Genomic DNA, 72,089 nt, shown 5'->3' on the forward strand with positions numbered 1-72,089 from the left:
GTCTAAATCTATCGTATACATTCACATTCATAACACTTAATTATTTAATCATTATAAAAGTGAGGCTCTTTTCATGAACATAAAAAATTGAATCATCAACAATTATCAAGTATTCTGTATATATCAAGCACTGCTCTCAGTTTTGGGGAAACAATACAGTTAAGGTTCTTGCTCTCCTGGAATTTACACTCTAGTAGAGGAGACAGACTGTTCCAGTTTGCTAATACTGCTGGAATGCAAAACACCAGAAATGGATTGGCTTTTGTAGAGGGGGGTTTATTTGTTTATACAGTTACAGTCTTAAGGCCATAAAGTATCCAAGGTAACGCATCAACAATCGAGTATCTTCACTGGAGGATGGCCAATGGTGTCCGGAAAACCTCTGTTAGCTTGGAAGGCATGTGGCCGGCGTCTGCTTGCTCCCAGGTTGTGTTTCAAAATGGTTTTCTCCGAAATGTCAGCGGTCAGCTTCCAACGGTCATCTTCAGAATGTATCTCTAAGCTGCAGCTAGCTTGCTCCTTCTGTCTGAGCTTACATAGTGCTCTCGTGAACTAATCAAGGCCCACACTGAATGGGCGGGGCCACACCTCCATAGAAATGATATAATTAGAGTTATCACCTACAGTTGGATGCGTTGTATCTCCATGGAAACAATCTAATCCAAAGGCTCCAACCTAATAACACTAACATGTCTGCCCTATGAGATTGCATCAAAGAACATGGCATTTTGAGAGACATAATACATCCAAACCGGCACACAGACTATCAGACAACTAAACAAATAAATAAGAGTTTTAGACAGCAGTAAGTACTACGAAGAAAATGAAATAATGTAGTGTGGTAGAGAGTGGGTAGCTGGGTGTAGACATGTTGAAATGAGGGTCAGGGAAGGCCTCTCTCAGGAACGAACCATTGAGCTGAAACCTGAATGACATTTAGGATCCTAAGCAAGAACATTCCAGGCAGTGGGAATGGGAAGACCAAGGTGGAAACATGAACTCAACATGTTTAGTATCAGAGTGATTGCAGTACTCAGCGGTTGCAGACCAAGAGGGAGGAGACAGAGGTAGGCAAGGGAGAGATCACAGAGGATCTTATAAACCACTTCTTCTCAAACTATGGTGTAGAGGGCGATTAAGGTAGCATGCATGAAGTCCACCTTCAGCTATGCCGGAGATGTGCAACATGGCCTCCAGGGCTGATACAAAAATAGCTTAAGTTACCCTCAGCCTTCTTTACGGAAGTAGTTCGCGCCAAAAGTGCTAGTTCGCGCCAAAAATGCTAACCCTACATCTGCCATCCCCCCTAGCAACAGCAGCCACCAATCCTAGACCGCCACGAGCCCTTGCTAGCCACTTCCCCTTCTCCTAGAGTATATATGCTATGCCTCTTCAATAAAGTTTTGCAGCTTGATCAGAAACCTGTCTTGCTGTCATTCCTCGTGTCTCTTGTCCCATACCATTCCTCCCTCACAGGACTCGGAGCCTCCGTTGAACGGGCCGGGACACTATGGGAGAGAAACATAAAAGATATTTTTTCCAGTCATAGTGCAACACGAGATCCAACTGCACATGACTAGTTCTCAGCTGGTGCCACATGATAACCATCATGTGTGTTAGACTACACACCAACTGGATTATATTCTCTTCAATGAGATGAGCCCACAGATCACATGCTTGAATGTTGTGGCAATGTCGAATTGCTGTTGAAGTCTCTAAGTGCTTACTGTCAACTTCCATACTTACTGTACTTATCTTGATGCAGACTGGAAACACACAGTTCATGGATCTGCAGACCACACTTTGAGTAGCACTATGGTAGGCCATGGAAAAGACCCTGGATTTTGCTTTAATTGCAGTGGGAAGCATATTGGGGAATGCGAGAAAGAGAGGAATCGAGGATGACTCAATGGATTGTGGTGGTGCTCTTTGCTAAGATGGAGAAGACCAACAGAGGAGCAGATTTGGTGGAGAGAAGAGAGAGCAGTTTTCTGTTCTCAACATGTTAAACGAGAGTTGTCTAGACCTCTGTGCTGGTTTGAATGTATTGTGTCCCCCAGATGCCATTATCTTTGTGGTCTTGTGGGACAGACATTTTGGTGCTGGTTAGATTTGCTTGGAATGTGCCCCACCCAGCTGTGGGTGGTGACTTTGGTGGGATACTCCCATGGAAGCGTGACCCCACCCATTCAGGGTGGGCCTTGATCAGTGGAGCCATATAAAACATGCTGACTCAAAGAGACTGGACTGAGTGCAGCTGTGAGTGATGTTTTGAAGAGGAGCAAGCTTGCTAGAGAGGAACGTCCTGGGAGAAAGCCATTTTGAGGCCAGAGCTTTGGAGCGGACGCCGGCTGCCTTCCTAGCTAGCAGAGGTTTTCTGGACGCCACTGGCCATCCTCTGGTGAAGGTACCCGATTGCTGATGTGTTACCTTGGACGCTTTGTGGCCTTAAGACTGTAACTGTGTAGCGAAATAAACCCCCGTTTTATAAAAGCCTATCCATCTCTGGTGTTTTGCATTCTGCAGCATTAGCAAACTAGAACAACCTCCAAGTGAAGAAATCAAGTAGGAAGGTAGATATGTGAATCTGGGGCTCACAGTTGAAGTCAAGCCTAGAGCCGTGATTTTGACAAGTCATGATAGCCTGCATTTAAAATCACAGGACTAGATGAATTACCTAGCAAGCATCATCAAGGAAGAAAAGAGATCCCAGGACCTAGATCTGGGACAATTTTAATCCGAGAGCTGTTGTCTCCAGCTGTTTTGGTATCTAAGAGGTTTGACTCTAGCAATTATGGAATCCCAGGGCTTCACAGAACAGAGAATAAAACCCAAAAGCAATGCATACATGTGGAATGAATGAATGTGCTCCCAAAACCCTTCCAAGTCAGACATACTATGATTCTAATATTACTCAAGTTTTTTCCCACCTATGGTGGGTTGAAAGGTGACTCAAAAAAAAAAAAAAAAAGTATGTCCACAACCTGGCACCTGTGACTGGGACCTTATTTGGAAAAGGGGTCTTTGCAGATGCAATTAAGTTCAGGATCTCAGTAGGAGATCATCCTGGATTATCTGGGTGGGCCCTAAATCCAATGACAAGTGTCCTTATGAGAGACACACAGAAGAGAGACCCGGACAAAAGAGGAGGAGCCAAGAAGATCAGAGGCAGGGTGTGGAACAATGTGGCCTCTAAGCCCGGATCCCCGGGACCCACCAGAAGCTGGCAGAGGTGAGGAAGGGCACTCTCCAGAGCTTCCAGGGGGAGTGCGGCCCTGCTGGCACCTTGATTTTGGATTTCTGGCCTCCAGAGCTGTGAGAAAATAAATTTCTGTGGTTTGAAGCCTCTTAGTTGGTGATAATTTGTTACAACAGCTTCAAGAAACTAGTACACATAGTATTTTATTTAGCTGACCCTATTGCAACATTTCCTTTGGAGCTGTGCTTTATTTAGACTCAGTGGTTCTCAACTCTGGTTGCACATTAGAATTACCTGGTGAATTTTAAACTATGCTTGCAGAGATTCTCAGTCGGTCCAGGGTACAGGCCGGCATTGGTCTACAGCCAGAATTGAGAAGTGCCATTTAATTAGTCACAGCAGTATCAGGGGGTGACAGAGGCACCTGGGGTGGGGGTGGGGGAGCAGCTCTATAATTTTTTTTTTTTTAACCTTAGGAATCTGCTTTGGAACATGACATTCTGCATCTTTATATCCAAGTATAAAGTATTCTTGGAAACTGGCTGAAGTGGTTTCACATCGGCTCTCTGTACAGACACTTGTGGCACTCAGATTGTCCTGTTTGCACCTTGAAGGAGTAAATGAATGCTTTGCCAGGTGGCCCAGAGAAGCAGTGGGGAGGCATTGCCATCTAGACTGAAGCATGATGATACTCAACTTCTCAAATAAATCAAAAGGTGTAGCTTGTAAACCTTCACTCCAAATTGTCCCACTGCCTTCGTTAAAATTAGGCAATGATAATTTTGAATTTCTGGTGGCAGGCTACTTTGTGTGATTAATAAAAACCCACCTGATAGATGTTCCAAAGAGAATAGTAGGCTATTATTTGGAGGGAAGAGGACCCCTATTTGTGGAACAAATCAATTCCTTATACACAGTGCTGAATAAATGTTTCTTTATTTTTAAAGTTGTATGACCTCCTCTAGTGATCTTTCTAGCATGTCAGTGAGCAGTCATGAGTGAACTGCATTTAGCAATAAATGCTTGTCTGTGAAGGTCCTTTGACACAGAGCTGACTGCATCTGTTGACTCCCTGGGAAGTCTTAAGTCACAAGCTTGGCTGGAGCACATGAGCCCAGATAAAGATGGTGGTTTTACTCTCTTGAAACGTAGCCATAAACTTCATCTCCATTGTGCACTTTGGGTCATGTGCTAACGATGAGGATTTCTCTACTACTAATCCCCCTAATGATGGCTTCTCCCAGCAGTTACACAAACCCCCAAGGCCCTGTGGCTTGGCAAGCCAGACAGAATAAAGGCAGCGCGGTGTTTGGCTTTTGAACTGAGTTCAAGGCAATTAAAGTCAAGAGCTAAGGGGAAAAGGAGGGGTCCAGAAATACCAGCGTAATAAGTAGCCTGACTGAAGGGCTCTGTAAATTGACTCAATTAGACAAAGCCCAATTTAACAGGGGAAAATGGTGAGAAGTGCTGCCCTCATTAAATTTGTCTGTTAGAAGCGCTTCAAATGAAATTAAATTTGCTTTAGTTGTTTCAATCACATAAAATAGTGTGTGCATGTGCATGTACTCGTGTGCACATGTGTGGCTTCTGTGATTTTGTGGGTATTTTTTTAAGGGGAGAGGAGCGCAAAACAAAATAAATCCAGAAAACAAAAAACTGAGTGAATGCTCAAGAGTGGAAGACAGAGAAAGAGGCAGGACAGAGACAAGGAGCGGAAGTGAGAGAAATTGCTAGAAGGAGAGCGAATTCTCCCAATTGCAAAGCCATGAGCCCCATTAGGTGGGGGCTTCTGTTCATTTGCCTGGGCTGTGGGCTCCTGCCTGGGACGTGGGCTCAGTTCCCCCGCGTCTGCATGACAGTGACCAGCCTGGTGGCCAAGGAGTGCTGTCCACCTCTGGGTGTGGAACCAGCCAACGTCTGTGGCTCACAGGAGGGCCGCGGCCAGTGCGCGGAGGTGCAAGTGGACACCAGGCCCTGGAGTGGTCCTTACATCCTGAGGAACCAGGATGACCGCGAGCAGTGGCCAAGGAAGTTCTTCAACCGGACCTGCAAGTGCACAGGTGAGAGACCCGATGGGCAAACCCAGCTCCCACTTTGAGTCTGGTGGGGAGGGCCCCAGCTGGGAAGGCGAGCCTTTTCTAAGGAAGACATGAGTCTACTCTCAGAGACTGTTAGACTAGGTTTTGAAAGGCAAAAGCATGTTGAGTAAGGCTGATGTTTCAGTTATATGCTTCTCACTGCCTGGCACATTTAGTTAGGAAAACTAAATAAATATTGCACAAGGCAAGCCTGGTTATAGGAATCTGAGCCATCTTTCCATTGGCTTGCTTCTTGGAAGGGGAGTTAAAGAGCTCAAGTGCTAGCTTTGAAACTGGGAGCAAGTCCTTTCATGACTGATTCAGGGCTCTCTCCTCTGAAATGTGTTTGCACTTGTTGAAGGGGGTGGGATGGCGTTGGGGCTTGGCACTTAAAATGAAGGCGTTGAAGGAAGTCTTCTGCACCCCTAGCCTCTGCATTTCTATTTATTTGAACAGATCTCAAGCAGGGTGCCTCTTTCTGGTTAAGGTTATGACTGGGAAGTAACTTTGCCCTAGTTGGAGGGAGGTGGCAGGAAAAAGCTTCCTCAGTGAGCTGGGGAACAGATGGTTGTTATTAGATAAAAATGGATTTATTCACTCTTGTCTGGGTTTGAACTGGGCATTTAAATTTTTCTCAGTGTCCTTCTTTTAGACTCTTGACTCTCTTAGTACTCATTTCTTTGAAAGCTCAGTACATTTCTTATTCCTCTGGCTCCCCCAAGCCTCCCCCAATCCTCTTCAGTGGTGCTCCCCTCCAGTTTTCAGCAGCTGTGCATAGTGCTGATAAACACTCAAAGGCTGGTGGGGCATTTAAAACACAAAAAGCGTAAACAGTAACTTCAGCAAAACCCTTGAACACTGTTCTATGACGACCAGCTACACAAGAATAGTTTCGTTCTTATGTTTTAGTTATGTTCTCAAATGATGATGAAACATAGGAAAATATAGGTATTGTACTGTGTAAGGCTATGTAGGGAATTTACAAGGAATGTACAAAGGACTGTGATGTCAATGTAGGAATGATGTTAGTTTTTTTTTTTTTTTTTTTTTTTTTGCTCTTTTTGGTTTGGTTTTGTACTCATTTTGTAGTTATACTGTAAATTCTGTGATCCCAAAGAAATTTTAGGTCCTAGTTTTGCCCTGGTTGTTAATGTGACAAAAGTTTTTAATAGCATGTTGAGTATACACTATCCATTTCCTTGAAGTTATTTAAGCATTTGATTCGATAGACATTCTCATGTCTTTTTTTTTTTTTAAATTTAGTTAATTTATTCAAACCAGAATCATAATTCAGTGGCCCTATGACCTGTGACCTTTAATTGATAAGACACACAGCTTTCATTAAGAAAATCTCAAAGAATTTTACAATTACAAATTTTGACCACACCCTGTGATGGAAAGGTAAATTATTACAACAATCATCATGCTCTTAGCCATTCAGAAACAACTTTGTAAAGCAATCAGATGAGCTTCCTGATTTCATACAGTGAAACTTTGGAAAACAAGAAACATCTGACTTTTGGTCCGTCTCTCTCTAGTCACCAAATAATATTTCCTCTTTGGTTGTCAAAGCTAAAATAAAGTAGTGAAGGTTATTTCTTTGTATCAAAGATAACCACAGTTAGTGGACACACACTAAAGTCAAATAATTTTTAAAAATACCCCAAAGACCTACCACTTCTCCAGCAGAGTTATCCCCTTTTCAGAGACTTGGCTATGCAGAATTCATAAAGGGTCATCTCATGTCTTTTTAATCTAATGAGAAGCAGCAGGTTTTTCAAATTATCTGTGCTTTTGGAAACCACACTAACACAGTAACTTTGTCATCCATGATTCAAAAATACTTCTAGAACAATTATTTACAGGTTAATCAAAGATAAAGTGTAACAGCTTCTAAAAGTTGGGAATCTTCATTTTATTGAATCCTGGGCAGAAGGTATTAGGAAATCAGATATAACTGTTAGCTCTTCTTATCACAATCTACTTTTTATCTTTCTGACCTGGTTAGCAAGTTTAAAAAAAAAAAAAGTGGGAATGGAAAGAAGAGAGAATGTCAGAATAGAAGGGACAGTAGCTATCTCCTTTTACTGAGTGGCTGTTTAGAAACATTCCTCCAGAAGTGACAGGAATGTAATGTCACAGTGACCTACTTTGAAAACATAAAAAGGAATCACCCTCTGTGACAAGAGGGTGGTGGGTCAGAAATAGGGCCCAAACTATAAGCCCAGGCTGCGAGGACTTCATTCTTACCCAGGCCCATCCCAGAATGCAGGGTTTCCATGTCTGTTCCTACAACCCACGCCTGGACTGTGGCTCACCACCTGCTCCTCCAGGATCTGCTCTATTTAGACCCACTGAGCTCCATTGCTCTTTCCAGACCAGTTTTGGATGGCTCCACTTCTATTAGCAGTTAATGGCTCCTCTGTGGTCTTCCACTTTGAGTCTCAGGGCACCAGACTAAGTCCTTCATGGCTGAGCTGCAAAGTTATTTAGAAAACATGATAATCACCATTCTGTGATTCCTACCCCATATCCCCAAGCAAGATACATGTCCTTCAATTTATTCTCCCCCAAAAGTGAGGTGCTTGCCTTCCTAGGATTGCGTTTTCACGGTTTGGATGGTGGTCTTTAGTTTTCTTCTTTTATGTTAGAATTTCAACCCCAGAGATTCTCCTCTCTGGTAGCCTCAGAATTCTTTTGCAAATAGGACTCCTGAGACTTTCCTAGAGTTACTCAAAATTTCTTAAGGAAGAGATGTAGATTAGCATCTGGCAACCAGACTATTGATGACTCTGAATTTTGTTGGTTCATTGGAAAATAAACACCCTATAGTCTCTCTGATTGTGAAGCTGATACAAGATTTTAGCCTAAATAAATAGAAACAAATACAAACTTTGGGAGGGAGGGGACACCCTTGATTCTGTGCTCAAATTCTGTATTATTCTCTGTAAGACTAAATTGAAAAAAAATTACTGACCTTTATTGTCAGAATTGGCTGAATTCCAGGAGACTTTGGCATTAGTCCTTCACTTTACAAGTCTTACCAGCCACTTGGCATTTATGAGAATATGCCAGATGCAGCCGTGTCTTTGGGCTTTTGAAAAAAGTATGCCCTGAATAATTTTTGAACAGTTGGCTAAGAACTTCTTGTTTGTGCAAGTGACTAAGTGCCTCCATTTTCCAATCTCTTAAATGGGGCTAATGATCAAACCATACTTATAAAATCCTTTTGAGCTCTGTAGATGAAAGGCACTGTGTGAGCATAAAGAATTGTTATTAAAATAATAGAATCTTTAATTAAAAGGAGAAGTCTATTTAGAACTCCTTGTAAATTCACTAATCGGTGGTCTTTAAGCTTATTTAGTCTAATAGTCTTCTGAGGTTGAGTTGATGCAGTTCATGTAGGAACATGCATAGTTTGGTGATTCTCACTCCCTTTCCATTTTTTTTTCCCCACTCCTAAGTACGTGTAGTATTCTAACTTTTTAAGTTTAATTTTTTTACTCAAATACATACAGCCTATCTATTGGTATCATCAAGGGGTCTTTTTTTTTTTTTTCTTTTAATTTTCTAGTAAGATAATGCAATCTCTTTAAAAAGACACCTCTTCTTATATTTTTTGCTGCTGATATTAGTAGGTTAAGGGAAAAAAATCAATTCATGCTAAATGGATATAAAACACTAATAAGAAATCTAAATTAAAGAAATAAGCATTTGTGTGCTGGTTTTTGGCTTTGCCTCACTTTTCTATTGTCTTCAGCATATAAGCAAACTCTTTAGGCCAGGTTTGTAAGCTCGTAAACAAAAGGGACCTGGATGTAGAGTTTGGTGCATTTTTTGAAGGCATGGTGGAACTTTTTTTTTTTTATTGGATAAATTTCTGGGTTATAGGTGAGCTTAAATCCAGACAAATGTTTTCTTATTAGTACTTATACATTGCTTTTAGGGGGCAAATCTAGTAATGTTAAAGGAGACATTCCTTGTTCACCATTATTTTGAAGCATTTCTCAGATCTTTTGAGTCAGGGTGAATCATCTTCTCCTTTGTTTTGTCACAGGGTGTTACTTTGCTTTCACTTTTCCCACAATTAGACTTGTGCACATGTCCTTCATCTCCACTAGACTGAGAAAGACATTGTGCCTTATTTATATTTTTGTCCCCTTGTGCCAAATGCCTTTTATTCAAATATTCATTGATTCCTTCTTCACCTACCCATTAAAATTTATTTAGCACCAACTATGTTAGGTGCTTCAGGTACAAAGAGGGGAAAAACCAAAATGATTCTTAAGGTGTCCAGAGTGTAGTGGATAAGTAAGACAGACGTAGAAACGAAGAATTGCAATACTATTCGATAAGTGGTATCCAATAATACCAGAAATCCTAATACCTAATAGAGAATTTACTATGTACCACACACTAGTCTAAGGCTCTACATGTATTAATGTGCTTATTTTCATAAAAACCTTATGAAGTAGTATGCCAGAATGTCCAGCTCTGAGAGGTGAAGTGACTTGCCCAAGGTTACCAAGGTGACTGTAAGTCTGAATGAATGAAACACTATGGAAGCACAGAGGCAGACATGCTAGTTCAGACTGCCCATTATGTAATAGGCATTCAATAACTTCTTGAAGAAATAAATGAGGAATACAATTAGTCACTGATTATTTTGTTTCTGCCAACCAAAAAGAATCATTGTAAAGAAAGTGTAGTCTGACAACTGATAACATACATTGTGAATTACTCAATTTCAATGGTGAGACCCCAAATTTTATGCCTTTAAATATAGAAATTTATTGAATTTATTATTACAAAAATTAGGTGTGTTATTTCTTAGCATTTTGAAGGAAGGAATTACTCTTCTGTAACATAGATGTGACTGTACCTTCACCTCCAATCATCTGACTATAGGTAAACAGCTGGAAGTTTGACTGAATTTTATATCAGCTATTTATTTTTTTCCAGACATAGCATGCATTCAATCCCTTCTCAAAAAATCCTCCATTTCTGTAAAAAGCTGCCAGAGTAGGTGACACATGTTAATCAGAGATGCCTGAAAAATACATACTATGGAGTTTTATTAGGTAGTTTGAGGAAAAGTAAGTAGACTTTAAGTTCCATGAAACCAGAAGGTAGGGACCATGCCTGGTTTTGTTTATTAGTGAATCACTAGCACCTTGCACAGCATTTGATATTCTAGTAGCTGCTCAAAAAATATTTGTTAAATAAACAATATGTATTGAAGAGCTTCATTTCAGTAATCAAAATAGATCTTAATATTCAATTTAAACTCTTCAAAAACAGGATTTTCAGTCTTGGGAAAAGTAGAATTTTTCCTTTTCAAAGTGTTTTTTACTTATATTCTCTTATGGTACAAGAATGTAGGAAAATACATATACTTGAGCTATGTAAAGGTAGAAAGAATATTTTGTATTTTACAAAGATCATAGAACACAAACAACCAATTATTTTCTTTTCAATTCTCTCTATTCTATTATTAAGGAAAAAAAATACATCGTGTTAATAGAAAAGGAAGACTGTGCAGTTTCTTTATATACAAATGCTAATCATTTTGTTTTCTTGCTACTGGCAAATTTTCTTTTCTTTTAGAGAGTCAAATAACCCTCTCTCTACTATCATCATAGTTTATTTTAGTACTTAAAATTTATCAAAATTATTTACAAGGCTTTTTTTTTCTGCTAAAAAAATGTGGAAATCCTGAAGGGCAAGGAGAGAAGAGAAGAAGAAAATTTATGTTTATTGGCATATCTGCTACATACTTTATACTTCCTTCCTTCATTCAACAAATATTGGTTTTGCATGAGGCCCAGCATAGGCCTAGGTAGTGGGTTCACTGCTTTCCAGATGCCGGTGGCTGAGGCAAGTCTCCAGATGATTATAGTGGGTGTGATACATGTGATGAAAGGGAAGTTACCAGGAGCTGTGGGGGCAAAATGCAGGAGAATTCAACCCTGACATGCAAATTCAAGAAGGACCTTACAGAAAACCCCATGCAAAGCTTTAAGGAATAGGGCAACCCAGGCAAAGAGGAATTTGGAGAGGTGGTGAGGAAAAACCGTTCCAGGTAGAAGGAATAAGAAGTAAAAAGCGGGGGTGCCCGAGGAGGAGGCAAGGAGAGGGAGTGAGCCGGCACCCAAGTTACCAAAGTTCTTTTCCTAACCCCTTTAATCCTCTCAGCTACTACCAGAGATAAACGTTATTATCCCCTTTTGTTTCAGTGAGTTCTCTCCATTAACTTCACAATTTTTACTCTCTAGCTTATCACCACTGAAGGAATGAGGGGCTGGACATACCAGAAGCAATAATCAAGAAGGCTAAGCAGGGAGAAGTTAAGGGAAAGCTACAATAATTTAAGCTTTAGATGCGAATCGGAAAGATGCTTTGAGCTTGATTTCACTAGTACTTATTCCTTGGGTGTTGATAAAGCAGAGACATTTGTACGGTTGACAAGGAACCCTGCAGAGATTTGTACTTTCCGGCATTGTGGCAGCTAATTCACCTTTATGACCTGCCAGCCTCCATTGATTTTGTCTTAACTCTGTCTCTTTTGTGAAATAAACCAGATTTTTTATGTTAGATTTCACTTAAATTCCTGGAAATCAACTTATTTATTTTATTTTGGGTCTACCTTTAGCTAGATGTATACTCTCTTTCTTCTCTAAATCAATGGCCTGTTTTGTAACAGCCAGCCCTCCAGCCTGCCACAGGGAGCAGTGTGAGCACGGAGCCCCAAGCTGAGTAGGGGTAGAACACAGGAAGGGACCCCCTTTCATGATCCACCAGAGGAGGGAGAGTATGGAAGAGAGCAAATAACTTCATTTCATATCCTGCTTCCTTGTGGGGATATTTCTCAGGAGTTCTGAAACTCTCTAGTGTTCCAACCATTGTAGATACAAGGCTATCAAGAAGAGAAGGGAAGGAAATCGACTTCCTTTGCCCTCTCCAGCACCTTCTTCTCTTCCATTCCGCCTGAGAGTTCAAATTCACAAATTACTTCCAGACTGCATAAACCTTTTTCTTTCTCTGTCTTTCCCTTTCTTTGTAAACCAGGAAACTTTGCTGGCTATCATTGTGGGGACTGCAAGTTTGGCTGGATGGGCCCCAGCTGCAATCGGAAGAAAACACCAGTTGTTCGTCAGAATATCCATGCCTTGACTCCTCAGGAGAGAGAGCAGTTCTTGGGTGCCCTGGCCCTGGCGAAGACAACCACACACCCCGACTACGTGATCACCACACAGCACTGGCTGGGCCTCCTTGGGCCCAATGGAACCCAGCCACAAATTGCCAACTGTAGCATTTACGATTACTTTGTGTGGCTCCATTATTATTCTGTTAGAGATACATTATTAGGTGAGCTTTCCCCCTGGCTTATGGTATATTATTAGAGGTTTGGGACTGTAGGGGATGGGAAGTAATTTCAGGTAAGTTAAATAACAAGAGAACAAGGGAGTGTTCGCTTTATGAAAGTCATAGAATTATGAAATACTGCCTGAAGTTAGAATGAAGCAGTTTCTTCCTGTACCTTGGACACAGACACTTTAAAAAGTTCTCTTCTTTGGTTTGTGTTCTTGGTTCAAAGTTTAAACTACTCTCTCTGAAGCTACTAATCCACAAAGGTAAGAGTCACCGAAGTGGAGATGAATTCATTTTGATTCCCAAAGACAATATTTCTAAATCTGGTGATGGAGCTCCTCTGTGAACCTTGCTTCAAATTAGGGGAATTAACTGAACATGTGCCAAAGCACATGAAGCTTCTTTGTGCAGAATTAGAGTGTTTGTGTTGGAAATGTGTCTCTAATTAAACTCATATGTGCCTGTCTGTAGACTTTCAGATAATCATTTGTGATACCCATGCACTGTTGGAAATCCCAAAGATTTTTGGAGTTGTTTGTCAAGGAAAAGCCTAAACTGAGTCATGGCAATGTAGATGTCCTCCTGCCTACCCCTTTGAATCCCAGTTGTGTGGACACTTGAGAAAATGGTCCCCTGTCCTACTGGATCCTAAAAATTGGGATCTGGGTAGGAGTTGGAATGGGGGCATTTTCTGTTATGAATTTCATTAATCTATAGTGGGTCCAGTTTCATCCTCAATTATTTTTTCTGTCGGGGAAAGCCATAGACATCACTTGGTTTCAGACATGTTTGAATCCATTCTAGGTTCTACTCTGAGCTGCAGTCCTTGGCTGTACCTGAAAATTTCATTACTTTTGGGGTCCCTTGTTGGGGTCGGAGAAAATGAGGACATAGAGCTTGCTTTGACTAGTGAGAGTCTTCTTTGGAATTGTCCATCCTTATGCTTATCACTTGTCCTTCATCATCCAAATCCCCCTTATCATTTTGTTTGAGAAGTTTAAACTTTTTCTGGATTAAAAATATATATATATATATATATATATATATATATATATATATATATATATATATATATAAGGACTGTGTAGCCAACAGCAAAAACAGCAATTCTTTTCTCAGTGTGAATATTTTGAAAACTTGCCTCACAGGTAAGCATCTGTCTTTCTTTGTCAATAGATAAGGAGGCTTTTCTGGCTATAAACCTTTATAGTTTTCCTGTCATCACTCTGAGGAATTTTATGAGAGGGTAGTCTCTCAAGAGGAAAAGAAAACTATTGTTTCTGGTTGTATCTTGAAATTAAATTTATATTCATGTCTGCTCAGCTATCTGAAGTTATTATAGGTACTTTGAAAAATACTTTGAAAAAGAATCAAAGTTAGCTAAAGTTTCTACATAACCATCAAAAGCTGTTATGAAAGGTGGAAGAAGGATGGAACAAGCAGTAAGGAGGTCATTAAATTGCCTAAAGCTTTTCACTAAAATTGGCAGTCCCAGGGGCCAGCCAAATTGGTTTGAATGCATTTTTCTCTCTTCTGGTTCTGGCGACCATGCTTGTCAGCTAGTAGTTGTAACTGATTGATGGGCGAAGCAAAACCCATGGAAGTTCTTTTTGCTTATATAAATACTGCAATAGGACTAAGTGCAATTGAAACTGCCATATTACTAATTAATGTCTCCCTAATATGCAAGGAATAGGTTAGAAAATATCTTTTAAAAATAAGTAGGTCTTAATGATTTACTCTTTTGGATACTCTATTTCATTCTAAAGAATTGCTGCTTAAAAATTAAATAAGTAACAGGGGCTCTTAAAGCTGAAAGTGACCTGGATTTCTGGATCTCTGCTGAAAATCAGAGTTTTGAGAGTTAAAGGAGAGCTCATCCTAAAAGTGTCATTGGCTTCAGAAATTGTTTTGCCGTTGTTGTTGTTGCTTTCAGATAGAGAAATACCCCCAAAAAATTTTTTTTAAAACTAGAACAGGTAAGATTTTAAATCTTTTAAATTGGATTCTGTGCTCTTTAATACATATCCCGATTGTTCTAGGACCAGGGCACCCATACAAAGCCATAGATTTCTCACACCAAGGACCTGCCTTTGTTACGTGGCACCGATACCATTTGTTGTGGCTGGAAAGGGAGCTCCAGGTTGGTCAAAACTGTATATTTGGTACTCTTAATTTTGCTATAAATTTGGTCAGGACACATATCAGTCTTTGTCTTCTACTTTCTTCTTGTGTCTGGTGGCATGAATTAAATAACTATGCCTACTGTTTGCGTTTAGCGACTCACTGGCAATGAGTCCTTGGCTTTGCCCTACTGGAACTTTGCCACTGGGAGAAACGAGTGTGACATATGTACAGACCAGCTGTTCGGGGCATCAAGACCAGATGAGCCAACTCTGATTAGTCTGAACTCAAGATTTTCCAGCTGGGAAATTGTCTGTGATAGGTAATGGCATACGAACCTGTGACAGAGATCGTATTTTATGATGTCCTAGCAAGTCAGATGGAGTCAGATGGAGAAGCTACTTTGTATTTCTGTTTCTAATGCATGTTGGGTTCTGTTTATGTGTTTCTGAAAATATTTTCCTGTGGAAGGTGGGATTTGAAAAAGTATAAGCCCTTTAACAAGAAAACCAGATGTATTGAAATCACATTTGTGAATTGAATATGCTTGATCTCTCATTTTGAGATCAACTCTTTTAAAATTAGGAGTAATTCCTGCATTCAATCAACATTTGCTAAGCATTTTTCATATTCTAAGCAATATAATATTGCTAAGAATACAAGGATGAATACAATGTAGTCACCCTTTTGAATTTCATTTTATGTTTACAAAGAGAGATTTCTTGTAAAGAAATTAGACTATAATATGAGAAGTACCATAATAGATGCATGTGCAACGCCAAGAAGAGAGTTGAGGAAAGTACCCAAGAAGTGGAGATGATTTTTTCTGAGACTTTAAGGGTAAACAGACCTTAACCAGATATAGGGGAGGATGGGTGGGGATGTGTCCTAGGTGGGAAAAAACAGCATGTATGCAGCTAGAAAATTCTCTGGAGTCAGTCTGGGATGTCAATCTGATAGTCAGTCACCAGGACCTTAAAGTGCTGGTGAGCTGAGGGGAGCAGCAGTGGGAGACGTGGGGAGGATGGTCTGCAGCCCACAGCCTGTGAAGAATTTGGTTCTCAGAGTCCTTGGGTTTGTTTCTCTTTCCACACATCTCAGAAACCGATTTCCCAAAAGGATTCTTTGTTTCCTTTATTCTTTTTTTTCCCCCAACTCTTCACATTTTTAACCCTACTACTCTAGATTCCCTTTCCAGTGTCTTCAGACTGCTCAATGCACAGAGCTCAAGCCTAGCTGGCAAAGACCCCATCTTCTACATTCCATATATTTCCTACAGATATCTCACTGTGCTCGCAACAAGCAGATGCATAATAAATGCTTCTAGTGTGATTTAGTTAATTCCACAAAGTGCCATTTCTGTTGTACCTCCAGATATTAATTGACAGTGTGTAAATAAATTTAGAGGAATGCTGAGTTAAGAAGGTTTCTTGTTTTAGAGCTTCTCTGAGCCTTTCCAATGAGAACACATTGTGACTCTCCAAGAGCAGCCCAAAGTTATTTGACCCTGGAACCCTTATTTCACAGACCATCTCACTGGAACACACTTTGGGAAATGCTGCCTTGGAGGCCTTTTTGTGTCTGTTTTTTCAGTCCTGGTCTCTTTCATCCTTATGTGTATGTATGTGCTGATTCTGCTCTCACATACCCTGTGCTATCCACTCACCCATTATAGCCTACTGGTATTTTTTAAATTTAAAAGTTTATCTTTAAACTTTAAATTCTAAATTTTAATTTAAAAGTTTATTTCAACTAATGCAATAATGTGCTGATGATGGTATTTAGGGCTACAATAGGTATGTGGAAGACAGCCTTTTATGGGCTTGGAATCCTCCCAGTCTCCACATTTACCACATAACTGTGAAGATTCTACGTGCCCTGACTTGGAATAGTTTCCAAAACAGTGTTTTTTTAAATACCTCTCCTTTACTTAGTTCCGTCTATCTTTACTCCCATCTCCTCTATTTTTCTTCAGTTTGCCTAAAAGGCTTTCCAAGCTTTTCACACTGCCTCTCCCCAAAGTGGCTTAGCTCAGCACAACACTGGGAACACCCTATCCTCTCTTCAGGTTCAAATGCACATAAGGCACTTGTGGTTCAATGCACATAATAGGAGTCACCTCCTGGTAAACCTTCCCATTGTCTTTCCAGTGGAAGATTAATTTTTCTTCAGGTTTTTGCCCATATGCATATTGTATCTATCTGTGTTTTTGAAACTCTTTAATCCATAATTACTTTTGAGGATGGTAATTTTACCATATTTTTATAAACCTTGTAAGCTAACTATAATAAAAATTTACTATCCATGAGTTAAGATTTATATTAATTTTTAATCTTCTACAAATCTTAGCTTGGATGACTATAACCACCGGGTCACCCTGTGTAACGGAACCTATGAAGGTTTGCTGAGAAGAAACCAATTGGGAAGAAGCAATGAGAGACTGCCAACCTTAAAAGACATCCAAGATTGTCTTTCTCTCAAGAAGTTTGACAATCCTCCTTTCTTCCAGAACTCTAGCTTCAGCTTCAGGTTGGTGTTCCAAGCTCTGCTGGGCTGGCATTTTGCAGTTCTTTTAGATTTTTATGCCTATGGTTGTAGTGGATGAGAAGGAAATCCAGGTGTTGGGAGACAGGTATACAGTGAGTAATGGAGAATGATAAGAAAGGTTAACAAGGAATTAGTGTTAGGAAAGTCTGTTAGAAGATCATCATCAAAGGTTTGGGCTAATTCTTAGTTACTTAGCTATGAGAGCATCCCATATCCCAACCCAATCTCAAATTAGAAGACTGTTACCTAGGCTGGAAATGATAAAAAGAGATCTTTACCAATCTGTGACTGTTATCACTGACACGCTGGTTTCTCCTAGGAATGCACTGGAAGGGTTTGATAAAGCAGACGGCACCCTGGACTCTCAAATGATGAACCTTCATAATTTGGTTCATTCCTTCCTGAATGGAACAAATGCTTTGCCGCATTCTGCTGCCAATGATCCCATTTTTGTGGTATGTTAAAAAAACTCAGAATATTTTTTAAAAATTCTGTATAATATGTTGAATTTATTTGCTTTCCAACAAGGTTTGGTGGTGTTTTATTGTCTGTGATGTATGAGGATGTAAATTAATATTAATCTGCACCATAGCATTTGAAGTCCCCCAATGTTCAGGGGTGGTTAACTTTTGCATCACCCTAGACAGGTATCTGCTGTCCAGAGGTGGATTCACATTTATACCAGAAAGTTAATGATTAGGTACTGATAGATGACTTTTATTGATGAAATGAGTGGTGCTGAAGACATATGATGGGCCAGAAAGATTGTGTAGGTCCTTCTGACCACTTGCCTGAAGGAAGTGTAAGAACCCAGAAAGCCCAGCAGCCTGGCAACTTGGGGGCACCCACGGCATCCAGAGTTCTGCTTGACATGTGGTCCTGGGTCCCCGCACTTCACAAAGGATTTTGATGAATAGTGAGCAGCTTCTGTGGTCAGAATATCCTTGTGCCCACTCTGGAGGAAAACTTTCATGCATGACACATGTCTTAGGAGAGTTTGGACTTCCCTGGGCATACAAGAACTGGTTCTTTTACCTCTTCTGGGTCTATTTGCTAATAAACGATTGTAGTTTACCAGAATTTACCAGAATAATACCAGGTCTTATACTTCTTTTCATGGTCACGTACCACCTGATGACAAGTTTATTTGCTAGGGGGTCATATGGCCAACCCTCGCCCCCCTTTTTTTTTGCATGAGGCTATTGATATTTCCCAAAAGAACCTGGTATTGCTGAGTGGACAAATTACCTTGGGTCAGTTTGCAAACTTGAAGGTATATTATTCATGTCTCTTTCATTCACAAATGAACAGAGATCCTGCTTAAACTAATATAGGGTAAAAATAATTTATTGGCTTATATCACTGGGAAATTCAGAGGTACTACTGGCTTTAGGCAAAGCTGAATTTGGGGGCCCAAATGATGTCTGCCCTTCGTCTCTCTCTTCTTAGCCTCTTTTTGTGTGGTAGGCAAGATGGCCACTGGCAGCCACAGATCTGCATGCTACCAGCTCTGTACACAAAGCAGGAAGAAGCTGAGTTCCTGATAACCCAGGATTGACTGGGGCTGGGGTACTGCCCTCCCTGAACCAATCAGTGTGGAATGGGATTGGGGGATTCCAATTGGTCAGGCCAAAGATACAGGTGAACCCCACACAAACCACTTTGGAAGCGTTCCCTGCAGGAAAGAAAGGTTCTATTAGCTGGAAGAAGGGAGGACAGTGATGAAGAGGTGTAGACAGACAAAAATACCGAATGCCTTCAACAATGGCTTTAATACAAACACTGTCATTTGATGTCACCTAATTTGCTACACGGCTTCAACTTTCTGAGAGGACATACAGCTGGTAGAGAGAGTTGCCACAGACCATGGACGGACCTCACAGTTCTTTAAAACTCAAACTATGAGTGACTCCCTGGATACATTCGCCTCTGATTGCTGTCTCACTATAAAACAAAGGGATAAAAAGAAAAAAAATCATGACAATGGGATTGCAAGTTTCAGAATTTCAAGCTTTAAAAGTTTTAAAAATATGCTCACTGAGGGGCTTTCTTGAGACAAACAAAAAAGGGGGAAGTGAAAGGGCCGCATTATTCCAGCTGCCCTTAGTCAGTGCCTCACAGCCTAAGACCACCAGGCACACACCTTAGCTAAACCAGTTGGTTTATTACCTGTGTAGGTGAGAATGGGAAACCATGAAGAGTGTCAGTGAGTGAGTGTTAGAAAAGCCTTAGAGGATTTGGGCTTGTTTCAGGTGAGTTTGGGGAGAGTTTAAGGAAGCCGGGCTTTACTCCAGATTAGATGCTGTCAGGAAGCAGGATTGGGTATCTCATCCTTATCTACAGGGTGGGCACACCAGACTGAGGTTACAGCTGTAACTGGTAAGGAAGCAGCAGTCATTCATATTAGCCAGGAGAGGGGCCGTTTGGTACTTTGTGGCTTGGACAAAGTCTACATTCTGTTTATGCTCAGAGATGATCATAGCGCTGTCTTGCATTTGTCTTCATCCTTCACAATCACAGAGTGACCTTGTCTGATGTTGATGCTCCATGAAATTGTTTATGTCCAGCAGGGGAACTTCAAGGCCCAGCTGATACGACTAGGCCAGCTCCTGGATGACAGTGGCTGCTTTTTTCCTTCCTCAAATACAACTCACCAACACTAGCTTAGACGCTTTAGATGACAAAAATGTTCATGTCTCAGCTGCTGGATTCCTAAGACGTTTCTGCTTTGCAGACACATAACTCACCATAAACTACTTTAACACTCTTTGGCTTCAGGCCTGCATGACTTGGATAGACCATTTTAAGGGATTACAATGAGAAATCGCACGTCTGGTACTTTTTTATTTTACCAGTATTTTGAGTTTATAGTATTATCCACTTTAGATTGTATGATAGCAAAAGCTATTTTTTCTCCCAAAATTTCCTCACGTTAATGTTAATCTTAGCAATGCATCCTCAAACCATCCATTTATAGCAGTTTGATTTTCATGGACCCCTGGGAGGCCACATGGCATAGTAAAAAGAGCAATAGATTACAAGTCAAATCAGTTTTATTTTAACCCTGATTTATGCAGTCTGAACCCTAGGAAGGTCATTTAACTATGTGGAAGCTCAGTTTCCTGCTCCATCAAGTACAAATCACATGACCTGTTCTGGTGTGAAAAAATGTTGTACTTGGTAAAGCAACTCTTAATTAATTGGGGTAAAATGAAGCCCCTCTAGAAACTATCAAGTACAAGACAAATGTTATCATGAAAATAATAATGTGTTTTATGGTTGTCTATGTGAAAGATTTAGAGAATTGTGTGTTGGATTTAGATTTCCAAACCTTAATTAAGGTTCCTTATCTTGTTCTCCATAGCAGACAGATGCAGCCTAAGGCTATTTACTTACAAGAACAAAGTCAGAGGATTTGCAAAGGTGATTTATTATTTTTACTCCACCTGAGTACAAAAAAAAAAAAAAAAAAATGAAGACAGAGGGTGAAGGTATAGCTTCCAATGACTCTAAGCTTGCCTAGTGGTGTGAAGGATGGAATTTTCCAAGTATAGGTAGCTTTTGGGGTTCCAGACAAATTACAGCATGGTAAGGGTGAGCCTTAAGAAATCCCGAGATGGAAATAACAGGTGGAGCTGTTCCTTCTTTCTAAAAAATGTTTCTCCCCTCTTATTTGTGTAGTAGCAATAAACAAAGGAACTGTCAACGGTGTGGACTATTGTTCCCAGCCTTGAAAAAGGTGGAGGCTCATAGTGAGGTCTCCACAACCATCTTTGCTATACTCTAGGATGCCTGTCTTGACCAGTGGCTCCCACTTGGTATTTCAGATCATTTTTCTGGCTGTCATATCAGCCATCAACCTGTCACAGTAGCACAAAAGCAGCCATAAATAATATGTAAATAAATGCGTGTGCTATATTCCAATAGAATTTTATTTAAAAAAAAAAGTGATGAGCCAGAGTTGGCCCGCAGGCTTTAGATTGCCAGTCCCAGCACTAAGGAATCAAATGTCCTTTTCTGCAGTAGAAAAATCTCTTTATTTCTCTTCTTGCTATAGGTAGAAGCCCACATTATGACTTTATGAGGAATTATGTGACTTACATGTATTTCAAAGATACTAGAAGTTTAATCATCTTTGTTTTCATTACTTGTTAATATTTTCTAATTTTGTTTTTCTTTGGTGATATATTATCATGTACATATAAATAAGCAAAGAGCCACAGACTTTCTTCGAAGACACAGAAGGAACAAATTTTTGGCACTGGTAACAGAACTCACAATTACTTTAGGCTGTTACAAAGGGTTTCATATTAAAGTCAATTCAACCTTAAATGATTTTTCACATACTGAGACCCAGGTTAAAGCACTTCAGTTAACAGAATTATACCTTTTAGAATTTCATTATCACAAGCAATTCAATACATTGCATACAAGCAGGAGCAGCACAAAGTTATATGTGATCACAATGATGAGTAAAACAAGGCATACCATTAAAGTATAGGAAAAACCCCAAGCCAGTCTCTGAAATTCTAATAATTACTGAGGTAACAGAAGCAAATGCACACATTTATTATGAAAACAAGATTAGGTCACAGGAATGCTAAGTATTGCTGTCTTCAATATTAAATTTAGATATGATCCACAAAAGAATAAGAGGAGGAAACCAATAGACTCTAAAGTTAAATAGTTGACTGTTAAGAAAGAAATTATGTTAGAGATAGGTAATTTTCTTCCCTATTCCTAAAAATACCATTTTTAAAAATTTAACATTTTATTTTGAAATAATTTCAAATGTACAGGACAGTTGCAAAAATAATGCAAACCCATAACAGAGAACCCCAACATACCCAACCCCACATATCCATATCCACCAACTTTTAATATTTTGCTGTATTTGCTTTGTCATTCTATCTGTCTATCATCACCATCTATCTATTTCATCTGATGCTATTCTAAGTGTATATTTGGATGTTACCCTTTTAGACTGTAGGTTTGGAGAGTTCTAAGTTTTTTCCATTCCTGGGTGGCTGGGGGGTTCATAGGTCATATAGGTAATTGTCACTCTACAGCCCCTGCATTTGTTCTCTACCCTATTCACGGAAATCCTATATGGGATAAGACATACAAGTACTCTTATTACCATTTGTATGTCTTAACAATGGCATGCAATTGGATTAGATAGGTCTAATAATTTAGGAATGCAAAGCAAGAGAAGAGGGCTAATGTATTTTAAAAATGCATTTCTAAAAGCAAATACCTAATGGACTACACTAAATTAATCCTTTAAGACCACTCCTGATGACTCTTCTAGGCTGCAATGCAATTAGCAAAGTTAACAGATCACAACAACAAGTATAAAATATTTCTGAGTTTCTATGAGTTTAGTTAAAATAAAAAAAGAAGTATAGGATACGCTTTTTCTCCCAAGACTGAAGCACTTAAAAATAGATCCATTTAATTAATTTTTCTTTAAGTTAAAAAAAACATAATTAGACTAACATTGTTAGAAATTAAAATAACGATTATTTCATGTCAATCTTTCATTTTTTAATGATTGAGTGGTTCTTTAATGATTTATAATTATAGAAATGTTGGCCAAAAATGTTTTTAAAATGCCCATAATTTTATCTCAATTTTTCTGCTTTATTCCTTTCTTTATCTTAATGTTTTTATGTGGTTGCAATTATAATGCACATATTACATATAATAACCCATTTTCACATGTTACTTAATTTAGGTTGTTATATAGTTTCCTAAATTGAAAATTTTACATATATACTTCACATAAGAAGTTCAAAATGTAAGATGTACAAAATGGTCATGTGAAGTGCTTGAATCACTGCCATCTTCCAGCTACCCGTTATCATTTCCCCCCATTCGTCTATATATATATATATTTTTTTTATCCTCATTTTATTGAGATATATTCACATACCACGCAGTCATACAAAACAAATCGTACTTTTGATTGTTTACAGTACCATTACATAGTTGTACATTCATCACCTGAATCAATCCCTGACACCTTCATTAGCACACACACAAAAATAACAAGAATAATAATTAGAGTGAAAAAGAGCAATTGAAGTGAAAAAGAACACTGGGTACCTTTGTCTGTTTGTTTCCTTCCCCTATTTTTCTACTCATCCATCCATAAACTAGACAAAGTGGAGTGTGGTCCTTATGGCTTTCCCAATCCCATTGTCACCCCTCATAAGCTACATTTTTATACAACTGTCTTAGAGATTCATGGGTTCTGGGTTGTAGTTTGATAGTTTCAGGTATCCACCACCAGCTACCCCAATTCTTTGGAACCTAAAAAGGGTTGTCTAAAGTGTGCGTAGGAGTGCCCACCAGAGTGACCTCTCGGCTCCTTTTGGAATCTCTCTGCCACTGAAGCTTATTTCATTTCCTTTCACATCCCCCTTTTGGTCAAGAAGATGTTCTCCATCCCACGATGCCGGGTCTACATTCCTCCCCGGGAGTCATATTCCACGTTGCCAGGGAGATTCACTCCCCTGGGTGTCTGATCCCACGTAGGGGGGAGGGCAGTGATTTCACCTTTCAAGTTGGCTTAGCCAGAGAGAGAGGGCCACATCTGAGCAACAAAGAGGCATTCGGGAGGAGGCTCTTAGGCACAACCATAGGGAGGCCTAGCCTCTCCTTTGCAGCAACCGTCTTCCCAAGGGTAAAACTTATGGTAGAGGGCTCAACCCATCAAACCACCAGTCCGCTATGTCTGTGGTCATGTTAGCAACCATCGAGGTGGGGTAGGCAAATACCCCTGCATTCTCCAGAGGCTCCTCAAGAGGGCACTACATCTTTTTTTCCTTGTTTTTCTTTTTTTTTTTTTTAACTTTCCCTTCTTTTTTAAATCAACTGTATGAAAAAAAAAGTTAAAAAGAAAACAAACATACAATAAAAGAACATTTCAAAGAGACCATAACAAGGGAGTAAGAAAAATACAACTAACCAAAGATAACTGCTTAACTTCCAACATGTTCCTACTTTACCCCAAGAAAGTTACCTAATATAGCAACATTTCTGTGAACTTGCTCCTACTATATCCATCAGAAATTAACAGACCATAGTCATTCCTGGGCATCCCCAGAACGTTAAATAGCTTATCTGTTCTTCTTGGATTATTGTTCCCCCTTCCTTAATTGCTCTCTATTGCTAGTTCCCCTGCATTCTACATTATAAACCATTTGTTTTACATTTTTCAAAGTTCACATTAGTGGTAGCATATAATATTTCTCTTTTTGTGCCTGGCTTATTTCGCTCAGCATTATGTCTTCAAGGTTCATCCATGTTGTCATATGTTTCACGAGATCGTTCCTTCTTACTGCCGCGTAGTATTCCATCGTGTGTATATACCAGATTTTATTTATCCACTCATCTGTTGAAGGACATTTGGGTTGTTTCCATCTCTTGGCAATTGTGAATAATGCTGCTATGAACATTGGCGTGCAGATATCTGTTCGTGTCACCGCTTTCCGACCTTCCGGGTATATACCGAGAAGTGCAATCGCTGGATCGAATGGTAACTCTATATCTAGTTTTCTAAGGAACTGCCAGACTGACTTCCAGAGTGGCTGAACCATTATACAGTCCCACCAACAATGAATAAGAGTTCCAATTTCTCCACATCCCCTCCAGCATTTGTAGTTTCCTGTTTGTTTAATGGCAGCCATTCTAACCGGTGTTAGATGGTATCTCATTGTGGTCTTAATTTGCATCTCTCTAATAGCTAGTGAAGCTGAACATTTTTTCATGTGTTTCTTGGCCATTTGTATTTCCTCTTCAGAGAACTGTCTTTTCATATCTTTGCCCATTTTATAATTGGGCCGTCTGTACTATTGTCATTGAGTTGTAGGATTTCTTTATATATGCAAGATATCAGTCTTTTGTCAGATACACGGTTTCCAAAAATTTTTTCCCATTGAGTTGGCTGCCTCTTTACCTTTTTGAGAAATTCCTTTGAGGTGCAGAAACTTCTAAGCTTGAGTAGTTCCCATTTATCTATTTTCTCTTTTGTTGCTTGTGCTTTGGGTGTAAAGTCTAGGAAGTGGCCGCCTAATACAAGGTCTTGAAGATGTTTTCCTACATTATCTTCTAGGAGTTTTATGGTACTTTCTTTTATATTGAGATCTTTGGTCCATTTTGAGTTAATTTTTGTGTAGGGGGTGAGGTAGGGGTCCTCTTTCATTCTTTTGGATATGGATATCCAACTCTCCCAGCCCCATTTGTTGAAAAGACCATTATGACTCAGTTCAGTGACTTTGGGGGCCTTATCAAAGATCAGTCGGCCATAGATCTGAGGGTCTATCTCTGAATTCTCAATTCGATTCCATTGATCTATATGTCTATCTTTGTGCCAGTACCATGCTGTTTTGGCAACTGTGGCTTTATAATAAGCTTCAGAGTCAGGGAGTGTAAGTCCTCCCACTTCGCTTTTCTTTTTTAGAGTGTCTTTAGCAATTCGAGGCATCTTCCCTTTCCAAATAAATTTGATAACTAGCTTTCCAAGTCTGCAAAGTAGGTTGTTGGAATTTTGATTGGGATTGCATTGAATCTGTAGATGAGTTTGGGTAGAATTGACATCTTAATGACATTTAGCCTTCCTATCCATGAACATGGAATATTTTTCCATCTTTTAAGGTCCCCTTCTATTTCTTTTAGTAGAGTTATGTAGTTTTCTTTGTATAGGTCTTTTACATCTTTGGTTAAGTTTATTCCTAGGTACTTGATTTTTTTAGTTGCTATTGAAAATGGTATCTTTTTCTTGAGTGTCTCTTCAGTTTGTTCATTTCTAGCATATAGAAACATTACTGACTTACGTGCATTAATCTTGTATCCCGCTACTTTGCTAAATTTGTTTATTAGCTCTAGTAGCTGTATCATCGATTTCTCAGGGTTTTCTAGATATAAGATCATATCATCTGCAAACAATGACAGTTTTACTTCTTCTTTTCCAATTTGGATGCCTTTTATTTCTTTGTCTTGCCGGATTGCCCTGACTAGCACTTCCAGCACAATGTTGAATAACAGTGGTGACAGCGGGCATCCTTGTCTTGTTCCTGATCTTAGAGGGAAGGCTTTCAGTCTCTCACCATTGAGTACTATGCTGGCTGCGGGTTTTTCATATATGCTCTTTATCATGTTGAGGAAGTTTCCTTCAATTCCTACCTTTTGAAGTGTTTTTATCAAAAAGGGATGTTGGATTTTGTCAAATGCTTTTTCAGCTTCTATTGAGATGATCAAATGATTTTTCCCTTTTGACTTGTTAATGTGTTGTAATACATTGATTGATTTTCTTATGTTGAACCATCCTTGCATGCCTGGAATGAACCCCACTTGGTCATGGTGTATGATTTTTTTAATGTGTCTTTGGATTCGATTTGCAAGTATTTTGTTGAGGAGTTTTGCATCTATATTCATTAGGGAGATCAGCCGGTAGTTTTCTTTTTGTAGCATCTTTGCCTGGTTTTGGTATTAGATTGATGTTAGCTTCATAAAATGAGTTAGGTAGTGTTCCATTTTCTTCAATGTTTTGAAAGAGTTTGAGTAAGATTGGTGTCAGTTCTTTCTGGAAAGTTTGGTAGAATTCCCCTGTGAAGCCATCTGGCCCTGGGCATTTATTTGTGGGAAGATTTTTGATGATTGATTGGATCTCTTTGCTTGTGATGGGTTGGTTGAGGTCTTCTATTTCTTCTCTGGTCAGTCTAGGTTGTTCATATGTTTCCAGGAAATTGTCCAATTCTTCTACATTATCCAGTTTGTTGCCATACAGTTGTTCATAATATCCTCTTATAATTTTTTTAATTTCTTCAGGATCTGCAGTTATGTCACCTTTTTCATTCATTATTTTGTTTATATGGGTCTTCTCTCTTTTTGATTTTGTCAGTCTAGCTAGGGTCTTGTCAATCTTGTTGATCTTCTCAAAGAACCAACTTTTGGTGATATTTATCCTCTCTATTGTTTTTTTGTTCTCTATGTCATTTATTTCTGCTTTAATCCTTGTTATTTCTTTTCTTCTACTTGGTTTAGGATTGGTTTGCTGTTCATTTTCTAGCTTCTTCAGTTGATCCATTAGTTCTTGGATTTTGGCTCTTTCTTCCTTTTTAATACATGCGTTTAATGCTATAAATTTCCCCCTCAGCACTGCTTTTGCTGCATCCCATAGGTTTTGGTATGTTGTGTTCTCATTTTCATTTGTCTCTATATATTTAGCAATTTCTCTTGCTATTTCTTCTTTAACCCACTGATTGTTTAGGAGTGTGTTGTTTAACCTCCAGGTATTTGTGAATTTTCTAAGTCTCTGATGGTTATTGACTTCTGATTGTATTCCATTGTGGTCAGAGAATGTGCTTTGAATAATTTCAATCTTTTTAAATTTATTGAGGCTTGTTTTATGTCCCAGCATATGATCTATTCTGGAAAAAGTTCCGTGAGCACTAGAAAAGTATGTGTATCCTGGTGATTTGGGATGTAATGTCCTGTAGATGTCTGTTAAATCTAATTCATTTATCAGATTGTTTAGGTTTTCAATTTCCTTATTGGTCTTCTGTCTGGTTGATCTATCTATAGGAGAGAGTGATGTGTTGAAGTCTCCCACAATTATTGTGGAAACATCAATTGCTTCCTTTAGTTTTGCCAGTGTTTCTCTCATGTATTTTGTGGCACCTTGATTGGGTGCATAGGCATTTACGATTGTTATTTCTTCTTGTTGAATTGCCCCTTTTATTAGTATGTAGTGGCCTTCTTTGTCTCTCAAAACATCCCTGTATTTGAAGTCTATTTTATCTGAGATTAATATTGCTACACCTGCTTTCTTTTGGCTGTAGCTTGCATGAAATATTTTTTTCCATCCTTTCACTTTCAGTTTCTTTGTGTCCCTGTGTCTAAGATGAGTCTCTTGTATGCAACATATTGATGGTTCATTTTTTTTGATCCATTTTGCGAATCTATATCTTTTAATTGGGGAGTTTAATCCATTTACATTCAACGTTATAACCATGAAGGCATTTCTTGAATCAGCCATCTTATCCTTTGGTTTATGTTTGTCATATTTTTCCCCTTTGTCTATTAATATCCTTTATTGTACCCATACCGAATCTCTTTAGTACTGAACCTTTCTTCAAGTCTCTCTGTCCTTTCTTTGTTTCTCTGTCTGTAGGGCTCCCTTTAGTATCTCCAGTAGGGCAGGTCTCTTGTTAGCAAATTCTCTCAGCATTTCTTTGTCTGTGAAAAATTTAAGCTCTCCCTCAAATTTGAAGGAGGGCTTTGCTGGATAAAGTATTTTTGGCTGGAAATTTTTGTCAGTCAAAATTTTAAATATATCGTGCCACTGCCTTCTTGCCTCCATGGTGGCTGCTGAGTAATCACTACTTAGTCTTATGCTGTTTCCTTTGTATGTGGTCAATTGCTTTTCTCTTGCTGCTTTCAGAACTTGCTCCTTCTCTTCTGTGTTTGACAGTGTGATCAGTATATGTCTCAGAGTGGGTTTATTTGGATTTATTCTATTTGGAGTTCGCTGAGCATTTATGATTTGTATATTTATGTTGTTTAGAAGATTTGGGAAGTTTTCCCCAACAATTTCTTTGAATACTCTTCCTAGACCTTTATGCTTTTCTTCCCCTTCTGGGACACCAATGAGTCTTATATTTGGACGTTTCATATTATCTATCATATCCCTGAGGTCCATTTCGATTTTTTCAATTTTTTTCCCCATTCTTTCTTTTATGCTTTCATTTTCCATTCTGTCATCTTCCAGGTCACTGATTCGTTGTTCAACTTCCTCTAGTCTTGTACTATGAGTGTCCAGAATCTTTTTAATTTGGTCAACAGTTTCTTTAATTTCCATAAGATCATCCATTTTTTTATTTAGTCTTGCAATGTCTTCTTTATGCTCTTCTAGGGTCTTCTTGATTTCCTTTGTATCCTGTACTATGGTCTCATTGTTCATCTTTAGTTCTTTGAGTAGCTGCTCTGGGTGCTGTATCTCTTCTGATTTTTTGATTTGGGTGCTTGGGCTTGGGTTATCCATATCGTCTGGTTTTTTCATATGCTTTATAATTTTCTGTTGTTTTTGGCCTCGTGGCATTTGCTGAACTTGATAGGGTTCTTTTAGGATTTGTAGACCAATTGAAGTCCTTATCTCTAATTTATCAGATCTACAGCTTCGTGGAGTACACTTTCTCTAACTAACCAGCAGGTGGCGTCCACGAGCCACCTGTTCTCCACAAGCCAGTTCTCCCCTGCTTAGCCTTTTTGGTGAGTGGGGGAGTGAGTCTTGTGGTGTCCAATTGGTGTACCAAGCTTGCGTGTGTAGTTAGTGTTGCCTGCCCTGTATATGGGGCGTGTTTCTGGGCAGTCAGGGAGGTGGGGTGGCCCTAACAATCAAATCTCCCTGGTGATCCTAGAGTTTTAAAGCTGCTGCAATAGTCTAATCCTTCAGTTCAGTCCTGCCACAGTTTGTCTCTGCCTCTGACCCACAAGTCCTTGGTGTTGGCGTATGGCTCCTGAGACTTGCAAGTGGGCCCCTCTTCCAGGCTGTGCACCCGGGGTCCTCTGTTGAGGGATGACTGTGCTATGTCACAGGTGAGTGCCGTCCCCCCAGGGCAGTTCTGGGCTGCTGGGCTGTGTAGGGAGGCTCCCAGTCTGCTGAAATGATGGGTGAATGGGGCTTTGTTAATTCACACTGCTCCACTTTCCCAACTCTGGGACAATCAGCTGAGGTTGCAGGGAAGGCTAATGTCCACGCCCAGTTTTGTGGTGTGTGCCTGTTATTTGAAGCACTTCTGTCACACTGGATTGTCTGGGGCAGCTCTGGGCTATGGGGCTGGCGATGGGCAGGAGTGTTTCCTGTCCACCAGGATGATGGCTGTGAGCGGACACCCCCCTTTTCTTGGGAAGTTGTGGTGTTTAGTGAATTTTCTCAGCCACTGGATTATTGCCTTTTGTCCCAGAGCTCTCTTAGTTCTGCTCTTGACTTGACCTGCCCAAATTGCAAGTCTTTGAATCTTTCTGTATTGGGCTTCTTAGAGTAATTGTTTTAGAAAAAGAAAAAAGGATTAAAAAAAAAAAAAAACAAAGGGCCCTCCTCAGAGATCTAATGGGTTATTGAAATGCTAAGAGAGAAAGCAACCAGGGCATTAAGGAAAGGTCCACAGGGCAGAGAGATCAGCTTTTCTTCGGGATTTGCATATGCGCCTCAGGGCCTGAGCTCTGCCCTTCCCCTTTCTATGTTCACCAGAACTCCAAAAATCCTCCGCTTTTATTTTGGAGTTTTTCTTGTTGTTTTTTTTCTATGCCTGTCTCCTCTCTGCTGGGCTGGCTGCTCTCGGATTCTCTGGTGTCTGGTCTCAGTCTATCTATGGTTGGAGTTTGGATCAGTAGAATGAGTTTCCGATAAGGGCTGCCCCTGCAGTTCTCCCTTTTCCTTCCCGGAGCTGACAGCCCCTCCTCCCACGGGACTGAGCCTGGCAGGGACAGGCGCGGGTCCCCTGGCCGCAAAAACTTACAGATTTCGCTGATCTCAGCAGTTCCACGTTTTCATGAGTGTTATATGAAGTATGCCCAAAGTCAGATTGCTCTGTGGTGTCTAGTCCACGCAGTTCCTGGCTTTCTACCTACTTTCCTGGAGGTGTAACTAAAACATACAGCTCACCAGTCTGCCATCTTGCCCCGCCTCCTATATATATTTTATAAATATACAAGCAAATATGTTTATATATTTCTCCCCAAATGGTGGCATACCATAGACACTTCTGTATTTTGCTTTTTTCACTTATTCTAAATCACTCCACATCAGTTCATAAAGGACTTTCTCAATCCTTTTTTATAGCCACATTATATTCCATTGTATGTGTTTATCCCCCAATTTTTAGCCAGTCTTTCCTACTGATGAGCATTTTGGTGGTTTCTAATCTTTTGCTTTATACACAATGCTGCAATAAATAAACTTGAACATGGAGCATAAGCAGAGAGAACAGAATCACTGGGTTAAAGGGCAAATAAATGCATTCGCAATTTTTCTAAATATTCCTAAATTTCCCTCAGTAAGGTTTAACCAAATTACTCTCTCACCAGCTATGTATCAGAGTGACAATCTCCCCACTCCCTCTCATTAATTATACTTTATCATTAATCACACATTTATTGTGTTTGCCTACCTGATATTGAAAATGATAGTTCAGTAAGTTTTATTTGTGTTTCTCTGCATATGAGTGAGGTTCAGCACTTTTTCATATGTAACATCTCTTTGCATTTCCTTTTGTGTTCTGTTTGTTCATTTAGCATATTGACTTCTGGACAAAGGAAAAGAACACTAACTTTTCAAAAGGGTAGAATTAGTGAAAGTGACCTGTTCGCTATGAAAATCAGTAACAAAATATTTTAGTTTTTTTTGCAATTTAATGATCTGTTCCTATAAAAATTTGTTCCTTGAGTTTCTCTAGCTCATGGAAGTTAGTGTGATCATTGACATCATATCCAATTGTCCAAAACTGTGACTAGAACATAGTAGATGTTCATTAAATTTTTGTTAGGAGAATGTTGTATTATCGAGCACCTATTATGTGCCAGTCCTTGCCTACATATTTGCAAGCTTAATTTTTCAACTTTGCAAAGCTCTATATGGTAAACTATTATCTTCATTTTAAGGATGGGGAAAATAAAGTTCAGAAAGACTAAGAAACTTGCCCAAGAACACAACAACCAGTAAGTGGCCAAGCAGGGATCTTAAGAATAAGTTTTTACTCAAAAATTTCCCCATGTCAAATTTTCTAGCTATAGATATTTTGCCTTTTTTTTCAGTTTAGAAAATTCTTAATGTGATTCTTTCAAAACTGCTTTCATTATAACTGAGGAAATTTAGTCTTGTTAGATCATGTCAATAGGAATTAACACTAATTGTTGAAGGACAGGTCTGAATAATTTGGCCTGGCTTTTGAAAAGATAGGTCCATTGGTTTTATCATGAGTATTTATTCCTGTTTTTAAAATTCCACATTTACTTATTTGAAGTATAATTTTTAAATAACCAATTTGTGGTCACTAGTTCCTAAGTAGCATAACATCTTGGTGAGCTTTATAAGAGCTGAGATACCGGAAAGAATGGCTGACTTCCTGCTTGGGCTGGATCTCCCAAGGAGGCAGGGTTTCTATGGGCTCCACTGGGGGCGCTGTTTGGTTTTTCAACTTGGCAGGTGTTGAATGGCACCTGAGGGGGTTCTTTTCAACTCTAGACTTTATAAGGAAACAAACTCATTGAGAAGGATTAAACCTACAATAAATGATGAACTATATACACTTCATTATTGATGGCATTACATATAATGACAAACCACAATTTATATACAAATCTAAGATGGTTCTAGCATTGATTTGAGTTCCTCTCTCTTAGAACTTTGGCAATTTCTTAGCCAGGAGTGGCCTGGGAATATCTCAGTTCTTATCTAGAATCTCTTATAACATCACCCTGGTTCTCTCTTTTCAACCTGTATTATCTGCTTATGATGCATGTTGAGCTGATGGTCACTTCTTTTAAAGCTGACAAACAATAGCAGAACCCTCTTCCAGCCCCCTCTGTCTTCATCTATTCAAACCATAATCCTTAAAAGTACAAGCTTTCTTTCTCGGGGGTTTAGTAACTGTACTTCTAATGCTCTTGCTATTTCTTTCTTTCTTTTTTTTTTTTTAATACTCCAATGCATAACACAAATCTCTGCAGATGTGGTGCTATCTGTATGTTATTTCTCCCAAATGCCTGAAAATGTAATGCCTTCTATTTTGTTCTGTCAGTGTGCAATGAGAGGGTGGATAGGAAAGGATAGGGAGAGAGAGTTACAGCAACATGGAAACACAAGCCATTTATGCTGATGGTGAAGTGACATGCCAACGTTGAAGGTTTCTCCCTCCTCCAGTGGCCTCGTTGAAGCTAGGTCTCCTTACCTCCATCCTGCAGACTTAACCTGGATGACTCTTACCTACAGCCTCAACTATAGCATCTCCTGTAACATCTTCTTTGTCTTCTTTCTCTTTTCAAATCCCTTTGCCTCTCTCCAAATGAGGATGCTGGGATCCATCTGGCAGGGCTGATAGCGGGAGCAACAACTGAGGTCTCTCCGTGCCCATTGGTGGCCCTTCCAGGTAGACAGCCTCAGCAGTGCCCCTAGTGGACAGGATGGCCTGGCAAAGCAGCCTGAGTTATTTTGGTGGTTGGGATCAGAACACTCTAGCTCCATATCATGAAACTTTCATTAATTTTTTTCTTCTTCCTTTGTGTTTCCTTATCTATTCCTTTCTTCAGATCCATCCAAGGAGATGCTTCCCCCAGTCTTCTGCTGCAATTAGAGTCCTTTCCCTTCTTTCTACTCCTTATCCTTCCCTTTCCAAGGAGAGGGGAACAAAATGGTTTTAGGCACAGGCTTTGGCCGTTAATGCAGCCTAGGGAGGGGCTGGAGGGTGGTTCCTTTGGTTCTAAACTTTACAGGGGACCATTACCATCTCCAGAGATGTTTGTTTTTTTTTAAGTTTGGGGTTTCGCCTCCCACCCTGGTAGAGGGTCTTGTAAAGCTGCAGAGAATGGGCTGTTCTCCAGGGCTCCCAAGTCTGTGTCCATCCTGGGAGCCGGGCCAGCAGCAGGTGGGCAGCCTGAGCTGTCTTGGGCTTGCCTGCCAGCCGGAGTCCTTTCCATGCTCTCTGACCACCTAAGCTGCCTCAGATACTATTGGTTCCTCTCCTTCCTGGAAACCTTCTTTTAAATTTTATTTTAATCCTAAATGTCTGAATGTTTTGCAGTGTCTAGGGCTTTGAGCACCTTGTTCTCCCTTTTGCTTCTTTTTATCCCCCTTCCCTCTCCATGGAGTGATTATGTTGATGACAATGGATGATGTGCATTCTCTTTGCTGTTTTATCTGCGGACATTTCTCTGGGCTTTTTTTTTTCCTTGGTGTATGATTCAACACTGCATTAAAGGAGAGATGTTCTATTGAATAAAAGTGTGGTCTTCTGGGAAGAAAGAAAAAGATATGCATGCTCTTCTGCATTTTATTATGTTTCTTAATGCTTGCCGGCACAATATCTATTGACTGATTGCTTTCTTCCACAAGGGGCATGTAAAAAAATAAACTCACCTAAAAGCCCGAATAATCACATTTTTTTCTATATTGTTACTAAGTTGAAGTTCAGTGTTTTTTCCCTTCCTATACCTATCCTTATTCTGTTGGAACAAAATAGAATAAGTTTATATACCAAAATTTGGAGTCACATTTCTGAAGCACTCAATTTTTATTACCAAAAAACAGCTTTGTGTCTCTATAGCAGAGATAAGGGCAAGAGTATAGTTTCACTTTACTTTTGCTTTTATTTCTTACCCTCAAATTACATTTGGCCTTTACTGGTATATTAACTGAGCTCATTTTCAACTTGTGTCTAACAAAGACACCGTTAGTTTCTAGAGAGCAGTTCAAGGCTTCTTATTCAGGGACAATGCCCACGATTTTAATGAAAGTACCTGTGCTATGTGTTGCACTTCTTCCATTTCTATCCTGTGGATTGATAATTGCTTGCAGCATTTTGTTTATTGCATTCTTTACATCTTCTTGGCACATACGGCCTTTAAAAATTTTTTTTTTATTACATTCTATATACTCTGTATACAGCTCCTGCTGGAGCATTTATTGCACAATATTTTATAACCCTTCTGAGACCTATACTCTCTCACTATTTTTCCCTGTTCTCTTTTCTCTCCAGGTTATGAATTGCTTTGGAGTCTTGCGCCTTCTTAATTATTTACATTTTGCACTGGGTGATTTCTGGTGCTTTTCAAAAGTTCTTTGCCTCTTATAATACTGAATCTGGGTCTTCCTATGTTTTGAGAGTCTCTTGTCTCTTTTTACAATCCCAATTTGATCTCTGACTTCATCTCAGACAGTCTCTAAAAATTCATGATTGGTTTAGGGGGTCACAGGTCAAACCTACTATTTTCCCCCACTTTAAAAATTTGAGGGCATAGCTTCAGCATCAATTTTTCTCTATCTAGTTGGCCCTGAGGGTTTTATTAATAATTGCACTATAGTGTGGTGGTGAAGGGGATGGTAGACTATGTTGATTAAGACTTCAAACTCCACCTGGTTCAGATGCTTGCTCTACCATTTCCCAGCTGTGTGATAGTAGGCGAGTCATATAACCCTTCGCTGCCTTATATTCCTTATTTATATGACAGGATAATAATTGTGTCCACCAAATCAGTTGTTTTGAGGATTAAATACATCATTATTGGTAAAGTCCTAATAAATATTAACTATTTTTTTAAGTACCACGTACTTTTCTAAATGCTTAGCTCCACACTGACTATATGTATAGAATATACGATTTCAGCAACTCTAGCAAGCTCTGTATACCTGTAAAATGCAATTTCCTTCATTCTTCTGTAAGTCCTTGCCTAAAGTTAGAAGTGAAATAATGATAGAGCAATAGTGATAGCAACTATTTAATAAACATCCTGTCCATGAGAGGCCCTGAGATAGGTGCTGTATAGACATTATCTTCTTTTATCTTTCCAACTTCCATGCACAGCATCCACTGTTGATGCTCTCAGGCCCTAGGTGACAGGTCATCAGGTCCGTGGGCAGTGTCCTCATCTCAAACCTCATTGCTGGCCCCCTTTCAGCACTTTGTCCTTTCCTTGGGGATCAGGGTACTGCTTTCCCTCCTGTGCTGGTTTGGATATATTATGTCCCCCCAAAAGCCATATTCTTTAATGCAATTTTGTGGGGGGCAGATTTATTAGTCTTTTGATTAGGGTGTGATCTCTTGATTGAATGTTTCCACGGAGATTTGACCCCACCCATTCAGGGTAGGTCTTGGTTAGTTTACTTGAGTCCTTTAAAGGAAGCTCACACAGAGAGCAGCGGGGAGAGACTTTTTGGAGAGGCTCTTGGGAGTTGACGCTTTGGAGATGCTAGCCCAGAGTTTGCTCTGGAGAAGCTAAGACAGACAAGCCAAGAGACATTTTGGAGAAAGCCATTTTTTTTTTTTTAGAGAACATTTTTCCAAGTTTTATTGTAGCAACATATATACAACACAAAATATCCAATATTAGCCACCTTCAAGTACACATTCATTGGTATTAATTATATTAAAAATATTGTGCAACTATTACCAACATCCGTTATCCAAACATTTCCATCAACTGAAACAGAAACACTGTACATATTAACCAATACCTGTGTTGCCCCCTACCTCCATCCTTTTGCACTTGGTAATCCACTAACACTCTCCATGAAATTTGCTCTATTGCTGCTCTTACCCTGGAAGTAAGATACAGAAACAGTAAGGCAAAGGAGTTTAAGGCAACACTATGTTGCTTCCTACTAATCAATAAGATCTGCAAAGAAAAAATGGGGTTAATGTTGGTTGATTAATATACTTAGGCTACTTCTTCTATTGTTTTTATTCTCTATGTTGTTTAGGGACTATTTGCCTTTGTCTCTCCATATCCAAAGCCCATTGCTCAGAGATGCCCAACTCCACTACAGTGACTGAATTCCTGCTTATAAGATTTTCTGATGCGTGGGAGTATGGAGCCTTGCATGCAGTGCTATTCCTACTGACATACCTGGCAACCCTGAAGGGCAACATTCGCATTGTCACAGTAACCACCCTTGACATGAAACTTCACACCCCCATGTACTTCTTCCTTAGGAATCTATTTTGGCCATGTGCTACATTTCTGTCACTGTACCCAAAGCATGTGTCATCTTCCTGCTTGACAACAGAGTGATCTCCAAGGTTGGATGTGCAGCTCAGATATTCTTTGTTTGGAGAAAGCCATTTTGAAACCAGAACCCCTGAGCAGATGCCAGGCACTTGCCTTCTCAGCTAACAGAGGTTTTCCGGATGCCATTGGCCATTCTTCAGTGGAGGTATCTTCCTGTTGATGCCTTAATTTAGATACTTTTGTGGCCTTAGGACTGTAAAGTTGTAACCAAATAAACTCCCTTTATAAAAGCCAATCCATTTCTGGTATTTTGCATAACGACAGTATTGGCAAACTGGAGCACCTCCCTATGCTGGAGTGAGCATGAGCCTTTGAGGCTGCCCTCAGGCCTTTCCCCTTTGTTCTGGTTATCTCTTGCTGCACAACAAATGACCCCAAAGTGTAGTGGCTTGTGACAGCAACCGTTTCATTATCTCTCACAATTTCTGTGGGTCAGGAATTTGGGAAAGGCTTGGCTGAGCAGTTCTGGCTCAGGATATTACAATCATCCAGTTTCAAGATCTCAACCCTTGATGACAAAGTGGCGGCATTCTAGAAGAGACTGTGGATTAAGAGATATTGTAACTAGCTTTAGAAAATACAATCCAGCATACCCTAGATACCGTTTCCCGTGTATCACTTAGGGTTTGGTTCAGCTGCTTAAAACATAAAACTCAAATTACTGAAGCCTAAACAAAAAAGGAAATGTATTTTTCCATTATGTAAAAGAGCTCTGGTGACTGTAGTCCAAGACTGGTAGGGCATCTCCATCTCCATAGGCATCAGTAACCCAGGTGCCTTCTGTCTTTCTCCTCTGGTAACTAGCTTCCTTCTTAAGTTTGCCAGCTGGATGTAAGATGGCTGCTGTGTCTCCAGTCATCACATCCATGTTCCAGGGAGCAGAAAGGGACATCTTTTAACTGAGACAGCCCCCTTTAGAGAGCATTCCTCAAAGTTCTACCCAATGACTTCTATTTAAATTTCATGGAATAGGCTATTACCAGAGAAGGTGCAATATGCCAAAACACTTCGCATATTGCTTTACCCAAAATACAAAGGAAGTTACTGGAAGAAGGAAAAATGTATGTTTGGGAAGCCACAAGCAGATTTGCCACCTTCAGACATTTTCACTTTGGGGCGCTGTGCCAGTTTGAATGTATTATGTCTCCCCAAACACCATTATCTTTGATGTAATCTTGTGTGGGCAGATGAATTAGTGTTGATTAGATTGTAATTATTTGAGTGTTTCCATGGAGAAGCAACCCACCCAACTGTGGGTGATGACTCTGATTGGATAGTTTCCATGGAGGTGTGGCCCCACCCATTCAGGGTGGGTCTGAATTAGTTTACTGGAGCACTACATAATTTCAGACAGAGGGACTGAGCTTGCTACAGCCAAGAGGGACGCTTTGGGGAATGCACAGAAGCTGAAAGAGTAGCTTCAGATGAGAGACGTTTTGAAGATAGCCATTGAAAGCAGACTCTTGCTCCGGAGAAGCTAAGAGAGGACAAACACCCCAAGAGCAATTGTGAGTGACATTTTGAAGAGGAGCTGTGGCCTAGAGAGGAACATCCTGGGAGAAAGCCATTCCGAAACCAGAACTTTGGAGCAGACACCAGCCACGTGCCTTCCCAGCTAACAGAGGTTTTCAGGATGCCATTGGCCATCCTCCAGTGAAGGTACCCGATTGGTGATGTATTACCTTGGACACTTTATGGCTTTAAGACTGTAACTGTGTAACCAAATAAACCCCCTTTATAAAAGCCAAGCCATTTCTGGTGTTTTGCATTTGGCAACATTAGCAAACTAGAACAAGTACTATGCTGGAGGCAAGACTTCTCTTTGAGGCTGACAGTCCCCCAGGCTACACCTGGGGAACACAACTTTCCTCTTCTCTGAGAACCTTCCTACCTTATCTGGAGTTCCCAAGACTCTGGGCATGAGACATCTTTTTCAGGGATTGTTCCAGTTTGCTAATGCTGCCATTATGCAAAATACAAGAAATGGATTGGCTTTTATAAAGTGGATTTATTTGGTTACACACTTACAGTCTTAAGGCTATAAAGTGTCCAAAGTAAGGCATCAGCAATTGATACCTTCACTGAAGGGTGGCCAGTGGCATCCGGAAAACCTCTGTTAGCTGGGAAGGCACATGGCTGGCATCTGCTCCTGAGTTCTAGTTTCAGAATGGTTTTCTCCCAGGATGTTCCTCTCTAGTTTCCTCAAAAAAACACTCTTAGTTGTTCTTGGGGTGTTTGTCTTCTCTTAGCTCCTCCAGAGCGAGTCTGTTTTCAAAGGCCGTCTCTAAAACATTGCTCTGTAAGCTGCTGCTCCTCTCTCTGCTCCTGTGCATTCTTCAAAGTGTCCCTCCTGGCTGTAGCAAGCTCACTCCTTCTGTCTGAGCTTATATAGTGCTCTAGTGAACCAATCAAGGCCCATGCTGAATGGAAATTATCTTACTATGTACAGTTCGGTAGGTCGCATCTCCATGGAAACACTCAATCAAAGACTTACAATCTAATCAACACTAATAATGTCTGCCCTCACAAGATTACATCAAAAAACATGGCATTTTGGGGGACATAATACATCCAAACCAGCACAGGGACCTACATTAGTGACTAACTTACCTCCTTCCTTAGATCTGACACCCTCCTCAGAGATAACATTTTCTGAGCTCTACTTGTGGGAAATATTGATCAATTATATTATCATATGTTCTTCCAAAGTTGTTGTTTGTGCAATAAACTCTATGCCTTCCCTCCTTCAGGGCTTAACTTTTGTTACTCAAAGCCAAGATTTTAGAATTCAAAAAATCTTTTCTCTCTCCCAAAGCCCAGGACTTATAATTCATTGTTATGGTTTCTGGATTATTGTCTTTGCTGTGAACTTAAAAATCTATTTGGAAAAAAAAAATACTTTCAGTAAATTACTTGATTTCTTTTTCTACCTCAAATCTAGCCATGTGAGGCAATGCAGGTGGAAAGCTCTCACTGTTACTCAAATAGGGGCTAATAAGTGCAAGTAAGGGTTGGGGGAAGGAACCTTAGGTAAGAGCTGAAAAAGTTATCTACTAAAATAAACACCAGTAATACAAGCCAGAAGGGCATTACAATTAAAGGAGTTGAAAAGTTCAAAAAGCAATGAATTCAGACTGTGGGAAATTTAGAAAGTTGTCTGTTACGGTTTGCTAATGCTGATGTTATGCAAAATACCAGAAATGGATTGACTTTCATAAAGCAGATTTATTCAGTTACAAATTTACAGTTCTAAGGCCATAAAAGTGTCCAAACTAAGGCATCAACAAGAAGATACATTCACTGAAGAACGGCCAATGGTGTCCAGAACACCTCTGTCAGCTGGGAAGGCACATGGCTGACGTGTGCTGGTCCTTTGCTCCTGGGCTACATTTCAAAATGACTTCCTCTAAAATGTCTCTGGGTTTCTCTTAGCTACTCTCTTCCAGCTCCTGTATGTCCTTGCTTCTCTCTCCCAGGAAAAAGCATCTCTCTAAGCATCTGGTGGTCCTCTCTTAGCTCCTCTGGGGCAAACTCTGGGCTTCATCTCTTAGCTTAGCATCTCCAAATGTCCTTCATTCTGAATCTCCAAGCATCTCTAAATGTCTCCAAGCATCAGCAAATGTCTGTGTTGGCTCTTGAGCACTCTTAAGTACTCCAGTGAACCAATTGAGACCCACCCTGAGGGCAGGGTCCACACATCCATGGAAATAATTTAATCAGAGGTTCCACCCTAATCAACAGCCTAATCAGTCTGCCCCACAAGATTGCATCAAAGAACATGACTTTTCTGGGGGACATAATATATCCAAACTGGCACAATGTCTTAGGGCAAGGAGCATTTGACTCATGCCAGAAAACAGAAGAAATCACATTGCAGGATGAGGGAAAAGGGGCTATTTGTGTTGAATTGTACAAGAAAAGCCTGAACCATTTGACTGATTTTTTTAGGAAATGCATATTTTTTAGGAAGCAGTATTGAATGATAAAGGATGTATGAGAATGCAACTGAATGAGGGAAAACTATGCAAATAAGGCTACTTTGCGTGACATGCTGTCATCTGCCAACAGATATGTATTAAGCATTGGATTGCCCAGGTAGCATTTTCAACCTGAGACTTCAAAAGTGAGAAAAACTTATCTGTGACCTGAAGAAGTTAGGGGTCTGTCTGAGGAAGTAGATACATACATAACAAGTTATAGTATAATTTAATAAGTGCTACAATTGGGGTGTGTATAAGGTATAGTATTAACATATGAATGAATTCACTTAACAAATTTTTATTGACGTAAGCTCCCTTTCCACACTCTCCCCATCAGTGACAGGCCCTGTAGTGACAGGTGCTGGGGGTACGGGGGAAAGAAAAGCAGACACTGTTCAGCAACTTGCACTTAGAGTCTAGGGAATGAAAGAAGAATTATTAACTGCTAGGTATAAAGGCCATGCTGAAACTCTCAAATTTATATCCTGTTGCAAAAATAGGGCTATAAATGTGGAAATTTTACTGTTAATATTTGAAAACCTGTAATAATTGCTGTTATTTGAAAGGGACTTTAACCGTTTTCGAGAGAAAATAAGAAAGAGCAGTATGCACATTACAACATGTTAGACTTTCTTGTGCTGGTATAACACTAAGAATTCAGAGTGAGAAGGTTATAAAATGAGCAAATAGAAGGGTGTTCCTAGTGAGGAAAATCTGAAAACCTGTTTTGGAGATTTCCTTTTCTTTTTTCTTTCTTTCTTTCTTTTTTTTTTTAACTGTCCTTTTCTATTATAATAATGGTAAACACAACCACTTCTTTCTCTGCTATTAATATCAAACAGTCTGAATACTGACTCAAATATATATCTCATCATACTTGCCTTTTCTCTGAAATTATTAAGTTAACACATATTTGCTGATGGCCTAAAATGTGTCCAGACCAGTGTTGAATCTACAGCATGAGCTTTCATTTGTGCACTTGACAAAGGGATTCCAGTCCTGTTTGGAATGCTATTTATTCATTCTTGAAAACTCAACTAAAAACGCCAGGAGATGTGTCCTTAGGGCTAGATTGGGTATAAAAAAGTTCTTCATGTCTAGAAGAACACCATCCCACTTACAGAAAGCTTGGGATTCTGATGGGAGCAGTTCAATCAATGTTAACATGATGCTTGACTGTCTTGCAGGTTCTTCATTCTTTTACGGATGCCATTTTTGATGAGTGGATGAGAAGGTTTAAGCCTCCTGTGGATGCCTGGCCTTGGGAGCTGGCACCCATTGGTCACAATCGGATGTATAACATGGTTCCTTTCTTCCCCCCAGTGACTAATGAGGAACTCTTTTTAACTGCAGACCAACTTGGTTACAGCTATGCAATTGACCTGCCAGGTAACTAATACAACTTCTAGATGGGCTGATTCATTCATCCTCTAAAGGAGCTTGCTTGCTTGCTTCTTTCTTGCTTTCTGTTTTTTATAATGTAAACCAAGACCTTTAATTGAAGCACCCAAGGCCAGTTTTATTTCTTGCCATTTTCTAGAATATATGTGTATAGTTATATTCATATGTCATCTTGGCCAGCTTATGGTGTCCACTCGTTTGGTCAAGCAAGCTCTGGCCTGATTGTTACTATGAAGATATTGGTGGATTTAAGTATCTACAGCTGTTTACATCTGCAATTAATAAAGGAGATTGCCTGAATCAATGAGAGGAGTCTCATCCAATCAGCTAAGGCCTTAAAGGGAGAACTGATGAGTTAGAAAGAAGAATTTCTCTCTCTACTTTAGCCAGTCAGTTTCTCCTATGGAATTCATGGAGACCGTCATTGAAACCTTCATTGGGGTTCCTAACTTGCAGCCTGCCCTATGGAATTCGTATTTGCTAATCCTCACAGTTGAGTGAGCCAATTCCTATTGTCTTAATATTTACAGATACACTTGCCTCAAGCACAAAATTTAAGGGAGATGCCAAAAAACCTCAGTAATTAAGATGTCATAATATAATGAAATATTTTTAAAAAACAAAGTTAGGACCAAAAATACATGATGAATCAACTCTCAAAATTGTACATAAAGACAGACAAGTGCTATTTGTTTTATACCCTTGCATTATTGTGCAACTGGATCAGTCGCTTCCAATCAGCCTGCATGTCCCCCACTTGGGTGGGTTTATGGGGTTTGTTGGGGATTGAATCATGTCCACCATAAAAGGCATATTTAGGTCCTAAACCCCTGGTCCTGTGGGTTGACCATTTGTAAACAGACTTTTAAAGTTGTTATTAGTTTAGATGTGCCCAAACTGAATGAGGTTGGGCCTAAATCCAGTAAAGCTGAAGTCCTAATAAACCAAGGAAATTGGACACAGAAAGAGAAGCCATAGGGAACAGATGGAAATTGGAAGTCAACCGAACCCAGAAAAGAAAGAAAAAGATGGCTGCCATGTGTATTGCCATGAGACAGAAAAGCCAAGGAACCCTAGAGATTACTGGCCAGTCTGAAGATTCCGACCCAAAAGGAAGCAAGCCTTTTGGCCTTTGAAACTGTGAGACAGTAAATTCCTGTTGTCAAGACAATACATCATATGGTATTTGTTTTAGCAGCTAGGAAACTCAAACAGGGTTGATAATGGCCTGAGAACAGGTTGGGCTCCACGGGGCTTTTTTACTGTACAGCTTTTGTTAACTTTTCCCACTGGCTCAAAATACAGGCAGATGAAGCCCAGGTAAAGATGTGCAGAGGTTGTCTATGGTGACAGCCCAGTGCCACAGGGTGCAGAATTTCCTTCAGAGGGCTGAGTTTTGGGCATTTGCAGCACACTGATCTTCCAGAAGAATCAGGAGACATTCAGATCCAGGCCCAGGTACTCAGGTAGAAGACCCAGCCATGTAATAGCATTTTGAGCTAAAAATGAGATCGGGCCATAAAGTCATGAGACAGATATTTTTGGCTGGCACCTTAGCAATAAATGAAGACAGTCCCAGATCAGAAGTTCAAAAATTGTCTTTGGCAGCAATGATATCATTGGAATCAATGTGTAATAAATACGTATATCTAGGTTTCTAAATTTATGTATGTTTGTTCATGTTCATGTTTCATAAAAGCTCAGTCTTGTTGCTTCATAGCTGTAACTGTTTTCTCTTTGCCCAAGCTCCAATTTGGCTCCACACAGCATTTAAAGAATCTCAGAGTTGGTTGAGAAAGGAAAAGTAGAACAATAAAAAACATCTTAATACAATAAGCTGAACAACACACAGGCTATCTGCTGGTGGCTTTCCCCATTTGTGTCTTTTTCATCTTCCTTAAGTCTCAGTCGACAAAGCAATTAGCAATACTTTTCAGCTTATGTTTCTCTCTCTGACTCTATCCAGGCCATGGTAACAGTCCCTGGCTTTTCCTTCTAGTTCTGCTTCTGTTACTGCTGGTTCTCCTTACTGATTTGAAGTTTCTTTTCTTTGGGCAGTTGAGGACATATCTTTTAAACTTTGTTCTCTCTCTTTGCTGTCTGGGATTACTAATAAGTTTGGAATGTGCTTCATGAGCATGCATCACTATCCTTGGATCTCAAGTAACAAGTATATACCGAGGGCCCAAACATGCCCAGAATGTGTTAACTCATTGGAAGATACAAACTAACATTCATCTAATGATCTGACAAAGACATTTTCAATCCTGCCTGGGGAGATATAACTGTAATGAAGGTTGAAGAACGGAGTGAGGGATTTGGGAAGGGCTTCTTAAAGGAGGTGAATTTCATATAGGTGAGGGGAGATGAAAGGAGTGTTTTAGATGGAAGAAGGGTGGAGAACAGAACAGTCAAAAGCACACTTGGTCCATATGGAAGACTGGGAGATGATAGCCTGCTTAGAGTGGAAAGCTTGTGTAGAGTATGGGACTGAAGGTTGGATCTGATTACGGAGGGCCTTAAAAGTAGGCAGAGGAGTTTGGACAATAACAAAAGGCAATCATTTTTGATCCCTCAGCAAAGAAATGGCAGAATAAATAAATTCTTAAAATGTTTTAAGAAGATGAGACTGGTAATAGTTGCTTTGGGATTGTAGTCGGGGCACATAAAAATTTTTCTTGGAAGACGTCCATCAGGAAGGGTGAGGTATTGGAGAAAAAGGACTAGAAGGAGAATCTTACTTTTAGAGGAATATGGGTTATTGAACAAGATCCCAGTTCAGAGGCACTGAATTTAAGAACATCTGGCCAAAGAAAAGAAATGTTAAATAGACACAAATTAAATTAAAAAAATCCACTTATTTTGTGGCAGAGCGCTTATAAAATATATTGAGTAGAGGATTGGATTTATCATGTGGAAGTTTCATAACTATTTAAAAGGGTACAAATATCATCTCCTCCTGTTATTGAATGTCTCCTGTTATAAGAGCCAATCTGATGTCTCATAAGCATTTATCACCCTATAAAAAATTAGAGACCATAGCAGGTTTTTCTCTGCCTCAGGGTTGTATATTTTGCAGTTCCCCAGATACCATTTTAGCATGCACTTTTACAAATGAGTTTCTAACACACAAAAGTAGTTATATACTTCCTCAGAGGGTTTATTCTGTGTAAGTATTTATTGTAAGAAAAATTTTTAAATGCAATATAAGCTGTATTTAAATAATGGAATGCCATTTCCAACCCCCTCCAGAAAAAACAGTTGTGGATATGATAAATAGTTGGTGAGGAAGGAGCAGATAAATTTTATTCTAGCAAGAGTAGTTTTGCTTTATCAACAACAAAAAATGCATGTGAAAGGCAAATTAGTTTATTCTTTCCTTACATCAGAGCATTCAACTGGTGAGAACTGTGATCGCAGATTCTTCTCTTCTGTTTTAATTTCAGTCGAAGAAACCCCAGGTTGGAGCACAGTCTTCCCAGTGGTTATGGGTGTGCTAGTGGTTTTGGTAGGTCTTTTTGCCCTGCTGGTTTTTCGTCACTATAGAAGACTTCAGAAAGGATATACACCCCTGATGGAAACACATTTAAGCAACAAGAGATATACAGAAGAAATCCAGGGTGTTCTTGGCTTACCTTAAAGAAGAGGCTGCCCACGCTGAGTTCTGACCCCGATAATGAACCAACTAATCTTCACAATTATTCCTTTAGGTTAAGATCTTTGGCAAATATTCTACTATGGTGGTGATCACTAATATAGAATACGCTTAGCTGTAGTTTCCTGTTTGTTTAACAAACTCAAGCTATTTCTATCATCAAATAAAGATAGTGACAATTTGTGGTATCTGAAAATAAGTCTTCATATTGATTCAACTTCCCAGGGTTCTGAGAGCACCAAGAAATTGATGGGGTGAATTCATTTAAATTTGCAGGTCAGTGTAATTTGAGACCTGGACAAGATAATAGTTCAATCTCACTTAGCTTGTGTCTTCATTTATAACGGAGGGGAGATGGGGTGGCAAACGCTAGATGAATTTCCCAGATTGCTGTTAGCTATAAACATCTATGTTTCTAGGTGCCCTCCCTGATTATCTTCCTGGGACCTCCTTTTCTTATTTTCTCTACCTTTTCTTCTCCAGCCTTTAAAAAGCTCTCATAGATGGAAATAAGCCTCATTGTAAGAGGATGGAGATTGAATGAATGATCAATTCTATACTTTGATAAATTAGACTTTACAGAACTTGTTAATAGTCTGCAGTTTTTAACAATAGACCTATGGCAAGATCCAACTAGCTGGATAAACACTGATCCTATAGTGGTAAATAAACATATGAGAAGATAAAATTATAGAGCTTTCTAGTTCATTAATATACTGTTTTAAACCTATTAACAAGTACAGAATCACTCTTTCCAGGAGAGGTGGACTGAAGAAGGCTGATGAGGTAATAAAACTGAACATGAGACGATTTGAATCGAGTCCCATTACTCTGAGGTCTCATTTCAGTGATCCTGAACCAATTCCTTTACTAGGTAGCCTTGGATAAGAAATTACTCACGTATAATGCATTTGGCTTGTTTGTAGGAGATGATTTTAGACTCATTAATGCTGCACTGTACTGACAGTTACTTATGAATGTTAAGCAATTAAGCCTTATCATTTTAAAGCAAGCCATCCAAACAGTATACTAGTTCAGCATTAAATGGCTCTGTTTTGTTAGGTAATCATCAGATCATGAGAAATAAGAATGAAGCAATCTTGACTAAGATGTTCAGACTTATCAAGATAGCCTCCAGTTCTGAAAAGTCAATGGTTATTGAGATTTCAAGGCACATTTCATCAGCTCCTATTTGGTACCTGTGCATCAGTAGTGAGGCCAAAGTCTAGGGAGTGACAATCTGTAGGGTCCTTTAGGCCCCCCGTCCTCGGGAATAGATGCCTGTAAAGAGGGCCCTGACGCTGCCATCTACATGTAGGGGTCTACAGGGTGCAAGATTCACCAAGACCCAGTGTTATCCCCTGGAATAGGACTCCTAAAAACTCCAAAGCCAAAGAAATGGCAAAGCCCAGTTTGGACTGAATTTGAGACTGAGTGAGTCTTATAAGGCTCCAGTTTTATCTGAGAGTGGGGTCAGACATGAGAATCAAAAGACAGACAGAAACCCAGAGTTCTTCATAGGTGAAGCCCTTTTGGGCTGTTGGAACTAAAGTCCCATACATAGATCTCAATTCCTGCCATTAACACTATTCATGGAAAATAGAGCAATGTTTCCTTAACATGTTCCATTCTGGAAGGTTCATGCTATGAGAGTGCAAAAATGTGCTGGGGCACATGGTACTACATTCTATTTTTAAATTAAAACAGAAATATATTAAAATGAAAATATATTAATATGTACATGGCAAATATGTTCCTGAAAAGTTATGTGTAAGTCATTTATAAGTTAGAAGTATCAGGGGAAATTACTTTTTATAGATGAACTATTATGAATGAGACTATAAAGCAAATAACCACCTCTAGCTTATCTTTCTGGCATATCAGAATTTTAATACATCATATTCTTATCAGGTTTGTTTAAAGCAAGATCTGAGTTAGAAATAAGTCGTATTCATTTTTGCTTAACTACTATTATCTCTATTGCGCGCAAATTTTTATAAATATTCTCTTATAATATCTTCGTAAGAAAAATGATTTCCTAATTTTGTAGTTCATATATAAGTAATAACATTTTCTAGCATTTTCTAACATTACAATAAATCAGTGATGAATGCCTTTTAACAAATCCAGAGGTAGGCATAGGTCTGCAGAATAAAAAAATTTGGTATTTATTTACATTGAATACTAAGCAAACGAGCTCAGAAAATATCACTGAGCATTGTGGGGTTATATTTCTCAATAACAGAAAAAAAATTCAACCTTGAAGAAAATGATCAGTTCATCTTATATGCTTAATATTGGAAAAATTATATATATATATAAGAATCATGATTCCAATAGAAATGTTTTTGTAAAGCTAACATTCAGAAGTGAAATGGAAGCCAATAACATCTTTACTTTATGAATTAAATTCTGTTTTAATTCTAAAATTCTTTGACAATAATTTGTATGTTGCTTTGGATTTAACATTGTTAATTATAATACTTCCAATGAATAATTTTAATGTCACATTACCAAGAAGTGGAAAACTTATTAAAGAGGAAAAAAAAACCCAAAACATTTTGCAGATTATTATTTGTCTTTTGGGACCCTATTGCTTTTAAATTTGTGAGCATCAATTCCCATCTTTTGGGCACTCAATATACATATTTTGAAAGAGGGATATAATGCATAATAGATACTCCACTTTTGAAAATAAGTTCTTTAATAAACACTGATATTTCTACTTTCTGGTGAGTTTCTAAGGAATTGCCACTCTCCACCTCTCTGTTGTGTACAGGAAAATGAGACATGAGACTTTGATATCCCACAGTCTAATGGATGATCCTTGGGTGGGGGTAGGGATGGCTAATTAAAGTTGCTAACCAGAGAGGAGGGATACTGCAGTAGCTAATTTGGTGATCTTCCAGGTAAGCCTTTAAGGTCAGTCAACTTGTTGGAGAGCCCTCTAGAAGAAGGAAGTTAGAGCTAATGAGGTAACCATTATGTGGTGTGTGCCTTCTACATGTAGACTGGAAGCTTCCAGAGGTCAGGTTGTACAACTCTCTGTACTACTCCACTGCAATTATCAAAGCACCTTACCATAAGTGCTCAGAAAATGTTGGTTATTAATTGATATAGGTGCATAAGAATGTAGCCAATTCATGTCACAGTGGGAGGTAATTACTCTTCTAATGTAATGGCAAAACCCAAGGTTGAACTCTCCCTATTTCTACAGTGCCTTACTCATCTTAGGTACTCCAGCTGCTTTGACTTAAGCTATAATGGCAGTTCAAGCTGAAAATAACCACTGTAAATTTAATTATGCTTTGTCAGGTAGTTTAATGAAATTGTAAAAATAACACAAAAGAAATTTGTGAGCTATAGAATAGGCAAAAGTTTTCCTAACTAAAACAAAACAAATCAATAGAAACACAACATTCCCATTCAAGGACTGTATGCTGTATATAATTTTATGGAGACTATAGCCATTTGGCAGAAACCAGTAACCTGCTGGTATCATTTGGCACATTGATTCAAATCAGATTTCAGGGATGTAGTATGACTGAATTCGTCCTTCTTCCAGCCATTCATTGACCTTTGGCAGTTTATGAACATAAGCTAAAACTATCATCCTGTCTCCCAAGTGTAATTGCTCAGTGTTGTAAATGATGCCAACTAGAAAGGCTTAAGCTTGTCCATCTTTATTAAAATAATAGAGATTTCACTGCTGGAGTTACACACCCTGATTACTCAATTCCCTTTGTATGCTATTGAGTGCTTCTGAGTTTGCAATTAGCACAATGACGGTTCTGATTGCTAGCAGTGAAATTAGGCTTACAATAAAGCAAAACCTGCCCTCTTGTGCTTTATTAGAAAATTACACAAGGTGGTAAAGTTCTTAGAGCTATTTTCTTCTACCTTGGTTATCTGCCTGGATTAGAGAAAAAAACAAATGCTGGAAGATTTTCCATGAATTCTGAAACCAGAACAGGCAAAGCACAATATTTTGAAGGAAATGATTTCCTGCACAGGCAAGGTAATAATATAATTGAGTCTCTCAGAATTTCCATTTTTAAATATTTTGAAATGTTAAATGTTCGCCAGGAAACCATAAAAGTTTGGGGGAACATTTCAAGCCGCTGGGCAAAAATCTTTTACGCTTGGCAAAAACACCCGGGATATAATTTAGTTAAATAGAATTTATAAGATTGCATAACAGCTGGAGATTAGGGCAATTTCTTTCTCAGTTAAATACTGTTATAGACAAGCTGGTAAATTCTGGAAACGGTTTTAGAAAAAATATTGGATTAATGTGTTGACACTCAGATATAAATACCTGAATACAGGTGGGGGGTGTGACCAGTGTCAGAAAAATGTCCTTTACTGTAGAAAATTCACTTTTCAAAACTGGACTAGTTGAATGATAATGCCATCAGCAAATGTTTATTGGATGTCCACAGTGGGTTTATCTTACTTTAGGTGGCTGAAAAAGGGACTCAAATTTCTGTTCAGTTTTTATAAAGCTTTCCATTCTAGTAATTATACACAGGTAAGATTAAAGAGAAACACAAGGGCAGTTTATTTGTTTGCTTCTTCCAAGACATTTTGCTTAAGTGAGAAAATTAGGACTCAAATTTTCCCACTGACTATCTGTTAGTCTCCTTCTTTGGTGGTTCTCTCTGAATGGGGATTCCAGACTTGGTGATTATAGCTGTTTGTCTTAGTTTGCCAGAGCAGCTGTAAAAAAATACCACAGGCTAGTTGGCTTAAATGACAGGACTTTGTCATCTCACAGTTTTGGAGTCAGTAAGTCCAAACTCAAGGTGTTGGCTGGATCATGCTTTCTCTGAAGTTTGTAGCATTCTGGTGGTGGCTTGCTGACAGCCCATAACTCAGCATCTACCTCCACCTCATGGCCATCCCTCTCCATCTGTCTCTCCTATGGTGTCCAAATTTCCTTTGCATTTAAGGACTCCAATCATATCGGATTAAGGGGAATCCTGATTCAGTTTGGCCTCACCTTAACTATTAGGATCTTCAAAGATCTTATTTACAGATGAGTCCATATTCATAGGACTGTGGGTTAGGACTTGATTATGCTTTTGTAGGGTCCATAACACTCTTTTCATGGAGAGGAGGGAAAAGACAAAAAAAAGTGAAGAAATTGGAGAGTCAGATTGGAATCCCTTAGGATGCTACAAGAAGATGCAGTCTTCTTTCAAGGAGAATCTTTCATACCACCTCTTCCTAAATATGGAATGATGTGGCACACATTGTGGAAGTCTTAATTTCCAAAGCAGTAAATATATTAATCACACGTCTATGCAAAGTTTCATTTCCAATTTTTTCATTTGCTTCTTCAAATAGTAAGTTTTATCTTGATTACTGCCACTGATCCTTTTTTTTCCTTCTTAAAAATAAAATTTGTGTGTCAAAAGTCTTGCATTTCCCACCAAGGAGTCATGCTTAGCTAAAACTCGCATGTGCTGATGCTTTACATCAAGACCAATTTATACAAGCAAATGATCAACTTTGAAAACAGAATGTAATCTAAATCATAATCCAGGCAGTTACTTGTTCCCTTTCTTCTTCTTCGACTGCAGCAAGCATACACTTTTCAGCCTCTCCTGGCTCTAAAACTCTTATTTGAACTGAACGTTTTCTTTTCATTTTAGGCATTTTACAATTCTGAAGCTTGCAACATTTTACAGATTCGAGGTCGTTTTCTTTCTGTGCGTTTTTCTCCTCAGCAATGTCCTCTTATCAAGATGCAGGCTCCTTTGTGCTTTTTATGTTTTACTTGAGATACTTCCAGCTCTTTGATCCTGTGCCGACTCTAAATCATTTGCTGTCATTCACATCAGGCTTGGAGCAGGCATCTGGGGCATCTCGGTGCCACGCTGTCTGTCTGCCGCCCGCTTGATGGCATTATCAGCACTCTGCACAATCAGAGGGCCGTGCAACCCAGGAACATGCAAATTTGTTCCTTTTCTGCTTCAGTCTGTCACAGCTCACCTTTTTCAGCTTGGCTGCACCAAAGCAGACACGGTAGAAATCATTCTGAAGCTGACGCTGGGTGTAATGGATGTAAATTTGTTGTTTTTAAACACCAGCTACTCAGAATGTCAATACTGTAAACCTATCTTGCAGCTAGATGGCTGCCTCGGACCTGCTTTTTCCCCTGGCAGGAGAGATGATACAATTGAGTGGCTTTTATCACAGACAGATCTGCTCACTTTTGTTGTAGCTGTCAGACGGTAAAAACTCTGGCGCTCTCTGGACAGGTTTGTTGAGGCTTCTGGATATATACCTAACTCTACAGAGCCACAGGAGAAAACAGACTCCTCTCGTCAAGGCAGCTCATTTCCCGTCCTATTTGTCAGCTTCCCCCTTCCCTAGAATTTGTTCCCTTCCTCTGAATGCTGAAAATGCCACTAGAAAATATTAGTTAAAAAGCCAGCTATTTTTTTCCATTTGAAACACCAATAAGTGATTTGACCTTAATTATCTCACTGTGTGAAAATCTCTGGAAGCTTAAGATAAGGGCTCTTTGCTCTTGTGGATAGTATGGTATTTCCTAAGCCCAAGTCACCAGCCAATGTTCAATACAGTCTGAACATAATTCTCTCCTTTGACATTTGGCAGGTTTCTTTTCATGCCCGTTGGCTCTGGCACTGGTTCAGGGGGTGGTGAGGGCTCTCAAGGGCTATTTTTAATGGCAAAGGGGCACTTTGGGGGTGAAATATGAACTGACCATAGCTGCCTTAGAAGTGAAACTTGTTGGGAAAGTTTTATAAATTGCAAATTTTAGAAAGGCTTGAGAGGAGGCACCAGAAGTTTTGCTTATTCTTAGACTTTCTTCTCCACTTGCTCATTTTGGGCGATGACCAGAGTCACTAAAGCATACAATCTGGCTTTAAACATTTGCTTAAGAAATAATTCAGAACTTACAAATACAGAGAATGTCTTTATTTTATAGATGAGAAAATTGAGGCCACAGACCAAGGTGCATGAGCACAAGACCAAGGTTCAGGTGATCAAGATTCTCCCACAGGAGGCTTTTGAAGCTGGGGCCAGTGGTACAAAGAAAGAAACATTTTTTTAGGTTGATTGGCTACTTTATTACTCATACTGCAATCCAAGTGAATTTGCCTTTCCTGAAAATGAAGTCCATTTTGAGAACTAAGAGACTTTTCCCTCTCTCGTTTCGGAAATCACTTTCAAAATTGTTTCATAAACATTTCAGGCAATGGCAGTATTTTTTAATTAATTATATAGCTTAACCAGGTGAATATTTTGAAGGGGCCAAAAATCACTCAGGTATATATGTTTAGACAATTTGCCAAAAGATCTAATCACATTTCTTTCATGCATACTTTATATGGTACCAAAAGTTCTTAATCAGGGAGATGGGAAGACCAAAAGCAGATTGCCCAATCCACAGTTTTGTCTAGGGTTAGCTATCGAAGTGCTCAAAGACCCTAGTTTCATCTCAGCTCCCCGGGGGCAATTCCCACCGCCTGTGAGGTTCACTTCTGGAAGGAATGATCACAAATGCTCCCTTTCACTCCATTTCCAGGTTCAGCTGACCATGTTCAGTAGAGGTTCGTGCAAGTTCAGGGTAGGCGTTTGCAAAATCGTGCAAGTGAGTGTCTACTAAACCTTGTACCCTAAGCAACATGCTTATCTCAACCTTGTCCTACTCTGCTGTAGAGACGAGAAATTTGGAAGAGTGTTTCCTTCCTTCAAAATTTGTCCTCACATTTAAATTTCTATTAGGTATAGAGGGAATAATTTGCTAACATGTAATGCTCTTTAAGTATGCAAAACCATTTATTTATTCATTTATCTACCCACTATTCCCCTTCCTTCTCCCCCTATCTACCCATGCCTCTCCCTCACCAGGCCAGGTGACATTATACTTACTTTCAGAGGATAGATTAATATAGTCGAGACATGAAGGCAACTGGCATGACCAGCACCAACATCATCTTCATATAGGGATGATGGTAGATGCTTCTCACCCTCCGCCCTTTAAAATTCACATCAAAGCATCTAGTTGAAATCACTTAGGGAGTTCTTAAAAAATTCTGATGTCTGGATGCCATCTCCAGAGTTTTTGATTTATTTGGCTTTAGGTGCAACTTGAGAGTTGGGATTTTTTTAAATTTCCCCAGATGATTCTAATGTGCAGCCAAGGCTGAGAACCTCTGAAAAAGACAGTTGATAGCTGAATCCATGTGGTTGGATGAGAAAATTTAGGGAGAGAAGGAATGGAAGAAAGTTGAGCATGAAATATTGTGCCAGTTTGGATATATTAAGTCAAGTCCCCCCAAACACCATGTTCTTTGGTGCAGTCTTGTGGGGGCAGACATATTAGTGTTGATTAGGTTGGGATCCTTTGATTGAGTGTATCCATGGAGATGTGACTCAATCAACAGTGGGCGAGGCCTTTGTTGCATAATTTCCATGGAGGGGTTACCCCACCCATTCAGGGTGGGTCTTAAATGAATCACTGAGTCCTATAAAAAAGTTTACGGACAGAAGGAGGTGCTGCAGCCAAGAGAGACACTTTGAAGAATGCACGGGAGCTGAGAGTGGAGCTGGAACACAACCTGGGATCAGCAGATACTAGCCATGTGCCTTCCCAGCTAATGGAGGTTTTCTGGATGCCATTGGCCTTCCTTCGGTGAAGGTATACTTGTGTTGATGCCTTCATTTGGACATTTTCATGGCCTTCAGACTGTAATTTTGTAACCATATAAACCCCCTTTATAAAAGCCAATCCATTTCTGGTATTTTGCATAATGACTGCATTAGCAAACTGGAACAATATAGACAGATTTCCTCAGATACTTGGGTAAAATTCAGAAGGCAAGGATTGAGAGTTGCTTGAGAACAGTGGTTCTCAACCTTGGATGCTCATGTAGAGAGCTTAAAATAATGCTTGGGTTCCACCTCAGAGATCTTTATTTAATTGGCCTGGGGTTCCACATAGATTTAAGGGTTTTAACATACAGCTAAGACTGAGTACCACTGTTCTCCAAGGATATGATAACAAAAGTAGGGGAAAGGACTGAGTAAATAACATTTGGTTTACGTACTCTCTTGATCCAAGTCTCCAAATTGTCATGAGTGTGTCATCAACTTCCCTTTACTTCTTCATCCCTGTCTTTCCTTACTCTTCACTGCTTGTTGCACTGATATATCCTTCTACTCAGCCAGGTCCTTTCAGACAAGAAAGGACCTCAGTCCCACCTCTAGGAAGCACTTAGATTTAGCTTTTCTACCCAGACATAGAGACTGACTCACAACTGTTCAGCTTCTGTGCTGTCCTCCAAGTCACCTTGCAGCTAGTCAGAGTCACTGAATATTCATAGGAACATCTCATTTTCTAAGTAGATTGCAGTTAGCTAGTCAAACTGGGAGTCACTAAGAGAATGTACCATGTCTTAAAGAAAATTATGTACAGAAGAGTTGACCACTGTGTGGGTCTTGAGAGACAAATTTGAATATTTAGGTGGAGAAGGGAGAAGACAAAGTAAAATGGCATGCCCAAAGGCATGGAAGCTTGGAAGAACATGACGTGCTTGGGACACTGGAAGGAGCAGTTACCTTTCCACTCTTCTGGGGAACAAGAGCATAGTACTGCATTCCTAACTTAGTCTGTTTCTTTCCAAATACCCTAACCATAACCTGCACACACCCACCCCACCCCCAGAGCAGAGCCCTGTCTTGAACCCCAGGCTTGTGGCAGAAGACTTCTCTGCTGTCAACCTTGTTGACAAAAACAACTACCTAGGCAGGTTAGAGCCTCAGCCCTGAAGCTAGGGACCTGCTTTCCATCAGCAAAGTCCCTGGAATGGGGAGGCTGCTGTTCTCCTGATTCTGAATCTTCACTTCTTTATACTAAGCCTTGCCTCCTGACTCGACCCTAGTGTTAAGTGTTTGTCCACTTATACCTGGGACCAACACCTTTCTGAAAACTTTGCTTTGAAGGCCTTGCAACCTCTGTAGAGTTCACCACTCCCAGATTGGACTCCTGCATCTTGAGCACTGCCTATACTTACCACTGGCAGGGCAGCCATGATGGGCAACTTCAGGGAACACTGGTCAGTGCATTCTGTGTAAATGAGCCCCCTGGAGTTGTGCAGCACTGCAGCCTTGCCTACCTGCTTGCTGTGTGTGACCCATAATGCTGCTGCCTTGCAAATGAGCATTAATTGAAGAACCAGATCAACACTGCACATCTGACTCTTCTGTGGGCTGGGAATACCCAACCTTGATGCTTAGTAATATTTTGTTGGAAGTAGAATCAGAATTGTGAAAAGGGCAGGTTCGTTCTGCCCTTGCTGGTGACAAGTTTCCTACAGAGGATACAATTTCTTTTAAAAATTATTTTTCTTTTTTATTTTCAGATCCAGAGTTTTACAATCTCAATAAAAAGTTGAGTGTTTAAAAAAAATCGGCAAAAAGAGTTGACTTGGGATCTTAAAATCACTTAATCTTTGGGCCATGTGAAAATGTATTCTCTCCTTTGCCCATGTAGATCAAATTCATTTGGTGTTTAGAGGACCCAGTCTCCACTGGCAAGATTAGGGGTCAGTCACAACTCCTCAGAAATAACATCGGTGTGATGGACACTGGTCATCTGCTTCCTTCTTCCTTCCTAATGTAGCCTGACTGTTACATTCTGAGATCCCTAGTCCTGTTTATTGGGTGGGAACCTAATTGTCTTAAACCAAGTGATCTATGGCATACCCTCAACTGTGGTGTTTCAGTGGTGACACACAATTGAAAGCCAACATGAAGGGATGAGATCATTGCTGAGGATTCTGGGAAATAAAGCCCAAAGAGATGTTCTACTCCTGAGTGATAAAGTGCAAAGACATGAGATCTGCAATCATGGCAGCCATTTTGCTTCCTTGAGAGAGCTTGAATCAGCAAGAGGATCTCCTTCATGTTTGTTTGTTTTTAAGCCAATTAGAGTTGGGTTTTCTCTTACAATATTAAGAATTCTAACTGAGAAACATCTTCAAGGAATTTCTAAATTAATGAGGAAACTTAGCTTGTTTATAACAAACTGTCTTATTTATTTTTTTTACAGAAGCCATAATCCATGCCTTCAGTTTCGTACAAAAAATTTTTTTTTCTTTGTTCCTTACAGATTTCAGTCACAACAGAGCAATAATCAGGGCTCCTCTGTGTGTTGAGGGCCAGTAGAATGCAGTAGTTCAGCATGTGGCGTCTGGGAGCAGACCAAGTATAAGCATTTAAATTCCAGCTCAATCACTTATTAACCATGCAACATTTTTTAAACCTTTATTTTTAAATGATTCTGGATGTCAATTTTCTTGCTGGAAAAATGGGGATATTATTAATGCCTCCTCCCCATCCCCTGTCCCCCCCCTCCCACACACACAGGGTACCGTAAGAATTAATTGAGTTAATATATGAAACTTCATCATAATGGTCCTTGCAACATAGAATTCATTCAATAAATGTTGATGTTAGTTGTCAAATCCTTTTGAAAAGCCTGGCACATGAAACCAGGACTGTAGATTAAATTTCACAGATCAAACAGGAAATCCTGGCTCCCAAACTCAAAAGTAGATACTGCAGAGTATGTAAAGATATCTGAAAAGCTAAGCAGGGCTCTGTTGTAGGACTGTTGCCCTTTCTTCACGATGGAAAGAATTATGTGATACGTTGGTGCTCAGGTGTGTTACCGAGCCACAGATGGCTTAAGTTGGTGAGAAGATCTCTCACCACTAAGTGAGGGAAAAAGAGAAGGGAGAGAGAAAAAAGAAGTGATGCTTCAAGGAGAGCCAAGCATCCTGCTAAGCCCCAAAGGGCACCATTGCCTTTTCCACTTGGTGGAGAGAGAACTGGAATGCAAATGGTGTGTGAAATATTAAATGTGAGTGAACTTTAAGCAAATGACATAGTACTTCTGCTTCATTACCATTTTCTTTTCTTTTCTCAGCTAGTGAAACCTGGAAAAATGTTCCCAGGTTCCAATTATTTCTAAGAGATGAAGAATTTTAATGGTGGGCTCAGGTTGGATTTAACAGACAGTCTTTTGAGAGGATCTTCAGAACCTGCCCTTTCCTTGTTTTGTATGGCTTGTTTGACTTTGGGGTAGGAGAAGGGAGTGGGTAATTGGGAGGGAAAGGGTTGACTAGCTCCCTGATTGTCCTACCTGGAGCTTGAGCTATTTACTGCCTGACAGAATAGACAGGAGTCCAGTGGGATCCCTACCTAGACACATACCCCCCAGTACTTTAAGAGTTCTGTTTACTAGTGTAACCTACCAAGGGTCCTTTATTTCTCTTTCAGAATTTGTCTTCCAGTATTTGACTGTTGTAGAATATATAAATTTGTACATTGGTCCTCTTAGACTGCCTCACAAATGCATATTGGATTTGCTTATATTGTTGAACCAATGAGAATCGTGAGCTACATTGCATGGGTACTGGCAGCAAACAGCTCAGTGTTGGCAGAGTTGTCAGGTTTTTCTCTTCTGCAGTATTTGGGCAATTATTTGGTTATTTAATTTCATGTTTAGCCCTCAAATTTTTAGAAAAGTGAATGGAAAAGGAAAAAAAATAGGGGGATTAAAACTAGTGATAAGATTTGTAAACTTCATACATTTGAGGCAAGGATGGATGTCAAATGGGAGTAGATTTAACTTCACTGGAATGTAAGCTGGCTCACTGGGTTTAGTTGTGAAGGAAAAGAAAAGAAAAGAACAATAAAAATACTGAAAATACATCACCAGAGATTATGTTGAAATAGTGAGGCATAATTAGGAATATTGTAGTACTTTTTTTTTTTTAACTCTCTGAGAATGTATAATTATTGTTGTACTTTCAAGGTCAACATCAACTTCTTTGGATAATTATTATTAGAACTAGAATCAGCTGCTATCAGATACAAGCTTTTTGGCCAAGGCTAATTTTAAGTTGTGATCCTGATCTGAACCATTCTTTCTCATGATGGCATTAAAAAATAACAATATAATGGCTAATCATTTAAACTGTTAAACCTAAGAAAAATTAGCTACATTTTTTTTTCTGGAGATCACACACTTATCAAACAAAATTTAAAGAAACAAAGACAAATATAATTTTGCCCCTTTATCATTAATCACTGTTACCAATTCAAACCTTAATAAATAGAAATTGTATTCCTAACCCATATTAAAAAGTCCCTTTCAAAAGGATCAGGCATGTGACTGAGATCACAACATTGGGGTCCAGATGTGGTCACATTTCTTTTTTTCCAGTTAATTGCTACGTGACCCACTTGCTATTAGTAAGAATTCTAAGATTTCCTTCTTGGGGCTCTTTCCCATTTGAATTACTAAAAAACTGCCTGGAGCTTATGTAGTCTTCAGTCTGACTTCCACCCCTAAGGGAAAAGGTATTGAATAATTTATTAATCTACTCTATTGAATTCTGGAAACATTGTAAAGAGTTCAACAGATTATCCTGATTTGCTCTGTATTGAAAGGATCCTCACGTGGTGTCCACTGCAGACTTTCAAAGAGTGCTGCCCCTTTCCCTTTATGTAAAATGTAGCTTTGGAACAGAGAAAAAGAAATTAATCCAACATAATAATACAAATTTCACCTCTGATGGAGTATGTGGTTATAACACTCAACTCAAATTTTGGATCCTGAATCTCTTTCAGGACTGCATAGCCCACTGAACTTGGTAAATATTGGGTATTGCCTTTCTAGCAAAATCTCTTTGACTAGTAAAGGTTTTCGTTCCTCATCAGTTATTTACACCATTTTTCCATCTCCCATTTTCAATTAAAATGGAAATGTTTCACAGGTATGGAAGGTGGAGGTGGAGGGAAAGAGAAAGTATCTTTTTTCTGGTTCCTAACTTCTTGCTTGCTTTTTTTACCCTGTGCAATGGAAGCAATAGTGATATTAATCTTGTAAGTTTGTCTCTACAGAGATTGTAGGAAATCTTGTGACTTTCTCTTTCTGCCTGTCCCTGTTTCTTTCTCCCAGGTTTTTAATCAGAAGGGAGTAATTGTTGGTTACCAAAGGTAAGAGACATAACTGTTAGCCACTGTGTTAGTGGGTAATTTTTTTTGTGGCCTTTCATGAACTACTTTATATGGTACATAGATGCTTCTGCTTTTGGGCATCGATGTCATGGTGAAGTCGGCTTACAAAATGTTTTTTATTAATAGCACATAGTTAAATCAGAATAGGAACTAAATCTCACAAGGTTTTCAGTAGGAGGAAGTCAGATTATATGATAAATGGAGCTTGGATGAATGGCTAGCCATTTGGAAAATTCTAATGCTGGCTTCTTTATTCCACTATTCCTTTCACCAAAATAAATTGCAGATGGATAAAAATTGGAATTTAAGAAATGAAACTATAAGAGTAACAGAAGAAAATATGCCAATAGTTTTTTTTTTCTTTTTTTCTTTTTTTTTTTTTTTAATCTTCATTTTATTGAGATATATTCACATACCACGCAGTCATACAAAACAAATCGTACTTTCGATTGTTTACAGTACCATTACATAGTGGTACATTCATCACCCAAATCAATCCCTGACACCTTCATTAGCACACACACAAAAATAACAAGAATAATAATTAGAGTGAAAAAGAGCAATTGAAGTAAAAAAGAACACTGGGTACCTTTGTCTGTTTGTTTCCTTCCCCTATTTTTCTACTCATCCATCCATAAACTAGACAAAGTGGAGTGTGGTCCTTATGGCTTTCCCAATCCCATTGTCACCCCTCATAAGCTACATTTTTATACAACTGTCTTCGAGATTCATGGGTTCTGGGTTGTAGTTTGATAGTTTCAGGTATCCACCACCAGCTACCCCAATTCTTTAGAACCTAAAAAGGGTTGTCTAAAGTGTGCATAAGAGTGCCCACCAGAGTGCCCTCTCGGCTCCTTTTGGATTCTCTCTGTCACTGAAGCTTATTTCATTTCCTTTCACATCCCCCTTTTGGTCAAGAAGATGTTCTCCGTCCCACGATGCCAGGTCTACATTCCTCCCCGGGAGTCATATTCCACGTTGCCAGGGAGATTCACTCCCCTGGGTGTCTGATCCCACGTAGGGGGGAGGGCAGTGATTTCACCTTTCAAGTTGGCTTAGCTAGAGAGACAGGGCCACATCTGAGCAACAAAGAGGCATTCGGGAGGAGGCTCTTAGGCACAACCATAGGGAGGCCTAGCCTCTCCTTTGCAGCAACCGTCTTCCCAAGGGTAAAAGCTGTGGTAGAGGGCTCAACCCATCAAACCACCAGTCCCCTATGTCTGTGGTCATGTTAGCAACCATGGAGGTGGGGTAGGCGAATACCCCTGCATTCTCCACAGGCTCCTCAAGGGAGCACTACATCTTTTTTTTTTCCTTGTTTTTCTTGTTTTTCTTTTTTTTTTTTTAACTTTCCCTTCTTTTTTAAATCAACTGTATGAAAAAAAAGTTAAAAAGAAAACAAACATACAATAAAAGAACATTTCAAAGAGACCATAACAAGGGAGTAAGAAAAAGACAACTAACCTAAGATAACTGCTTAACTTCCAACATGTTCCTACTTTACCCCAAGAAAGTTACCTAATATAGCAACATTTCTGTGAACTTGCTCCTACTATATCCATCAGAAATTAACAGACCATAGTCATTCCTGGGCATCCCCAGAACGTTAAATAGCTTATCTGTTCTTCTTGGATTATTGTTCCCCCTTCCTTAATTGCTCTCTATTGCTAGTTCCCCTACATTCTACATTATAAGCCATTTGTTTTACATTTTTCAAAGTTCACATTAGTGGTAGCATATAATATTTCTCTTTTTGTGCCTGGCTTATTTCGCTCAGCATTATGTCTTCAAGGTTCGTCCGTGTTGTCATATGTTTCACCAGATCGTTCCTTCTTACTGCCGCATAGTATTCCATCATGTGTATATACCACATTTTATTTATCCACTCATCTGTTGAAGGACATTTGGGTTGTTTCCATCTCTTGGCAATTGTGAATAATGCTGCTATGAACATTGGCGTGCAGATATCTGTTCATGTCACTGCTTTCCGATCTTCCGGGTATATACCGAGAAGTGCAATCGCTGGATCGAATGGTAACTATATATCTAGTTTTCTAAGGAACTGCCAGACTGACTTCCAGAGTAGCTGAACCATTATACAGTCCCACCAACAATGAATAAGAGTTCCAATTTCTCCACATCCCCTCCAGCATTTGTAGTTTCCTGTTTGTTTAATGGCAGCCATTCTAACCGGTGTTAGATGGTATCTCATTGTGGTCTTAATTTGCATCTCTCTAATATCTAGTGAAGCTGAACATTTTTTCATGTGTTTCTTGGCCATTTGTATTTCCTCTTCAGAGAACTGTCTTTTCATATCTTTTGCCCATTTTATAATTGGGCCGACTGTACTATTGTCATTGAGTTGTAGGATTTCTTTATATATGCAAGATGTCAGTCTTTTGTCAGATACACGGTTTCCAAAAATTTTTTCCCATTGAGTTGGCTGCCTCTTTACCTTTTTGAGAAATTCCTTTGAGGTGCAGAAACTTCTGAGCTTGAGGAGTTCCCATTTATCTATTTTCTCTTTTGTTGCTTGTGCTTTGGGTGTAAAGTCTAGGAAGTGGCCGCCTAATACAAGGTCTTGAAGATGTTTTCCTACATTATCTTCTAGGAGTTTTATGGTACTTTCTTTTATATTGAGATCTTTGGTCCATTTTGAGTTAATTTTTGTGTAGGGGGTGAGGTAGGGGTCCTCTTTCATTCTTTTGGATATGGATATCCAACTCTCCCAGCCCCATTTGTTGAAAAGACCATTATGACTCAGTTCAGTGACTTTGGGGGCCTTATCAAAGATCAGTCGGTCATAGATCTGAGGGTCTATCTCTGAATTCTCAATTCGATTCCATTGATCTATATGTCTATCTTTGTGCCAGTACCATGCTGTTTTGGCAACTGTGGCTTTATAATAAGCTTCAGAGTCAGGGAGTGTAAGTCCTCCCACTTTGTTTTTCTTTTTTAGAGTGTCTTTAGCAATTCGAGGCATCTTCCCTTTCCAAATAAATTTGATAACTAGCTTTTCCAAGTCTGCAAAGTAGGTTGTTGGAATTTTGATTGGGATTGCATTGAATCTGTAGATGAGTTTGGGTAGAATTGACATCTTAATGACATTTAGTCTTCCTATCCATGAACATGGAATATTTTTCAATCTTTTAAGGTCCCCTTCTATTTCTTTTAGTAGAGTTATGTAGTTTTCTTTGTATAGGTTTTTTACATCTTTGGTTAAGTTTATTCCTGGGTACTTGAATTTTTTAGTTGCTATTGAAAATGGTATCTTTTTCTTGAGTGTCTCTTCAGTTTGTTCATTTCTAGCATATAGAAACATTACTGACTTATGTGCATTAACCTTGTATCCCGCTACTTTGCTAAATTTGTTTATTAGCTCTAGTAGCTGTATTGTCAATTTCTCAGGGTTTTCTAGATATAAGATCATATCATCTGCAAACAATGACAGTTTTACTTCTTCTTTTCCAATTTGGATGCCTTTTATTTCTTTGTCTTGCCGGATTGCCCTGGGTAGCACTTCCAGCACAATGTTGAATAATAGTGGTGACAGCGGGCATCCTTGTCTTGTTCCTGATCTTAGAGGGAAGGCTTTCAGTCTCTCACCATTGAGTACTATGCTGGCTGCGGGTTTTTCATATATGCTCTTTATCATGTTGAGGAAGTTTCCTTCAATTCCTACCTTTTGAAGTGTTTTTATCAAAAAGGGATGTTGGATTTTGTCAAATGCTTTTTCAGCATCTATTGAGATGATCAATTGATTTTTCCCTTTTGACTTGTTAATGTGTTGTAATACATTGATTGATTTTCTTATGTTGAACCATCCTTGCATGCCTGGAATGAACCCCACTTGGTCATGGTGTATGATTTTTTTAATGTGTCTTTGGATTCGATTTGCAAGTATTTTGTTGAGGATTTTTGCATCTATATTCATTAGGGAGATCGGCCGGTAGTTTTCCTTTTTTGTAGCATCTTTGCCTGGTTTTGGTATTAGATTGATGTTAGCTTCATAAAATGAGTTAGGTAGTGTTCCATTTTCTTCAATGTTTTGAAAGAGTTTGAGTAAGATTGGTGTCAGTTCTTTCTGGAAAGTTTGGTAGAATTCCCCTGTGAAGCCATCTGGCCCTGGGCATTTATTTGTGGGAAGATTTTTGATGACTGATTGGATCTCTTTACTTATGATGGGTTGGTTGAGGTCTTCTATTTCTTCTCTGGTCAGTCTAGGTTGTTCATATGTTTCCAGAAAATTGTCCATTTCTTCTACATTATCCAGTTTGTTGCCATACAGTTGTTCATAGTATCCTCTTATAATTTTTTTAATTTCTTCAGGATCTGCAGTTATGTCACCTTTTTCATTCATTATTTTGTTTATATGGGTCTTCTCTCTTTTTGATTTTGTCAGTCTAGCTAGGGGCTTGTCAATCTTGTTGATCTTCTCAAAGAACCAACTTTTGGTGATATTTATCCTCTCTATTGTTTTTTTGTTTTCTATGTCATTTATTTATCCTTGTTATTTCTTTTCTTGTACTTGGTTTAGGATTGGTTTGCTGTTCATTTTCTAGCTTCTTCAGTTGATCCATTAGTTCTTTGATTTTGGCTCTTTCTTCCTTTTTAATACATGCGTTTAGTGCTATAAATTTCCCCCTTAGCACTGCTTTTGCTGCATCCCATAGGTTTTGGTATGTTGTGTTCTCATTTTCATTCGTCTCTATATATTTAGCAATTTCTCTTGCTATTTCTTCTTTAACCCACTGATTGTTTAGGAGTGTGTTGTTTCACCTCCAGGTATTTGTGAATTTTCTAAGTCTCTGATGGTTATTGACTTCTAATTGTATTCCATTGTGGTCAGAGAATGTGCTTTGAATAATTTTAATCTTTTTAAATTTATTGAGGCTTGTTTTATGTCCCAGCATATGATCTATTCTGGAAAAAGTTCCATGAGCACTAGAAAAGTATGTGTATCCTGGTGATTTGGGATGTAATGTCCTGTATATGTCTGTTAAATCTAATTTATTTATCAGATTGTTTAGGTTTTCAATTTCCTTATTGGTCTTCTGTCTGGTTGATCTATCTATAGGAGAGAGTGATGTGTTGAAGTCTCCCACAATTATTGTGGAAACATCAATTGCTTCCTTTAGTTTTGCCAGTGTTTCTCTCATGTATTTTGTGGCACCTTGATTGGGTGCATAGACATTTACGATTGTTATTTCCTCTTGCTGAATTGCCCCTTTTATTAGTATGTAGTGGCCTTCTTTGTCTCTCAAAACATCCCTGCATTTGAAGTCTATTTTATCTGAGATTAATATTGCTACACCTGCTTTCTTTTGGCTGTAGCTTGCATGAAATATTTTTTTCCATCCTTTCACTTTCAGTTTCTTTGTGTCCCTGTGTCTAAGATGTGTCTCTTGTATGCAACATATTGATGGTTCATTTTTTTTGATCCATTCTGCAAATCTATATCTTTTAATTGGGGAGTTTAATCCATTTACATTCAACGTTATAACCGTGAAGGCATTTCTTGAATCAGCCATCTTATCCTTTGGTTTATGTTTGTCATATTTTTCCCTTCTGTCTATTAATATCCTTTATTGTACCCATACCGAATCTCTTTAGTACTGAACCTTTCTCCAAGTCTCTCTGTCCTGTCTTTGTTTCTCTGTCTGTAGGGCTCCCTTTAGTATCTCCAGTAGGGCAGGTCTCTTGTTAGCAAATTCTCTCAGCATTTGTTTGTCTGTGAAAAATTTAAGCTCTCCCTCAAATTTGAAGGAGAGCTTTGCTGGATAAAGTATTCTTTGCTGGAAATTTTTCTCACTCAGAATTTTAAATATATCGTGCCACTGCCTTCTCGCCTCCATGGTGGCTGCTGAGTAGTCACTACTTAGTCTTATGCTGTTTCCTTTGTATGTGGTGAATTGCTTTTCTCTTGCTGCTTTCAGAACTTGCTCCTTCTCTTCTGTGTTTGACAGTGTGATCAGTATATGTCTCGGAGTGGGTTTATTTGGATTTATTCTATTTAGGGTTCGCTGAGCATTTATGATTTGTGTATTTATGTTGTTTAGAAGATTTGGGAAGTTTTCCCCAACAATTTCTTTGAATAGTCTTCCTAGACCTTTACCCTTTTCTTCCCCTTCTGGGACACCAATGAGTCTTATATTTGGACGTTTCATATTATCTATCATATCCCTGAGGTCCATTTTGATTTTTTCAATTTTTTTCCCCATTCTTTCTTTTATGCTTTCATTTTCCATTCTGTCATCTTCCAGGTCACTGATTCGTTGTTCAACTTCCTCTAGTCTTGTACTATGAGTGTCCAGAATCTTTTTAATTTGGTCAACAGTTTCTTTAATTTCCATAAGATCATCCATTTTTTTTTATTTAGTCTTGCAATGTCTTCTTTTTTTTTTTTTTTTTTTTATTGAGATTTATTCACATACCACGCAGTCATACAAAACAAATTGTACTTTCGATTGTTTACAGTACCATTACATAGTTGTACATTCATCACCTAAATCAATCCCTGACACCTTCATTAGCACACACACAAAAATAACAAGAATAATAATTAGAGTGAAAAAGAGCAATTGAAGTAAAAAAGAACACTAGGTACCTTTGTCTGTTTGTTTACTTCCCCTACTTTTCTACACATCCATCCATAAACTAGACAAAGTGGAGTTTGGTCCTTATGGCATTCCCTATCCCACTGTCACCCCTCATAAGCTACATTTTTATACAACTGTCTTCGAGATTCATGGGTTCTGGGTTGTAGTTTAATAGTTTCAGGTATCCACCACCAGCTACCCCAATTCTTTAGAACCTAAAAAAGGTTGTCTAAAGTGTGCGTAAGAGTGCCCACCAGAGTGATCTCTCGGCTCGTTTTGGAATCTCTCTGCCACTGAAGCTTATTTCATTTCCTTTCACATCCCCCTTTTGGTCAAGAAGATGTTCTCCATCCCACGATGCCGGGTCTACATTCCTCCCCGGGAGTCATATTCCACGTTGCCAGGGAGATTCACTTCCCTGGGTGTCTGATCCCACGTAGGGGGGAGGGTAGTGATTTCACCTTTCAAGTTGGCTTAGCCAGAGAGAGAGGGCCACATCTGAGCAACAAAGAGGCATTCAGGAGGAGACTCTTAGGCACAAATACAGGGAGGCCTAGCCTCTCCTTTGCAGCAACCGTCTTCCCAAGGGTAAAACTTATGGTAGAGGGCTCAACCCATCAAACCACCAGTCCCCTATGTCTGTGGTCATGTTAGCAACCATGGAGGTGGGGTAGGCGAATACCCCTGCATTCTCCACAGGCTCCTCAAGGGGGCACTACATCTTTTTATTTTTTTTTCCTTGTTTGTCTTTTTTCTTTTTTTTAACTTTCCCTTCTTTTTTCAAATTAACTGTATGAAAAAAAAAGTTAAAAAGAAAACAAACATACAATAAAAGAACATTTCAAAGAGACCATAGCAAGGGAGTAAGAAAAAGACAACTAACCTAAGATAACTGCTTAACTTCCAACATGTTCCTACTTTACCCCAAGAAAGTTACATAATATAGCAACATTTCAGTGAACTTGTTCCTACTACATCCATCAGAAATTAACAGACCATAGTCATTTCTGGGCATCCCCAGAACGTTAAATAGCTTATCTGTTCTTCTTGAATTATTGTTCCCCCTTCCTTAATTGCTCTCTACTGCTAGTTCCCCTACATTCTACATTATAAACCATTTGTTTTACATTTTTCAAAGTTCACATTAGTGGTAGCATATAATATTTCTCTTTTTGTGCCTGGCTTATTTCGCTCAGCATTATGTCTTCAAGGTTCATCCATGTTGTCATATGTTTCACCAGATCGTTCCTTCTTACTGCCGCGTAGTATTCCATCGTGTGTATATACCACATTTTATTTATCCACTCATCTGTTGAAGGACATTTGGGTTGTTTCCATCTCTTGGCAATTGTGAATAATGCTGCTATGAACATTGGCGTGCAGATATCTGTTCGTGTCACTGCTTTCCGATCTTCCGGGTATATACCGAGAAGTGCAATCGCTGGATCGAATGGTAGCTCTATATCTAGTTTTCTAAGGAACTGCCAGACTGACTTCCAGAGTGGCTGAACCATTATACAGTCCCACCAACAATGAATAAGAGTTCCAATTTCTCCACATCCCCTCCAGCATTTGTAGTTTCCTGTTTGTTTAATTGCAGCCATTCTAACCGGTGTTAGATGGTATCTCATTGTGGTCTTAATTTGCATCTCTCTAATAGCTAGTGAAGCTGAACATTTTTTCATGTGTTTCTTGGCCATTTGTATTTCCTCTTCAGAGAACTGTCTTTTCATATCTTTTGCCCATTTTATAATTGGGCTGTCTGTACTATTGTCATTGAGTTGTAGGATTTCTTTGTATATGCAAGATATCAGTCTTTTGTCAGATACATGGTTTCCAAAAATTTTTTCCCATTGAGTTGGCTGCCTCTTTACCTTTTTGAGAAATTCCTTTGAGGTGCAGAAACTTCTAAGCTTGAGGAGTTCCCATTTATCTATTTTCTCTTTTGTTGCTTGTGCTTTGGGTGTAAAGTCTAGGAAGTGGCCTCCTAATACAAGGTCTTGAAGATGTTTTCCTACATTATCTTCTAGGAGTTTTATGGTACTTTCTTTTATATTGAGATCTTTGGTCCATTTTGAGTTAATTTTTGTGTAGGGGGTGAGGTAGGGGTCCTCTTTCATTCTTTTGGATATGGATATCCAACTCTCCCAGCCCCATTTGTTGAAAAGACCATTATGGCTCAGTTCGGTGACTTTGGGGGCCTTATCAAAGATCAGTCGGCCATAGATCTGAGGGTCTATCTCTGAATTCTCAATTCGATTCCATTGATCTATATGTCTATCTTTGTGCCAGTACCATGCTGTTTTGGCAACTGTGGCTTTATAATAAGCTTCAAAGTCAGGGAGTGTAAGTCCTCCCACTTCGTTTTTCTTTTTTAGAGTGTCTTTAGCAATTCGAGGCATCTTCCCTTTCCAAATAAATTTGATAACTAGCTTTTCCAAGTCTGCAAAGTAGGTTGTTGGAATTTTGATTGGGATTGCATTGAATCTGTAGATGAGTTTGGGTAGAATTGACATCTTAATGACATTTAGCCTTCCTATCCATGAACATGGAATATTTTTCCATCTTTTAAGGTCCTCTTCTATTTCTTTTAGTAGAGTTATGTAGTTTTCTTTGTATAGGTCTTTTACATCTTTGGTTAAGTTTATTCCTAGGTACTTGATTTTTTAGTTGCTATTGAAAATGGTATCTTTTTTGAGTGTCTCTTCAGTTTGTTCATTTCTAGCATATAGAAACATTACTGACTTATGTGCATTAATCTTGTATCCCGCTACTTTGCTAAATTTGTTTATTAGCTCTAGTAGGTGTATCGTTGATTTCTCAGGGTTTTCTAGATATAAGATCATATCATCTGCAAACAATGACAGTTTTACTTCTTCTTTTCCAATTTGGATGCCTTTTATTTCTTTGTCTTGCCGGATTGCCCTGGCTAGCACTTCCAGCACAATGTTGAATAACAGTGGTGACAGCGGGCATCCTTGTCTTGTTCCTGATCTTAGAGGGAAGGCTTTCAGTCTCTCACCATTGAGTACTATGCTGGCTGTGGGTTTTTCATATATGCTCTTTATCATGTTGAGGAAGTTTCCTTCAATTCCTACCTTTTGAAGTGTTTTTATCAAAAAGGGATGTTGGATTTTGTCAAATGCTTTTTCAGCATCTATTGAGATGATCAATTGATTTTTCCCTTTCGAGTTTTTAATGTGTTGTAATACATTGATTGTTTTTCTTATGTTGAACCATCCTTGCATGCCTGGAATGAACCCCACTTGGTCATGGTGTATGATTTTTTTAATGTGTCTTTGGATTCGATTTGCAAGTATTTTGTTGAGGATTTTTGCATCTATATTCATTAGGGAGATTGGCCGGTAGTTTTCCTTTTTTGTAGCATCTTTGCCTGGTTTTGGTATTAGATTGATGTTAGCTTCATAAAATGAGTTAGGTAGTGTTCCATTTTTTTCAATGTTTTGAAAGAGTTTGAGTAAGATTGGTGTCAGTTCTTTCTGGAAAGTTTGGTAGAATTCCCCTGTGAAGCCATCTGGCCCTGGGCATTTATTTGTGGGAAGATTTTTGATGACTGATTGGATCTCTTTGCTTGTGATGGGTTGGTTGAGGTCTTCTATTTCTTCTCTGGTCAGTCTAGGTTGTTCATATGTTTCCAGGAAATTGTCCATTTCTTCTACATTATCCAGTTTGTTGCCATACAGTTGTTCATAATATCCTCTTATAATTTTTTTAATTTCTTCAGGATCTGCAGTTATGTCACCTTTTTCATTCATTATTTTGTTTATATGGGTCTTCTCTCTTTTTGATTTTGTCAGTCTAGCTAGGGGCTTGTCAATCTTGTTGATCTTCTCAAAGAACCAACTTTTGGTGATATTTATCCTTTCTATTGTTTTTTTGTTCTCTATGTCATTTATTTCTGCTTTAATCCTTGTTATTTCTTTTCTTGTACTTGGTTTAGGATTGGTTTGCTGTTCATTTTCTAGCTTCTTCAGTTGATCCATTAGTTCTTTGATTTTGGCTCTTTCTTCCTTTTTAATATATGCGTTTAGTGCTATAAATTTCCCCCTTAGTACTGCTTTTGCTGCATCCCATAGGTTTTGGTATGTTGTGTTCTCATTTTCATTCGTCTCTATATATTTAGCAATTTCTCTTGCTATTTCTTCTTTAACCCACTGATTGTTTAGGAGTGTGTTGTTTAACCTCCAGGTATTTGTGAATTTTCTAAGTCTCTGATGGTTATTGACTTCTAATTGTATTCCATTGTGGTCAGAGAATGTGCTTTGAATAATTTCAATCTTTTTAAATTTATTGAGGCTTGCTTTATGTCCCAGCATATGATCTATTCTGGAGAAAGTTCCGTGAGCACTAGAAAAGTATGTGTATCCTGGTGATTTGGGATGTAATGTCCTGTAGATGTCTGTTAAATCTAATTCATTTATCAGATTGTTTAGGTTTTCAATTTCCTTAGTGGTCTTCTGTCTGGTTGATCTATCTATAGGAGAGAGTGATGTGTTGAAGTCTCCCACAATTATTGTGGAAACATCAATTGCTTCCTTTAGTTTTGCCAATGTTTCTCTCATGTATTTTGTGGCACCTTGATTGGGTGCATAGACATTTACGATTGTTATTTCTTCTTGCTGAATTGCCCCTTTTATTAGTATGTAGTGGCCTTCTTTGTCTCTCAAAACATCCCTGCATTTGAAGTCTATTTTATCTGAGATTAATATTGCTACACCTGCTTTCTTTTGGCTGTAGCTTGCATGAAATATTTTTTTCCATCCTTTCACTTTCAGTTTCTTTGTGTCCCTGTGTCTAAGATGAGTCTCTTGTATGCAACATATTGATGGTTCATTTTTTTTGATCCATTCTGCGAATCTATATCTTTTAATTGGGGAGTTTAATCCATTTACATTCAACGTTAAAACCGTGAAGGCATTTCTTGAATCGGCCATCTTATCCTTTGGATTATGTTTGCCATATTTTTCCCTCTCTCTATTAATATCCTTTATTGTACCCATACCGAATCTCTTTAGTACTGAACCTTTCTCCAAGTCTCTCTGTCCTGTCTTTGTTTCTCTGTCTGTAGGGCTCCCTTTAGTATCTCCAGTAGGGCAGGTCTCTTGTTAGCAAATTCTCTCAGCATTTCTTTGTCTGTGAAAAATTTAAGCTCTCCCTCAAATTTGAAGGAGAGCTTTGCTGGATAAAGTATTCTTGGCTGGAAATTCCTCTCACTCAGAATTTTAAATATATCGTGCCACTGCCTTCTCGCCTCCATGG

General features: G+C 39.1%; 1 protein-coding gene across 1 annotated transcript; it reads left to right on the forward strand.

Moving 5' to 3' along the window:
- Positions 1-4,949: 4,949 nt before the first annotated feature.
- Positions 4,950-46,128, forward strand: DCT (dopachrome tautomerase). Its single transcript, XM_037799907.1, has 8 exons — positions 4,950-5,259; positions 12,346-12,645; positions 14,691-14,791; positions 14,928-15,094; positions 17,122-17,301; positions 17,639-17,774; positions 42,275-42,476; positions 45,935-46,128. Exons 1-8 carry the CDS (start codon positions 4,965-4,967, stop codon positions 46,126-46,128), a joined length of 1,575 nt encoding a protein of 524 aa, XP_037655835.1. The 5' UTR covers positions 4,950-4,964.
- The last annotated feature ends 25,961 nt before the right edge of the window (positions 46,129-72,089 follow it).

This window comes from Choloepus didactylus, chromosome 12 (genome assembly GCF_015220235.1).
Source record: "Choloepus didactylus isolate mChoDid1 chromosome 12, mChoDid1.pri, whole genome shotgun sequence".
NCBI classification, from domain to species: Eukaryota; Metazoa; Chordata; class Mammalia; order Pilosa; family Megalonychidae; genus Choloepus; species Choloepus didactylus.

Coding starts and splice junctions, on each gene's coding strand:
- DCT (XM_037799907.1), top strand. CDS start 4,965: ATGAGCCCCATTAGGTGGGGGCTTCTGTTCATTTGCCTGGGCTGTGGG. Junction 12,646..14,690: donor TGTTAGAGATACATTATTAG/GTGAGCTTTCCC, acceptor CGATTGTTCTAG/GACCAGGGCACCCATACAAA. Junction 17,302..17,638: donor AACTCTAGCTTCAGCTTCAG/GTTGGTGTTCCA, acceptor GGTTTCTCCTAG/GAATGCACTGGAAGGGTTTG.